Below are 72,089 nucleotides of genomic sequence, written 5' to 3' on the forward strand. Positions count from 1 at the left end.
CTGGAATAAAGGAGGCTCAGGGGAGACCTTACCAGTGTCTACAACTACCTTGAAAGAAGGTTGTAGGAGGGTGGATGTCAGCCTCTTCTCCCAAGAAACAAGCAATATGATGAGAGGAAATAGCCTCAAGTTGTGCCAGGGGCGGTTTAGGTTGAATATAAAGAAAAATTTCTTCACCGAAATGCTTGTCAAGCATTGGAACAGGCTGACTAGGGAAGTAGTTGAGTCACCATCACTGGAGGTGTTCAAAAAACGTGTAGACATGGCACTTTGTGGTGGACTTGGCAGTGCTAGGTTTATGGTTGAACCTGATGATCTTAAAGATCTTTTCCAACCTAAACAATTTTACGATTAAGGACCTGATAAGATCGTGTGATATTGTTGAAGAAGTGAGGAGGGACAGAGCAATGGCTCCCAAGCACTTTAAGCTGGAAATAAAGTTGGACTGACACTTTGGTTCTTCACTCCCATGCTATGTCCTTGCTGGAGGACAGTGGTAGCATTGATCATCTGGCATTATGGATAATATAGTGCAAATATCCTTCAGTCACACCTTCAGACACAATGAGGAGGGGAACTCACATTTCCTGTTGGAGACTATTCACTAGTGAAGGTGTCTAACTGCACTGTGACCAAAGGTAAGGATGCAAATTCACTGTAAAGCAAATGGAGAAGGGTAGGTCCCTAAGCAGAAGCAATAATATGTAAGTTGTCTATCTAACATGTATCTTAAGAGTGACCTACACACAGATATGGTGAGTATATAACATGTAAAAATTTACCAACTGGGGTTTCTGTCACCTGGAACAGAGCAAGCGACAGTCACTACCTTAGTTACTTGCTCTAGCTTAATGTGAATTATTTATAGAACAATTAATTTTTATGTTCATGGGCCATGTTCTGCATCTGATTGCTTCAGTGTAAAGTGGCGTAACTGAATGGCATAATTAGAAACATTACAGAGTCACACCAGCATGAGAGCTGAGTCCCTGCTCTTCCCCGTCCCCCACATCCAAGGGTCACAGCTCCAATGAACCAACAATGATTTCTTATGTGGGAGCAGCTGGGCACAGAATTTGGATCTGCTGAATTTCAGAAAAGAAAGAAAAACCTAAGCAAACAATAAACAGCTATTCTTAAGTTCTAATGAGTCAATCAAGAAACTGTCACAGATTTGAATATGCAGTTTAATTGACCAGTAGAGTCCCAGACCTTGGCATTGCAAGTGAAGGTAAACAAGCAGTATATTAAAAACTCACCACTCCGTAATTAACCTTGTTATATGTATTTAATGAAGGCTAAAGTCCCACAGAAAATTATGGGATACTTATGTTATTGATTTCATTATTGTTGCATGGCAAAAATAATAATAATGGTATTGCAGGCTTATGTGAGATTCTTAATGACAGAGTAACACTATTACTGCATTGAGTCCAGCTTGACAGTGTTGTTATTACAGTAAGAACTACACTTGTCACACTTGCTACACATTCTTTAAAATGCTCCTAAGAGAAATATGCTCTTAATATTCCTACACAATGCCTCCAGTTGCAGTTTTCTGTTATGCTCATAACACTGCATTTAGGTATTTCTGCTCTAATGTTGTGAAATAACTTCTCTTATTTCTGCTTTCCAGCAATTAAATCAGACCTTGAAAAGGTTACAGGTTGAAAATAGGAAGTAAAATGAAATAAGTGAATAGTAGTTATAGTTTATATGAAGCTATGGTGGTTTCCCACCTATAAAGGGAGTGCTTGGTTATATAGTTCTCCTTGACTGTTTCCAAGTTTTTTAGTCAAAGACTTTTGTTTAGTCCCTTGCTCAGATACATTGAATCCCTTTGCTCCCTGGATGATTCGGAGGAAGAATGATTCAGGGTCCTGGGGCAGCAAACTTTATATTTCAAGTAGCACTGACAGGTGGAATAAACACAGTATAGACCGCTTTAACCTTTAAGAGGTCTCTGACATATGTAGATGGTTATGTAGAAAGACAGCACAGAAAGAGATGCGAAGACAAGTGGAAATGGAGAGAAATACACAGAGACCACCAGCGTGCCTATGGTCACCACACACCTCTGCCTTGCCAAGTCCTCCCAGCTTTGGAAACATTTTGCCACCAGCCAAAATCACAGTTTTCCCCAACACCTGAGTAAAGAGACAGAGAACAAATACTCTGCCCATCACCCTTCCTGCTCCACAGGTCTTGGGGTCTGGCCCATGCACAGCACTAGGAATGTCATACAGGTGTCTCAGTGTCTGCCTTCTGCTTTCCCATCAAGTGATGCAGTCTCAGCCATTTCCCAGATATATTCATGATTATAACCACGGAACGGCACAGGCTTTCTCATACAATCAGTGGAAAGGTCCTCAACACTGAGGGCAAATAGAGGGTAAATTAGTGCCATGTTTACAGTAAAAATCACGGGAGGCTTGGGCTCCTGTTTAACTCAACTCTGCTTTATGGAGACAACACATATTTTGTAGGATAAATCATTACGCAATTATTTGCAGAATAAAAAAATTCATCCTGTGCATTGGAGCTATAATGCAGAAAGCAAGGCTGACACTAGAATGAAAAATATAACCCTTCTTGTTAAACAAATTAGATACCTACTATATATTGTGCAACTCCCTACAAAGACTACTGTTTCTATTACATTTGCTCACTGATTTTGAATTTCTGAATCAAGGCATGCATGGAAGTGGAAGGATCTTTTTCAGGAAACTTAATTAACTTTCTCTCAGAACACGCTAAGGAAAAGCATATGAAATAGGTGTGCTTAAGTCAGGGTGTTTCCCAGAAAATACTTCTAGATTCTTCTCAGGAAGCTAAATGATGCATTTGCAGCAAAAGAAAAAAAAATAGTCAAATGCCTTTTGGTAAGTAGTAATTCTGTCTGTGACTTTTATGTATCCTGAAAAAAAAACATGCAGGATTACATCAGCTGACGTTTTAGAGTTTCTTCACACAAAATATTTGTCTGCATGGATCATTCAGGTCTGGAAGTCAACATGCTGGTTCTTAGCTGGGACACAGTGTCATCGACTACCAGGCTTTGACGTCCAGGCAGGTCCCACCTGCTGCTGGAGACCCAAGTGGTAAATGGGAATCCAGCCATGAAGAGAAATGTGCCTTCCAGCAGCTCATGCTCTTGAGCAGTCAGGGCCAGGAGGACATCATACATCAACCATGAATGCAGACAAAATTTGTGTGCAGCATCTGTTAAACAAAGATTGATATCTTACTCCAGAGGGGCTAACACCAGACAGATAAAGCACAGGGGGGTAGGGAAAGGTCAATGCTAGGTGTAAAATAGACACCAGTGATTGCACAAATCCCTTGGATTCAAAGTACTTACAGCTATAACAAACCTTGGATGTCCTGTATTGGATAAAATAGGGTTCAGGGCCTGGATTTCAATACCCATTCAGATGTAAGGACTGAAAGCCTGCAGGTCTGTCTCTCTCTTACTTTGCTCACACCAGGTTTCTTCCCCTCTCTCCTGCAACTATGCATGTGTGCTCAGGTTTTTACACCTGCTATCAGATCACATTTATGTGTTCTGTGAGCATGTATGGATAAAATAGGTGCTGAAATGATGGTTCTAAGTGCTTTATTTGTAATTTCTTTGAATTCAAGTGTAAGCTGGGTAAACTGATTCAATAATATAAGCACCTTCCTCATCCTTCCCTAAACCCAGAATTTAAGCCTACCTGAAAGCAAGTTTCTAAAATTCAGGACTCCAGTCCTCTGTGTGTTTTTTTTTCATTTTTCTGTATGTGCAAACTCCTAGAAAACCAGAACTCAAAGTGCCTGAATGTAGGGTTCGTGCTACGCATTTGACATGATAAAAACCATGGAGTCTAAGAAAAGCTGATATTTTGAAAAATAGTCAGTACATGCCTCTTTGTCTTGCCAGGAAAATGAAAGTTATGTTATGTTGTCACTCTTGTCTTTACACCTCTATTGCCATGTGTCAGCTTGGTCAAAACAGAGGCCTTCATAAAAGTCCTGTACAGGATTTTTAGGAGAACTAGTCCACGCCCAAGGTATCTAAATGCTGAACATCTGTCTTACTAACAGCACCTCATAATCCAATAAAAATAATTCCAAGGAGTTGCATTAATACCGAGAAACAAACCAACCAACTCAAACTTTCAGCAGTACTTGCAATCCTCTGCATTGGAAATGACCTCTCAGATTTCTATCAAGCAACCTGATCCAGTTGGCCCTGCTTTGAGCAGGAGGTTAGGCTACGGGCCCTGCAGAGATCCCTTCCAACGCAAATTATTCTGAGTCCGCAAAAATGTATCAGGTGTTCTAATACCTGTGCAAAGGGTGCTCTCAGAGGGATACTGTCACCCTTTTGAGTATATCATACACATCTGAGCTGTTTTTCACTGACCCATGTTCCTTCCTCCCCTAGCTGCTGGAGTCAAGATCAGACACAACCACAATAACTCATACTCTGGCAAGTGTTAGGTGTAGCATCCATTCCAGAGCAATCATTACGCAGCAGCATTTAGGGAAGCCCCAAGATATCTCTGCTATATGTCAGAAGCTACACCCAGTACCACACAGTGGAAAGGCAGTTTTAAGATTCCTCAGTGTGCATTTCAAGTTCATATCCTTCTAATGTTCTTCACAGCATCAGATTCTCTGGCTGGCTTTGTGCTAAGGTCTGGAGAGTCTAAATTCTTCTGATTAGAAGTGAGGAACACTTCATCTCTCAAGCATTTCTGCCTTGATGAATTCCCTTCCTCGTCAAAGAAACAAAATCCTATAACCACTCTACATTGCATTGGCAGGTTGGGTGCAAGGTGGTTTTTTTGCCATGTGCAGATAAAAATTACATCCATCCATTCTTATCTTTCCTAAGGTAAATTATGCATGTGTAACAGTAAGATATGTGATAGCTGTCCCCTGATTTCTACGAAGTATGAACAGCCAAAATATTATATGTCTTAGATATGAGTAAAAACAGCAACCTCTTTTGTTTTGGACTGGCTCCAGCTTTATTAGGCAAACTCCTTCCCTGCAAGTGAAAAAACACTGAGTCAGAAATGGGATTGGTAAGTCGTCATTCCACAGATTTCTAACCATTTTATATTCTTTGTTTTTTCATAAAGTCATATTTAAACAAAAAGCCAGCTACCCTCCAAGTCATTTGCACAGTGAACAAGGCCTCATTTTTCTACCAAAATAAAGCAAGATAAACTTATGATCAAAACTATATCTTCTTAGCCTTCCATTTCTTATGGTATCATTTTTTTGCTCTGAGAGACACAATTAAAAAAAATCCTTATCTTTCTGCATCACTCCCATTTTTGTCTATTCTCTTTTTGGAGCTTGCAATTAGCCCTGCCAAGCTGCACCCCGGCAAAATGTGATGAATCCACTTGAACTGAAACAATCAGAAACAAGATGGAAAATTGAAACGTTTTATTCTAAGAATGTTAGGGTCTGTGGGAACCTACCTCATGAGTTTTGAGCACCTGGAATTTTGCAGAAATTGAGAAACAACAGGATTTGACCACCAGTAGCTACAATTTGGACAAACTGCCTTGCAGTTAAAGCCTAAGAAGACCAAGAACGCTCTTCCAAAAGTGAGAACAGATACACTGCTTCTACTGTATCCTGATTTCTAATACCTAAGGGTATTAGAGATTATTCTTTCACAAGACTCAACGTCTTTATCAGAATTCTTCAAGCTGGGGGACTTTAGATCTATGACTAAGAAAGACCAGATGTGATTCAAGGTAAAAGTGTCCCAAACTAGACCCTTGGATTTTCCCTTCAATTCCTTCTCAACCATTAATTAAACTTCCCATGTTAGGTGAAACAGTGCTTGTGGAGATTAGTCTCTCTTAATTAAAGCTACATACCAAATGCTAAAAATTCTTAAATCTAGAAGAAACAGACTAGAGTTTGACTTCCAAACTAATGGTTTCTTTTTAAAGATTTGGGGTCTTACACTATGAATATAAAAACAAGTGATTGCAACAGCTCCAAACTTCTTCCCTGTGTGGATAAAACTGAAAATCAGACATAGATTTTCAGTGGAAAATTACAAGTATGCACATGATCAGCTTTCAGCTCTTGATTTGAAAAATTTGTGGAGAATTAACTTTTTCTTAGTACCCTTTAAGGCATATTTTCTGCCATGGGACGGAGCAGCTGGTATAATGCCTCTCTCAGTCTCTAACAACATGTTGCTTCCAATAGGCACAGTGCCTTTGGAGCCAGAGTGAGACAGCTAACACTGAGAGTAACGCTGCAGAACTCATCAATACTGGATTGTCAAACCCGAATGCTATATGTTCAAGGAGAACAAAAGGACTGCGAGTGTGTTTGACACCTGCCTGGGGGTGCATATAACTAAGTAAAACTCGTTTCATCCTCTTTTTCCAAGTATTTGCCCATGCCAGTTGACTAGGTATTTTTGAGCATTTATGGTGGCTGAAATATTTTGCAATCTACTATAATATTACTGTTATTATTATGTTTATTTTCCTCTTGTGGAACTTAGCAACCTGAAAAAAGTCCTCTTTGCACTCTTAAATGTGCCTATATTTTACGCTTCCCAAGGACTTTTGCTCCACTCCCACCTTTTTTCACGCATCCACATTTTTGTGGGTGTTTGTAATTTTGACACCGTTCCTGCACCAAGCCATCCCTTTTCTGCCCACTCCCAATGAAGCCCTCTCAATTAATTTCTGTCATTCCAAAAGAAGTGGGAAGTTTTCCATGATAAATTGTAGCCAGCATGGACTAGATCAGAAGCTCCCCCACTGCAGATGCAGGACCTGTCCCCAGTGGGGAACTAAGCCTCTTGCCTCCCTGCCCTCAATCCTTCAGCTCTTGCTCCGCCCTGGGGCAAGAGCTGTTGAGTTTAATCAGAAACAGTGGGGCAGGCTGCTGTGTAACCCAGCTGCTTCTTTCCCGAGCTGTCAAACTAAAAGCAACCCTTAAGCAGACAACCTCCTGCTAGTTACAGTGAAGATTTTGCCTTGGTAAGAGACTGGGAGCCTGCAGAAACTTAATTTCTATCCTAAGGAAGTATTTCATCAATGTATGTCTAAAAGCTCCAAGAATTTCTCACTTTTGGCAATGCAATGGCTGAATTTACATCCCTGAAGTAGCCAATATTCCCATCAGCCTCATCACAGTTTCTGCCAGTAGAAGATGCTGAAATAGAGCTATCCAAGTACACTTGCAGGAGATTTTTTTGAGAGTTTTGGAAATATGTTTAATGAAGATGAGGAGAAATGGTACCTTAATGAGTAGTCAGAATCAACATATGGTTATAAGTAACAATGAACAAACAAAATAGACATTAAGAATATGTAATGTCAATCATTAAAATAAATTTTATATATGTTGGTGACACCAGATGATAATTTGATTAGAAGAGGAGAGAATTGCACTGAGTATTTCTGTTTAGATAAAAATAGGCATATTAAATCCCTTAAGCTTTTTCAGTACAGAGACTGTCTGGTGTAAATTTACACATTGTGTCAACTAAAATTGAGTTAAAGCAGCTGTAAATGCTGGGAGCAAGTCCTATGCTAATCCTCAAAAAAATGAAAAACTCTCCAGAAACCTCTCTGAACTGGATATGGTTGGTTTTGTGCCTGAGCATTGGGCAATTTTTAACTTTCAGCACTTCAAAAAATTTTCAATCAAACACAGGCAGTAAAAAATATGCAGTCATCCTCCGAACTAAGATGTTTCTATTACACTTCTATCCCTGGCATATCAGGCATGAATTCACAGTATTACAGAAAAATGCTAATCTCTTCAGCTATTAAGGTTAAACAATCCTTTCATTATAAATTCTTTCCAGTTACTTTGTCCAACTTTTCTGAAGTTATGTCAGTCTCATAGAACTGATCGTAATTCTTCAATTTTCCTGGTCTACATAAAAACAAAGTAAAACATACTTCCGAAAGATACAGGTAGAAAAATTACAAAGTAGAGTAAGTCACTCCTTTCCTGCATTTCATGGAATCCCTTTCATTACAGCATACCACAGGTTCTCTGCTTGACACAAAATTGGGGCTGTGTTCTTACAATCCACAGATCCCCTCAGTTCTATATATAGCAAAGGAGTCAAAAACCAGGGCATATAACATTGGTCAAGAATTCACAAAAATTTAAAAAACTGAAAAAATCTCTCAGAAACAGAATTAAAAAATAAAAATCAAAATGTTTGGAAAGGTCCTTTTTTTCTGCTAAATTATCTATTTTTATAGAAAACTTGTAAGCATTTAGCTTCTTATAGCCTATTCACTTGGTGCAAAAGTGAAGCTTTTATATAGTATGTCACTATACACCATATGTGCAGCATTATTCAGTGCTCAGCCACCTTGGATGGATTACAGCAGAACAGAAGCCAGCTAGGTACCTTCCAGATACAAAGAGAATAAAAGCCTATAATCTCTAATTTAAGGCAGTTTAACTACAAGAAAACTGAATGAATACACATTCAACCTTGTCTGACCTTTCTTTTCCAAGGGAAGCCTCTTCTGGAGGAAGCTTCTGGCTGATAACAGTTCAGAAATCTTCCCATAAAACATGGTATTACAAAAACTTGCTGTATTTGGACTAGGTTACTAAAAGTTTCAGTCAGAATTAAACAGATTTATATTCCCTCCTCCCCAAATAAAGCAGCAGCAAAGTCAGGATCTCTGTCATTAGTTTATGCAGCTGAACTTGGTAACTCTGAAACCCTCATGCATTAACATGGACAACCTCCTGTCTTAAGCCAGGTGTGAACACCGACATGACCCAGAGTATTAGGTGATGTTATATCGATTCCCAGCACCACAAACTTGCATGAATAAACAAAGATAAATGCCTGAGAAACCTTTGAGACAAACGAGTTTACAAATGTGAACACACTTAACAATTTCCTACACTTGGAAGAGTAGGAGACACTCTTTCAACACAGTGAACAATGCGTACCACCAAAGAGTAAGCTAATTAGCAAATCTGATATTGCTGGAATAGGGAAAAAAACTTGGACCATAGGATCAGCTCTGAAGAGCTGAGATGCTGAATGATCATGAAGGGCATTGGAACTGAGAGTAGTTTTCTGTACAAGACATTTTTGTCCACCAGGGTTTTATTCAGAGAAGAAATAAAACCGAGATAAGCAGTATTTCATCACTTTGCTTGTCAGCCTTGAGTCCATTACCACAGCAAATTGGAAGATGGAATGTCAAATAACACTAACAATTACTAGTGAAAAATGAGAGTGGAATTGCAGACAAATAATCTATGATGGCTGAAGATTTTTTTTGTGTATAACAATCAGTGAGTTAGATATGCCTCATTCCCTCTGTGGCTGTTATAGGGGCCATAACTGTCAACCCTACCCTGGTTTTGCTGCACTCACTCCCGAACTCTCTTCCTGGATTAAATAAGCATTAGGCATATATCTGAGGGTAGTAGAAAGACAATGCAGAACCTTTGGATAGTGGAAGAAGAGCACCTAGTGACAATATGAAGGGGTTTGCCACATGAAGGTGAAGTAGAGACCTTTAATTAAATGGTTAAAAAACAATCAGTTACATGTCTATGAAAGAATAATGAATTTACCACAAAGTATCAGACGTAAAGATTTAGTTATAAAGTCCAGATCAGGAAGCCTACCTCCAGGTTAGGAGGATGTACTGACCTACAAATTTATAGGATTTTCCCAAGTACTCTCTAATAGACAGTTAGAAAGAAAGGGTACTAGTCTACGGCTCTTTCCAAACCTTTTGCTAATATTTTTGACATGGAAGAACATCAAAGTCATAATGCCAGACCAGACACTCAGTGACACCAGAGCCCCAGGAGGATCTTTCCCCGGTGTTCAGAACCTTTCACTTCAGGAATTTTCCTTCTGGTCTTAAAGGGCACAGAGACTGTCACCTTAGCAAGTCACAAAAGGTTTTCAGTAGGTGACAAACACTTTCTCCTTCCAGATGGGCTAGGTGAGAACATGGCCATTGCTTGATCCTGGTGGCAAGAACTGGACTCAGACACAGAAGGTGATTAGTGCCTCTGCCTGGGAGGTTGACTTGTATATCTTGCTCTCTTTTTCATTTCCTATTTAAAAATCTTAATGTTCCTAATGTCCATACCCCCCCCCATATTAAAATAGATTAATCATTTAACCACAACAGTATTTTTGCAGTAGTGCATGCTATGCAATAATTTTGCTTTACATTAAAAGGAACTCCTTTTATTAGCTGTGTATCCCTGTCTTAGCTGTTGCTTTTCATTTTAATTGATTATCTTTTTGTCCTAGCTAGTGCCAGTAGTTCCTTGTTGACTGAGTGAACACTGGTTACCAAATGTTTTGTTCATGTGTCCTGTGGTGGATGGTTGATGCAAGGAACCTGCCAGGACCATACAAAGGGGCCTCAGAGTAAAAGAAAATAAGGTCCAGTAAACCAAATGCAACAGTAATATCTCCTAAGTTCCAATATAAGAAAGAAGCATGAAAAAAAAATCACCACGCTTCAAGGTCCCGGGGTCACCAGATCCAGATTACAGTCAGACAACAAATTAGAGGAACTAATATAAACTGTAGGACAAAGGGTGAGGGTGACTTCTGTAAAAGTAACCTCTGCAGTATTACATACAATTCATTCAGAGCAAAAGAGGGAGAGGACAGAATAGGGACTTCACTAAATGACTGGAGAGGTAATATAAAGGAAAAAGAAGGAAGATTTTCCTTTTGTGATGTGCAAATGTCATTTTGAGGTACAAAAATCCTATCCAGGTGGGACAGATTTCATCCAAACAGTGATTTTGTGGAAACAAATAAGCTCCTGAGAAAGAGCTCATGGGGGTACATAACTACACAGAGGGAAAAAAGAGTGAAAAGCAGGAGGATCTGGTTGAAGAGAAAAACAAAAAGGATGACTCTGCTTGCAAATGAAGTGAACTATCTCAGAGATTGAATTTGGGATTTGAGAGTACTAATAAAGGAATAAGAACTGTGTCGTGGTTTAGCCCCAGCCAGCAACTAAGCACCACGCAGCTGCTCACTCACTCCCCCTCCCACAGTGGGATGGGGGAGAGAATTAGGAAAAAAAAACCTCATGGGTTGAGCTAAACACGGTTTAATAGGACAGAAAGAAAGAAGGAGACAACAATGATAATACCAACAAAGGAATGTACAAGAACAAGTGATGCCCAATACAGCAATTGCTCACCACCCAGTGATCGACAGCCCGTCCCCGAGCAGCGATTTCCACCCCCCAGCCAACTCCAGTTTATGTACTGAGCATGACGTTGTATGGTAGGGAATATCCCTTTGGCCACTCTGGGTCAGCTGTCCCGGCTGTGTCCCCTCCCAGCTTCCCGTGCACCCCCAGCCTGCTCGCTGGCAGCCCAGCACGAGAAGCTGGACTGTCCTTGACTGCTCAGCAACCACCCAAAACACCAGCACCTTATCAACAGTTTCTCATCCCAGATCCAAAACACAGTCTCACACTAGCTTCTGTGAAGAAAACCAGCTCTATCCTGGCTGAAACCAGAACAGTATCCACCCCTTATTCCATACCATTTACGCCATGCCCAGGTCCTGTACTTTTCAATACATTCCAATTATTCATTATTACTCTTCCTGTCTTTTAATATATATACACAGATATCACTTTCCTAGTCCATGGGCCATCACTTTAAAATGTCTGTGTAGTTCATTCAGTCCATGACTCTGGACTTCATCCATCGTAGCAGTCTCTCAGGGCAGGGGAGATGGTATGTGGTGTTGGATTGTTATCTGGCACGGTCCATGTCCATGATCTGCAGGTCGAAGATGTCGGTCTCGAGGGAATTGTTGGGCACAAGCTGCTGAAGGCAGTTCTGGTTCCATCACTGCTGCACGTTGCTTGGTTTCAGTGAAGCTCATTCTTCATCAATCTGGGTGATTCTTACTGTAATACCATTGATATGGTAGATAGCAGCCATAGTAGTAATGTCATACTGTATTGTGTAACAATTAACATAATACAATTCAAATCATTGACTATTTTCACCCAAAATCAAGTCTCCTTGAGGTACACATCGGACTTCCCCATCCTTCCGCATTACCCACCAAGCGCACCCAGGTCCCTGGGCAAAGGCAATCCCACGAATGGGTTTGCTTTTGCCTGAGGCAGGAGTAACCCAAACTGTCTTCCCCAGCATATTTCTCACGTGCACCACAGGGACTTTATCCCCTTCTACAGTACGTAAAAGTTTTGATTGGGCAGGGCCGGCTCTATTAGTAGATCCCCTAGAGTTGACTAACCAGGTGGCTTTTGCTAAATGTTTTTCCCAATGTTTGAATGTCCCATCACCCATTGCTCTCAGTGTAGTCTTTAACAGTCTGTTCTATCATTCAATTTTTCCGGAAGCTGGTGCATGATACGGGATGTGATACACCCACTCAATGCCGTGCTCTTTGGCCCAGGTGTCTTTGAGGTTGTTTGTCCCATTGTCTGACTCAATTCTTTCGGGGGTGCCATGTCTCCATAAGACTTGCTTTTCAAGGCCCAGGACAATGTTCCTGGCGGTGGCATGGGGCACAGGGTACGTTTCCAGCCATCCGGTGGTTGCTTCCACCATGGTAAGCACATAGCGCTTGCCTTGGCGAGTTTGTGGAAGTGTGATATAGTCAATCTGCCAGACCTCCCCATATTTATATTTCAACCATCATCCTTCATACCAGAGGGGCTTTAACTGCTTGGCTTGTTTGATAGCAGCACACGTTTCACATTCATGGATAACCTGTGCAATAGCGTCCATGGTCAGGTCCCCCCCTCGATCCCGAGCCCATCTATATGTTGCATCTCTTCCCTGATGGCCTGAGGTGTCATGGGCCCACCGAGCTATAAATAATTCACCTTTATGTTGCCAGTCCAGATCCACCTGAGCCACTTCAATCTTAGCAGCCTGATCCACCTGATGGTTGTTTTGATGTTCTTCGGTGGCCCAACTCTTGGGTACGTGAGCATCTATGTGACGTACTTTTATGACTAGATTCTCTAGTCGGGCAGCAATATCTTGCCACAATTCAGCAGCCCAGATGGGCTTGCCTCTGCGTTGCCAGTTGCTCTGCTTCCATTGCTGCAGCCACCCCCATAGAGCATTTGCTACCATCCATGAGTCAGTATGAAGATAGAGTATTGGCCATTTTTCTCGTTCAGCAATATCTAAAGCCAGCTGGATGGCTTTCACCTCTGCAAACTGACTTGATTCACCTTGTCCTTCAGCAGCTTCTGCGACTCATCATATAGGGCTCCATACAGCAGCTTTCCACCTTCGATGTTTGCCTACAATACGACAGGACCCATCAGTAAACAGGGCATATTGCCTTTCGTTCTCTGGCAGTTCATTATATGGTGGAGTCTCTTCAGCACACGCCACCTCCTCTTCTGGTGATATTCCAAAATCTTTGCCTTCTGGCCAGTCTATGATCAATTCCAAGATTCCCGGGCGATTAAGGTTTCCTATTTGAGCCCGCTGTATAATAAGCGCGACCCACTTACTCCACGTAGCATCAGTCGCATGATGTGTAGAAGGGACCCTCCCTTTGAACATCCAGCCCAGCACCGGCAGTCGGGGTGCCAGGAGGAGCTGTGCTTCAGTACCAACCACTTCTGAGGCAGCTCGAACTCCTTCGTATGCCGCCAATATCTCCTTTTCAGTTGGAGTATAGAGGGACTCAGATCCCCTATATCCTCGACTCCAAAAACCTAGAGGTCGACCTCGAGTCTCTCCTGGTGCCTTCTGCCAGAGACTCCAGGTAGGGCCATTCTCCCCGGCTGCCGTGTAGAGCACATTTTTAACATCTTGTCCTGCCCGGACTGGCCCGAGGGCTACGGCATGAACTATCTCCTGTTTGATTTGTTCGAAGGCTTGTCGTTGCTCAGGGCCCCATTTAAAATCATGCTTCTTCCGGGTTTACAATCAGACTGTAATTTGGAATATGCATTCTCCAGAAACTCACAACGCCCAAAAATGCTTGTGTTTCTTTTTTGCTAGTTGGTGGAGACATAGCTGTTATTTTGTTGATCACATCCATTGGGATCTGTCGACGTCCATCTTGCCATTTTATTCCTAAAAACGGGATCTCTTGTGCAGGTCCCTTGACTTTACTTTGTTTTGTAGCAAAACCAACTTTCAGAAGGATTTGAATTATTTTCTTCCCTTTCTCGAAGAATTCTTCTGCTGTGTTGCCCCATACGATGATGTCATCAATGTATTGCAGATGCTCTGGAGCTTCACCCTGTTCCAGTGCAGTTTGTATCAGCCCATGGCAAATGGTAGGGCTGTGTTTCCACCCCTGGGGAAGTAAATTCCAGGTGTATTGGACACCCCTCCAAGTGAAAGCAAACTGTGGCCTGCACTCTGCCGCCAAAGGGATCGAGAAAAACGCGTTAGCAATATCAGTGGTGGTCCATTTGCCTGGGTGACATAGAACATCTTCCTTGAAGGGATACCTTTCCTTCACACCCGACAGGAGTCGTCTCCAGAGACTGAGGACTCGTGCACCTTTTCCATTGAAGGCCTAATGCTCAAATATAAGAAGTTTCGCAAAAGAAAAAAGAACACCAGAAACACCTGGTCTTTCAGACAGCACAGTTGGCTTGCAGCTGGAAAAGGCTGTTCGTAGCTTTGGTAGCCCAGACTGTCCCAGGCTGCAAACAAGGAGAGTTTCCCTTAGAGCCCAGATAGTTTCCTCTGTCTGTAACTGTATTGGGAGTGCGTGGCAAGGCTTTGGTAGCGGTGGGGCTGCAGGGGTGGCTTCTGTGAGAAGATGCCAGAAGCTTCCCCTGTGTCCGACAGGGCCAGTGCCAGCCGGCTACAAGATGGACCCACTGCTGGCCAAGGCTGAGCCCATCAGTGATGGTGGCAGCGCCTCTGGGTGAATGGAGTTAAAAAGGGGGGGAAAAAACTGGGGAACAACAGCCAGAGAGAGGAGTGAGAACACGCAAGAGGAGCAGCCCTGCAGCCCCCAGCCCAGAGCAGGAGGGGCAGGAGGGCTCCAGGTGCTGGAGCAGAGGATCCCCAGCAGCCCCTGGGGAAGCCCACGGGGAGGCCGGCTGTGCCCCTGCGGCCATGGAGCTCCACGGAGGAGCAGATCTCCACCCGCCCCCAGGGAGGGCCCCACGCCGGAGCAGGGGGATGCCCGAAGGAGGCCGTGACCCCGTGGGCAGCCCGCGCTGGGGCCGGCTCCTGGCAGGGCCTGTGGCCCCGTGGGGAGAGAGAGGAGCCCCGGCTGGAGCAGGTTTGCTGGCAGGACCTGGGACCCCGCGGGGGCCAGGCTGGAGCAGCCTGTTCCTGAAGGACGGCACCCATGGGGGGCCCAGGCTGGAGCAGCCTGTTCCTGAAGGACGGCACCCGTGGGGGGACCCCAGCTGGAGCAGCTCCTGAAGAACTGCAGCCCGTGGGAAGGACTCATGTTGGAGAAGTTGGTGGAGGACAGTCTCCCGTGGGAGGGACCCCAGGCTGGAGCAGGGCAGAGGGTGAGGAGTCCTCCCCCTGAGGAGGAAGGAGCGGCAGAGACAGCGTGTGATGGACTGACCACAACCCCCATTCCCCGTCCCCCTGCGCTGCTCGGGGGGAGGAGGGAGAGAAATGGGGAGTGAAGTTGAGCCCAGGAAGAAGGGAGGGGTGGGGGGAAGGTGTTTTAAGATTTAGGGTTTTTTTCTCATTACCCTTCTCTGATTTTGATTGGTTGGTAATAAATTAAATTAATTTCCACAAACTGAGTCTCATTTGCCCATGATGGTAATTGGTGACTGATGTCTCCCTGCCTTTATCTCTACCCACAAGCTTTTCATTATTTTTTCTCTCCCCTGCCCAGCTGAGAAGGGGAGTGATAGAGTGGCTTTGGTGGGCACCTGGCATCTAGTCAAGGTCAAACCACCACAGTAACCAACTTTGTAAGAAATACAAATGCAACTGAAACACAGAGATGCAGTTCCAAGACAGCAGCATGTTTTTTTCTCTTCCTGAGAGCCTGGAGAAGAAAAAACATACCTCAGTTTGTTTTCCAGTTAAGTCTTAGCAAGTTATTAGATGGTGATTTTTGCACTAAACTTCTCAGCCAACAACCTCAGCTAAGACGTTTTTCTTACCAAGAAAAGAGAGCTGAGGAGAAAGCGAGGCACCGAGGATTCAGGACACATAGCACGTAACTGAAATAAAGTGTATTTACAAGAAGAGATAATTTTTATGTTCATCCTGCCTTGTGAATGCCTGTAACAACCCAATTTTCCTGTGATATCACGGACTCTGCAGATATTTCAGGTTTCCAGGAAAAAAAAATTCTGTTCTGAAGACCTTACAATATTTTCCACAGTGGATTCTGAGTCAAGCTCAGAGTTGGCTGGATGGCAAAGTCCACAAATGCAACATATATGCACGCATCCCAGAAAACAGAACCAATCACTCTGAAAAAAATCTTCACTTCTACTTAGCATTTTTGAGTCCTCCTTTTTGCCTGTAATGTACTATGAACTCAGCACCAGACCATGATGCTGCACTGGGTCCTCCAATGTCTTTGATAGCTTAGGAAAAAAAAAAAACAAACCAAACCAAACAAACAACAACAACCAACCACAAATACAAGAGGAAGAACAGCTCTGCATATACGCACAAGACGATAAGGTTGTTGGTTTTTCCTTCTTCCGATGCCCCACATCAACCATCTCTTTCTTCCCTTGTCGTCACTTGCCATCTGGACCTGTTCTACTGCATGTCCTCTACAAGTCTTCTGCTATACACCTACCCCCTTGATTCCTCAAGAATCTGCACTAAGTAAAAGTATCAGAGAAGAAAAGCAGTTTCTAAAAGCTGGTAATTCAGCTACTCATCATGTGGTTTGCTCATTGTCAAGAAGGAGAATTAAGGGTGTCATGTTGAAGGCTCTGTGGGCATATTAAATCATGGCTGTTTCACTAAGGCAGCGACACATGAAGCAAACAGCAACACTTCAGAAGGTTTCAATTAAGAATATTTTTTGCAAGAGTAGTGCATATTTTATTAATAAGATTACATGGGAAATTTAGTTGCCCCATGAAGTTACTGAGCAAAGATTTGAGACTGAATTCATAAATTATGAAGCCAAAAGAAAATATTGCAATGTTTAATTTACAAGCTACATGAAGGAACCATAACACTTCATTGAATTAACCCTGTCTGAACTAAAGCATTGATGTTAGAAAGCAAGTGAAATTTTGATCTTAGAGACTTCTGCAGTGGAAACTTTGTTACGGATCTTAATAAACTGTACCTGTGTCTGATTACTCTTATTGCTTTACCATCCTGGTAAAACCTACAGAAATATTATCATAGAATCATAGAAACATAGAATAGTTTGGGTTGGAAGGGACCTTTAAAGGTCATATAGTCCAACCCTCTGCAATGAACCGGGACTTCCACTTCTTCCACTAGATCAGGTTGTTTAAAGTCTCGTCCAACCTGACCTGGAATGTTTCCAGGGATGTGGCATCTACCACCTCTCTGGATAGCCTGTGCAGGTGTTTCACGACCCTCATTGTGAAAAATTTCTACCTTATTTCTAGTGTAAATCTACCCTCTTTTACTTTAAAACCGTTACCTCTTGTCCTACCAGTATAGGCCCTGCTAAAAAGTCTGTCCCCATCTTTCCTATAGGCCCCCTTTAAGTACTGGCAGGCTGCAGGAAGGTCCCTCCAGACTCGCCTTTTCTCCAAGCTGAACAACCCCAACTGTCTCAGTCTGTCTTCAGAGAGGAGAAGTGTTCCATCCCTCGGATCATTTTTGTGGCCTCCTCTGGACCTGCTCCAACAGGTCCATGTCTTTCCTGTGCTGAGGACTCCAGAGCTAGACTCCTTGTGGGGTCTCACCAGAGTGCAGTATAGGGGCAGAATCCCCTCCCTCAACCTGCTGGCCATGCTGCTTTGGATGCAGCCCAAGGTATGGTTGGCCTTCTGGGCTGCGAGGGCACATTGCCAGCATATGTCCAGCTTTTCATCCACCAGTACCCCCAAGTCCTTCTCAGAAGGGTTGCTCTCAATCCCTTCATCCCCCAGCCTGTAGTGATACTGGGGGTTGCCCCAACACCCAGGTGCAGGACCCTGCACTTGGCCTTGAACCTCATGAGGTCCACGCAGGCCCATGCCTTGAGCTTGTGCAGGTCCCTCTGGATGGCATCCCATCCCTCAGGCATGTCAACCACACCATTTATCTTGGCGTCATCTGCAAACTTGCTGAGGATGCACTCGATCCCACTATGTCATTGATAAAGATATTAAACAGTACGGGTCCCAATACTGAACCCTGAGGGACACCACTTGTCACTCGTCTCCATCTGGATGTTGAGCTGTTGACCACTACCCTCTGGGTGCAACTATCCAACCAATTCCTCATCTATCCAACAGTGCACCCATCAAATCCATCTCTCCCCAATGTAGAGAGGAGGATGTTGTGGGTGACCATGTCAAAGGTCTTACAGAAGTCCAGACAGATAACATCGGTAGCTCTTCCCTTGTCCATTGATGTGGTCACTCCATCATAGAAGGCCACTAGATTGGTCAGGCATAGTCTATTATGATACACTATATGTAGCTGCACTGAAATGTATGGTATCTACTTTCACTCATATGTATCAACTTTCTCCCCTACCAGTGCGTCACTACTTTATACTGCTTTTATAAAGTCCTTTCACCTCCTCCCCAGTTCAAGCTTCTAACTGTTTTTGTTTGTTTTCATAGCTGGCAAAGTCTTCTGTTCCCACTCTCAGAATGCGTCTTTTGAAGTATCCAGCACAATGTTCTGCAACCATTCTCAATCATAATTCATCAGTTTGTTGATAGTCTTTTCCCCAGTTGATTTACCTCCTAATTGTTTTCATTTCCGTGAAATAGAATGTTTTAAAACATCAGGTGTCTATTTTAGTCTATTGATCTTCGTTCTGTTATTTTGCTTGCAAATGTAATCAAGTAAAAATCATTTGTACCTAAGCAACCCTGTCTTTCAGTTTTGTGATCTATTTCTCTTAATCTTTCAAAATTATGTTTGAGTTCCCCAAGCTTAGATGCTAAAACTAAAGAATTATTTGTTTCTTTCAGCACAAGAACTCAAACATATCTCACGCAATATCCCAATGTACACGTTAGTGCAGCTTTTCTAACACTGTAAGAGAAGAGGTTAGTCATACTGCACTCTGGCTTGGCTTGGCTGTCCGTTACAGATACTGCCAAGTGATTGGTCTGGCAACTCCTAAGTGAACTTTGGAAGAGTACCTGTCTCCTTTACGTAGTCCTCTCACCAAAACTACTGCAGTTTTTTTAAATTTTCAGTCACACAGACCTTCCTATCAGGCTTTATAAATGCCCAGATGGTTAATAAATTCCTACAAAGAAATAGTTTCAAATCCTTACTATTTTTCACTTCATCTCCCAGTTATTGGCATAAAGCTAATCAAAGATTCTCTCTATGTCTCTTAATACTTTGGTCCATTTTACGCTCAACATCTTTTGATGTTATGCTGAGTTCACATTTTAATCCATTTTGTTATTAATTTAACCTCCTCTGGTAACAGCCTCCTTCGCCAGAAAACTGGCTGCTCTTCTACTGTTGAGGATTGAAAGTTTATTATTCCCCTGTCTCCTTACTCAGAATCAACAACAAAAACCTACCCCTCTTACCAAGTGAACCATTCATTTCCAGATTGCTCTTCTCTTTACTTTGGTTTTCCTTCCTCAGAAGCTTCCTGAGCTCTCTTGGTTATATTTCTATACACCAATGTCGATACCCATCATCGCCAGCAGATCTGTGGTCTCCCATAGCCACAGGAGAGTCTACCAACTCTTGATTCTCATTTCCTATTATCATTCTGGAAAGCACATACTCCTGTTTATTTGTTCCTTGAAAATATTCTCCCATCCTTTTTGGCACAAAATTCCTAATAGGAGCATCTTTTCTCTTTAGGCTGCTGGAAATCTCCATTTAGACACACTCAATTGCATTGCAGTCTGGGCTGCCAACCAGCCACAGGTATGTCATCTCATAGCTGTCTAGCTCAGTCAATCAGCTGCATCTTCAGAAAAGTTTTCTTCTGTTTTCATATTGGAGATATGAAAATAGCAGGAGTACTTCAAATTGTGTTCCTCCTATTCGTTTTCCTCTTTGTCTGGGTGAACTGAAGGAGCTATGAAGGAGGGTTGTACAGGACATAACTTCATTGGCTGAGTTTTGATGCAAATTTCCTTAGACTTCCTCTATAGCTACAGAAGAAAAATCCCTTCAGGGAATGATTCAGGCACCTAAATAATAATCCTTAGGAGGGCAGTTCTTAGGAGTAGCCCTTTTCCATCTGCACTGGCTGCAGACAGACCAAAGGAAAGTGCCTTCACAATACATCCAGCTACGCAGACTGCTTAGCATTGGGAAATCAGGAAATCTCTATTTCACAACCATTATCATCTGCCCTGACCCATGTTGCATGCTCACTTGACACACTGACACATCTGCTTGAATTGACCAGTAGAAGTTTCTTTATTTGAGTTTTGCCATTGCAAAACTGGCACAACTCTCCATTCCCTTATTCAGGAACACTTTAGTCATTATAATATGTGGTATCTGCATTTGTCCTTCTGATCTTTTCTTCCAGTACAGCCACTGACTTGTATTCTGGATAGAGAAAGTCCCTCCTGGCTTCAGACAGGAAAAAAACACAACTGTGGACACAGTCACTGCTCCGTCTTAAGTCATTGTACACAGAAGAACATGTATGTCATCTGAAGGAAAGTATACATGCTGCCTCAAGAGTATTATCTAAATAACCCAAGCACCCAAAGCAATCAGTCATTTGCTGTTCCTGCTGCCCTGCTCCACCAATCTGTTGGCAGGAGGGGACTGTTGCCACCAATACAGAGGATGACCTCTGTCTCCAAGGTCTCAGCCACATAGACTCACAGACATGCAGAAGTGTCTTGTCTGCCACAAGCCTAATCATGGGGAGAATAAAATGGAGAGAGCAAAAACATCCAGACCAGCCTACAGTGGGGAACCATTTTAATCAGTTGTTGTGCTTGCCCCCCAGATGAAACACCTGTGACTAAAATTACCATTTTTGTAAGAAATTCAACATGTAAACAGAGCTAATTAAAGCAAGGAATATAAAGCTATGGTTGCACATCTCACTTATGTCTGAGGACTCTTTAGTAAACATGCGATGTGAATAATAGTAATAGTAATAGTAATAGTAATAGTAATAGTAATAGTAATAGTAATAGTAATAGTAATAGTAGTAATAGTAAAATGTGATTGGATCCGCAGGAGTACCAAGGATCCACAGTTTTCAACTAGTCAATTGATACAACCCCTCAAACAAAAAAAGACCAGGACACTTACCTCTGGTGCCATTGGCCTCATCTGAAATTGCAAACATTGAAGTCTACTGGAGAAATCAAGTGAAGCAGGTTCAATGCCTACTTTCAGTCACTACATTTGACAGCCCCACAAATCTATGTAATAACATTTTGACCATAAAATATACTACATTATTTTAACACTCAACATGTTTATGCTTGAAGCTGCCTCTTGAATTCCCAGGGAGACATTAGAGGAAAATTAAAAAGCACAACCAAAAAATATAACCATAGTCAACCCCCACTCATAAAGTTTAATTGGAAAGTAGATATTAAGTATGTATCGTTATTACATTTTGAAACAATGAATAAAATATGTTGTTGGCTAAAGACTGAACTCTGAATACATTGTCTATTATTCAAACACAAATGAAAATGCACTGTATTATCAATTAATATGGGCACTACTTTCTGTGAAATAAATAAATAAATCCATCAGCCTCATCTGGTGATTTTCATACTCAAGTACCTTTAATCACAAGCATAAAAGCAAGGGTGGGAAGAACAGTAGCCAAAGCTGTTGCCAGGACAACTTATCCCTGGATTTAGCATTATCATGAAGGGAAAACCTACAAGGAATTTAATTAACCAATACCTCAACTTTCCAGCCTGCCAAGCACTGCCTGCTCCCTTTCAACTCCAAATCCCTCAGGAATGGCTGCACTACTGGTGGATGCACCAGCTTAACAGAGAAGCAGCATGGGATATGTCCATATGATTTCTCACAAGCTGACATGAGCCTGCTCTGCCCCTTAGACCACAGCAGGTGACATGAGCTAGCTCTCACGCCAAAACCGGCTGTCAGCCTGTAGCCAAACCCCAGCTAATACATCTTTTTCTTTTAACAGCATATATTAACCTGAGTTTTGCATTGCACTGTTGTGATCACACTGCTCTTGGTGAGCTGAATGAACAGGCAGAGCTTGCTTGCCTCTGTCACTCTCTACAGTGCAGATTTAATCTCCGCCGTGAGCGCTGCCTGTGAGGTTAAGGAGGAAACCAATCTATCCCATACATTTGGCTCATGCAGTTGTGCTGGATGGCAGACAAAGGTGTGACAGCATACAGAGACCTCCCCCGTGCTGCAGCTGCTCTCTACTCCTACAGACTCCTCGTGCATCCTCCCCTTTGGATGGGAGATGGCAGAATTTCTCCCATCATTTATGAATAAACTCACAACCTTCCTCAAGAATTGGGTTGCCTGGTGTCCATACTGCTGCTGTCAGCAAAACTTTACTGTTGCTCGGTTGGTGAAGCCCCATAAAAAGTCCTCCTACATTTGCTGAAAGGATCAGGTGGAACACCTGACTCTCTTTCACAGCACCATGCCTATTTCTCCTTTTGGGGTAATTCCAGAAAAATACATGTGGAAGAATGTAAGAAAATACAGAGAATTCAATTATACCAATCTTCAGTAAATAGCACATTATGTTTTCTTCCACTTGAAATGTATTGCAAATGATTGAATTGTCACGTTATACTGTGTGGAACAAAGATGTACACTGATGTTACTGGGAAAGAACAAGAAACTGGATTTGTTTCTCCAGCAGGATGTGTGGCTGAAATTAGTCCTGTTTATTTAAAGTTTACACAATTTAGTCTTATGGACTTAATCACTGGAAGAACAGCAGCTTCCAGCTGCCTTGCTCAACTAATCCTACAACATTCAACAGTAGTTCAGATACACATCCTTCCAACTACAAGAATGACTAGACAGTAAAATGAGTGGATTCAATAACGGAAGTTTGAAAAAAGTGGACCCACACTCACAACCGAATATGCAGTTTCATAAGAGGATCCATCTTGGTCAATTTTAGTGGTACAAAAGTTATTCACTGGTGTGTGTTCACTAATGGAGACAGGCAGTTACCTCCAAAGTGAATCCATCTGTTTCTGAGGTGGCATATGAGATAGGTGAAGCCAGTCACCTTTTGGATATGTTTTTCTCTCCCCATTGGACTATTAAAAGAGCCTAACAACTAGCTTAGATAAAACATTTGTTTCTTAGTCATAGAGTTGGCTGAGATGATCCACCTCTTGCTATGTTAATACCATGACAACTTGCAAGGACTAGAGAAGTTAGTCCTCAACACTTTTTGTTCTTGCTTTGGTTAGACATAATGTGGTGAGAACTTTTTTTTTTATTATTTCAGTCTTATTGTTTGGCATTGGTATTATATTGTCAATCTAGTTGCTGGCAAAGCTTAAAAGATTAACATCTACAGAGCTGAGGCAGAGGGAATGAAAGGGGAAAGGGAAAAAAAGAAAAGAAGAAAGCTTGTTGACCAGTTCTTTTGGGACCTCAAAATTAAAGTTTGTGGTGAAGTTTCTTGTTGAAATAAAGTTGTGTGGTCATAAAAGACCTTATAGTTCATGAATTTATTCAGAACATGCACAACACATGCACCTGTAAATCAGTTCACCAAATCACTGCTTGAGAACACTGATATTTAGCATACCACAATTTTAGCACTTTTCTTCATAGGAGGACCTATTTTCCAAAATAAGAGCAGTATAGCAGAAATCAAAACATTTCTCAAACTTTTCTCAAATTTGTTTTAAAAGGTCCTTTGTCCCTGCCTACACTTACAACCCAAAATATTCCCTCCCCTCACACAGCCAGCCTTGTCATGTCTTTCATCAGGTTATGTCAGGACTGCATATCCTTTTTCTTATGATCTCTTGCAATAGTTTTCTTGTTGCCTTCAGGTCTTCACACCTTAGTTGGGATTTTCATCTAAGCCTGCTAGTCATCTAAGTGAGATTCAAACATGGAACTACAGGGACCCACCAATGGACATGCACACACCTTCACTCTCCATATTAACAAACTTACCATATTCACAGTTCTCTTGAATATTAACATGGGTTTTCAGTTCATCTTCGGTCCAGGTCTAGACCCTAGGCCCCTTTATTGGTCACTAAATGAGAGCCTGGGTCTTTCCACATGGTGGTCTCCTCTCACTTGCTAGCTAGTCTGGCTTGAAGATCACTAGAAGACATATACATACACCGCCACGTACAGCAACTAGAAAGCAATATCATAGAGAAATAGGAATAGAGTTTAGTAAGAAATTTGGATAGACTACAGTGATCAGGCAGAGGGCTGTGTCCAGGTCCAGTGTTGGGCTCCTCAGTATGAGAGTGACATGGACATACTGGAGTGAGTCCGCTAAAGGGCCACAAAGATGACTAAGGATCTGGAGCATCTGATGTACAAGAAAAGGCTAAGAGAGCTGAGACAACCAGAGAAGAATGAGCTTGGGAGATCACATCAATGTGCATAAATACCTGATGGGAGACAGTACCGAAGACAGAGCCAGATTCTCCTTAGTCTTGCCCACTGCCAGGACAAGAGACAGTGGGCACAAACTCTAGTATAAATACAGGAAATTCCACTTAAAAGTAAGAGAAAGGTTTTTTTACTGTGAGGTGGTCAAATACTGGAGCAGGTTGTTCAGAGAAGCTGTGGAGTCTCCATCCTTGGATATTCTTACAATCCAACTGGATGTAGCTTTGAGCAATCTGCTCTAGTTGACCCTACTTCAAGTTAGCAAGTAGCTAACCATCTGGAGCATTGTTTTGCCACCACTACAGGTGAAACAGCAAAGTAGTCATTCTTTTCTTTTTCCTTCCTGCTAAAAAATAACAATTATTGTTTGTTAAGCAGTACTCAACACCATTTTTATTTCTTTTTGTTTTTTTTCATTTCTCCCAGTACTTGTTTTCATCAGTGTTAACCTGTTCTATATGTAGATGTGGTGCTTAGGGACACGGTTTAGTGGTGGACTTGGCAGTGCTAGGTTAATGGTTGGACAAGAGGATCTTAAAGATCTTTTCCAACATAAATGATTCTATGATTCTGCGACTCTATGATATGAAGACAATGGATTTGATTTTTTCTCTCTATATATTTTTTTTTCTTTCAGAATCTTCATTAGCAATTTATCAATTAAAGTTTTAAACTGTGGTGGAGGATGAAGCCAAGTTCTTTACATTGAGGTTAAAAAAGTGGATGTAAGAATGCAGGCATTAAAGCATCATTCAAGGAAGTTTTGAAATTAATACCATCACGCAATAAATCAATAGATGGAGGAGAAAGAAACAACAGACATGCAAGAGGAAAATAAAACAAACATCAGCAGGCTTTCAACACTTGACTTTCATTCTTCTTTTCTAAGGTCCTTCATACAGTCATGTTTACAATATATGTTTTTGTACTCTTTCATTCTTCACTTTCCTTTCAAGAGAAGCTCAAGACATAAAAGTATGGAACAGATATTCTGTATTACTTCACCATGTCAGAAGAGCAATACTTGCATATCAGCACTTCAATTGTCACATGATCAAAATGGATTTTTTTACAGGCTTAAGTGCTGATTATTGGTCTAATCCTTGGTTTTTTCATGCCATAACTGGCAAAGATAAGGACTGAGATCTGTTTTAACATCGTGTGTCAGGAAAGCTCTGGTCAAAAGTCTTTTAATTGTTTTTCTTTGTACTAACAGAGAAGCCAAGGATTTCAAAATGGGATACTGACATCAAAGCTTATGCAAAACAGGTATTATAAATACACCATCCACAAAATATCTGTTCAGCATTCAGGCAGTTTATGGGGAAAGATGAACTGTTTGACTGAAACAAAAATTCTTTAGGCACCTTCAGAGTATACTGAAACCCATGTCTCTGGACTCCCTAATGAGTGGTGGCACTGAAGCATTTTCATTCTTGGCCGTCATAAATAATAGGCATGCTCTTCCTCCAACATGCTAAAAGAGTTTCTCAGAGAGAGCAGCACAGTGCCTTAATAATGGGTTAAATTATTCTTGACTCCAAAAATGAAAAATTCAGGGGACATCAAGAGCACACAGGGCCATTTTCTCCGATACCTTTGATGCCCCTACTCACAGGCAATTGCAAAGATGCAGCTGTAAGATGTTGTTTACATCCTCACACAATGATGCAAGTGACCTTGGAAGTGTCCTCTCCAGAGAATTTAATGTTTAACGCAGTCACAGTTATTCTCTGTTCCCTTTCCTATGTCATGATGCATATGTCTACAACTTTGTTGAAAGTCCGTAGAGTTTTAGTGATTGATTGTGTGATGCACATAATGGGGATATGCTGACCTAAAAATCCCATGTATTTTTAGAAGTTACATATAAAGTGTCCATCCCACTCTGTGTAGGACTCAACATAACAATGACATTCAGCCTTGGCTCAAATCCTGCGTATTCTTATGCATCTATTTAAGTTTACAAGTCCTATTGCCCTCAGGTAAGGCATCCCAGAGTGAGGATCATCTGGGGTATTCATGATAGTAAAGGAAGGTAAAATCATATATAGATAACATAAGAGTTTTTCATAATCAAAAAAATGGGAACTAATGTAAAAACAAGTCTTTGAGAACTCCCAGGGATCATGTGGAAGGTCTGGAAATGCTCTTTGTGCCATCTAGGGAGATGGAGAAAATGTGGATTTCATTTGAGAGGAAGAGGTGAAAGCATGTAATATTTCTGCATTAGGATACTCAGTAATAAGGGGGAAAGACACAAGCCTAGGCTACTGGAAGGAAACATCCAGGGTATATTTGCACATGCCCACACAGATGAAATCGGCTCACAGTGGATCCATGTGTGCGGCGCCTCACTGTAATGTGTCCTGTACCAGCCCCTTCCTGCTTACAGAGCTGCCTGGCTCAGAAAACAGAGAAATGTATGTTAGTGTGTCAGTGTATAATAAGAGGTTTTGGATTTAAGATGAAGGCAGTGCCCAGTCTTAATACCTCTACATGGAGGTAATTCTACCTTCTACCTTAATTACCTTTTTCCCTACCTCAAAACCTCCTTTCATGTCATCTTTGTCAGACCATTGTATTCTGCAGTCTTTGCTACATCTTGCTGTGCTGTCTCGAAATGTTCCACTTGAGAAGAAAATTGCTGGATGCATCTGGAAGGTAAAAATACAGAAATAAGAATCCTGACCCCATGATCACAGTCTTTCAACATGAATAACATGGCATGATTGGCAGAGAGGAGGCAACGCCAGGGTCTTTGTGTCTGGTACATTTGCTTGGATACAAAGGGGGGAAAAAAACCAAACGTGGAGGTACTGCACGACAATGTGAGCAGCTTTTAAGTTTGAACCTTGTGACTATCAAAAAGTTGGTTGCTGAGAGCAGCTGAAAAACAGGAGGGATAGGCACAGCAAATAGGCAAACGCAGCTAGCAGATAAAACTTTGCAGAAAATTTAGCCTTAACCTGGTCCCTTTGCTTGCAAACACAGACCTACCTGGAATAAGAAAAGCAGTCGTGCTGGCAGATGAGCATGCAGTGTCAAAATGAAGAGGGGGAAAAATGCAAACATTTTCTGGGAGAAACAGAAGAGATATAATAAGCCTTCATGTGGCTGTTTAACACCATGTTGACTCCTCTGCAGGAATAAACCAGCAAACTGAATTACATTAACTGAGCATCTGGCTCGGTATGGTCAACTATTTTATATTTATGTAACTCTACCTGACTCCAAAATACCAACAACCTGCACACAAGACAGCAAAACTGCAGCCTGAACAAAGGTGGGAATGGAAAAGGGGAAAGAAGCAACCAACTGGTATAAGAGACAACAGTTCAAAAAGTGTACAAAGCCGAGAGGGAAACTCATTGTTCTTAGAAGAAAGCCATGGGTTCATTCTGTACTTTTTCCAGCACATGTAGCTCAGAGCACTCGTGATAGCATATTCAGTTACTAGCCCAACTTGTTATGTTCAAGTTTGGGGACTAGATATTCATCACTTTACCACAAATTTAGGTTGGCCTCACTGGAATAATCCCTGTTTTATATCATCTTAAGTAAGACTAAGAGCAAACTCTTGTTTTTTAATGTCTCATGTGGAGCATCAGGCAAGGCAAAGATAAGTCTTGTAGCTGAGATTCACACTTCCAAGTGCTTACATGGTTTTGGATTGTCATGCTCTGCTGTGAACAGCAAGTCTGCTTTGAAAGGTGAGCCAAGAAAAGAGAAAGCAGAGAAAAGTCTTGACAGGTCTGGATGCACTGGCCTCTGCTCTGCCCAAGTAGTGTTGTTTAAGACCACAAAAGCTGGTCTAAAAGCAAGACGCATTGTGTAAAAAGGCAGAGTGCTGAAGAGAGTGAGATTTGTTGTACCTAATTTTGTGCTGAATTAGCCTGTCAGATTTCCCCCCTCAAATAATGGTTGTATCTGTGTTTAGCAGGGGTGGATGGAGAGCTCCCTTTCTGCCTTGTCTGTAACTCAAGCTGGTGTTGCAATGAACTGGCGTGGCCCCTGCAGTGGCCAACAATTTTCATGCACATTACTGCCTGCAGAACCTGTGAGCCAGGCAGAAATTCAGCAGTCAATTTTCAGATGCCATTTGCAGCATGGCCCCTTTGGGACATGAGGCAATGGCGCTTGGCTAAGGAAACATAAATGCCTTGGGTGAAATAGCTTCACAGAACCTTAGCGAGGCACCAAGGTTTCAAGGACTGAAATTATGACCTTTTTGTCTTGTACCATTTTGGGAAATCAATACTTTTGTTCTTGTTCTGTTCTTAAAATAAATATTGTGCAGCTGTTTTTCTTTTGGTTTTTTACTCATGCCTGATCTCCCGTACTCACAAGTGGCTCTGCAGTAAGTAGCTGTCAGGCTGGGGTATGCACAAGGCAGGAACCTCAATGATTACAGACTCATAGTTTGAACATCCATGCCAATGTGTTTTCAGGCTAACATCATCTCCCTCACACTAAGTATGTGTGGTTTTGGTTCCCTCCCTCCCAATAACTTTTGTACTATTTAGCCTATGTCAACTAAATTCATCAGGTTTAACTAATTTAACTAATTCTGCTGTACACACAATAATTTGTGTAGAGGACATTGGAAAGACAAGTCTCCTTCTCTCCATTCATGTCTTTCTCAGTAAGATCAGGCAAAAGCTTTGATTTCCAGTCCCTCTCTAACTTCTTGTGTCTTTGTAGTGCAGGTTACTGCACTACAAAGTGATGGATGGCTGCCAAGCTCCTGCATCCCTCCTACACAGAGCAGAGTGCGTGGAACACCAGGAAATGCAATTCAGGGGAGCTTAATCTCAGTCCCCCATTTTCTCTGCTGCCTAAAAAACTGTGGGTGCTGGGGGTGCACAGGAAGTTGGGAGGGGACACAGGCAGGACAGCTGACCCAGGCTGGACAAGGGGATAATCTATACCATACGACGTCATGGTCAGTATATAAAGCTGGGGGAAGAAGAGGGAAGGGGGGAACGTTCGGAGTGATGGTGTCTGTCTTCTTAAGTAACCATCACGTGTGATGGAGCCCTGCTGCCCTGGAGATGGCCGAACACCTGCCTACCCATGGGAAGTGATGGATGGATTCCTTGTTTTGCTCTGCTTGCGTGCGTGGCTTTTGCTTTTCTTATTAAACTGTCTTTATCTCAGACCATAAGTTTTCTCACTTTCACCCTTCCAATTCTCTCCTCGTCCCACCAGGGAGGAGGGAGCAAGTGGTTGCATGGTGCTTGGTTGCTGGCTGGGGTTAAACCATGACAGTCTAATAGCACAATAAAGCCCTGGTCACCTCAGAAGCCTCTACGTGTTTCTATAATATAAATAAATAAACATTAAAAATGAGTTGTCAGAGAAAGAGGTCATGGATCAGCAGAGTAAATCAAAATTTAACAACCCAACAGGGCCAGATTGCCTAGCAACAAAACAATTCATCATTAAGAAGTTTTTGCGCTTTATTATAATTTAGATTTAAAAGAAATGTTGAAATCCCTGGGTCAAATTTTGCTTTGTTACTTCAGTGCAAACCAAGAGCAATTTATTGAAGTCAATGGAGCTGCTATAAATTGAAAGAAGAAAAAAAAATTACCTCCATATATTCTGAAAAATATTATTTTATGCTTTAAGTCTAGGGAGTACATACTATTGTTTTAAATATTTACTGCTAAATAAAAATGGTTATTTTCTCGAACAAATTATTGATTTGGATTTCTTTGTTATTTACACTTCTTGTGCCATAATTCAAACATATATAAAGCAAAAAGTTTGGATCTCAAGTGGTGTGAATGAGCAATTATATCAGAAAGTTAAAACCAAATCAAGGAAATCTCGCATTTTAATTAAAGAATTAAAATTATTAAATTAAAATAATAATAGTAAGTTTTTTAAAACTCCAGATTAAAATGGTTTAGATATCAGGTTTTGCTTGGCGTAGTGTTAGTATACTGATTCTGAAAAGTCTATTCGCTTAATAGAATATGTGATTACATATTCAGAAAATGTCTTAGCTGTCCAAAATCCAAAATCCCTTTTCCTTCTTTTTTTTTTTTTTTTTTTTTTCTCTCATATACGGTAAGAGATGTCATTTGTACTGCATATCACACCAATTCAACTGCTGGCCTCGGGTCTGGCTCGGTCCATGCAGGCTTCTCACATCTTCTCCACAATCCTGATGAAATAGCAGAGCAGATCATCCCACAGGAGTGTCCTTTGTCAGGAGGGACACTATTGAATTCAGTCTTTTAAACCCACCATAAGAACATGCCAGCTATGTATCCTCCCATATTTTTTTTCTTTTTCCACTGTCACAGGATGATTTATAAAGCATCCACCTCATCCTTAACAGGACTTTGTAGCTGATTCTTGCAGATCTCAAAACCAGGGATGTTTAATAACTTTCACATCCCAGCCGTGTCTCTTATAGCTTCAGGTGTTGCTGCATCTTAGCTGACAGTTTCAGGTGTGGTACTCATCTATTTCTGTAGATTTTTCAGTGGGGTTTAATATCCGATTTTTACTATACCATCTGCATAACTTTTTGCAAGTTATAGCTTTATCATCTGGCAGCACTTAACTGCCCTCTTTCCCTCTCCTTCCTCCTCTGCAAAAATAAAAATAAAATAAAATGGACTTGTCAGATACTAATGGTTTTCACAGTACTAGCTCAGCTCAGAGGCTTGAGATGGGGGTTGGACTAGATGATTGTTAAAGGTCCTTTCCAACCCAAAGATTCTAAGATGATTCTATGATGGACATTTTCATCTTGTCTTTGATTATGTCGTATAGGTCAGTTTGATCAGAATATAAATTTTGTTTGTCTTTCTGATTCTAATTCCAAAGTCCTGGTAAATTTTTGGGTAATGTCAGAAAATAGACTGATAGATTTTATAGCTTGTAGCTGTTCCATATTCTGACAGGTTGGGTGATGTTAGTGCTTTGAATGTTAGATTTTTAATTGTAAACAGAAGGTCATCTGCATAGATTAATAATTTGTGAGTGTTTGGCTTGTCCTTTTATTTGCTTTTTGCATCCAGTAGTGTTTGCTAATGTTTCTAGTCATAAGACAAGTAATTGCATCTCTCTATACTGTTAGTGGCAGGGGTTTTACTATCACAGATCATGACAGATGGGCAAGTGTACAGAGCTTTGATTAACATTCCAGATTTATTTTAAAAAACCTTTATTTATTGAGCCTGTAGCAGAGCTAGTTGAGGATGAGACTGACTGTTTTTTTTCCTTTCCTAACATTGTGTTATTGAGACTCATGAGAAGTCAGTATTACAAATGGCTTGTAATGGTACATATACGAAGACATTCAAAATCATCAGAATTACTTAGCACCTTTAAGCTATTGAGGTTTAATGAAACTTTCTGAAACTGAGCCTTCAACCTCCTTGAAAATCTGCAAGAGTTGATAAAAGAATTTAACTTAAGAATAACAAAAAATTTCTGTGAGTTTTCAAAAGTATTTAAAAGAGAGAACTGAAAACCACTCAAATTAAGCAGCCAGAAGCAAAAAGTAAACAAAATAGAAAACCATGGGCACTTGGAGGCCAACTTAGATGGTGTTTGCTATCTCTCTCTGGAAAGCTTGACAAAACTCTAAAGCACCAAGATGTTTCCCGGGACTCATGTTTCAGCAAGACAGACAATCAGTACCTCCTGCTATCTTACGCAGCATCCTCATAACGCAGAAAGTCTTAATACCTGTTCAGACGCCCCCATCAATCTATAGCACCCCTTGCCAAAATCCCTTAGGCCCTCCCACCTCCACCCTTGGTCTCAGTATGAAATCCAGTAAACTTCAGCAACGTCCCCTGAAAAATTTAAGCAGAGTAAAGACAGGAAAAGGCAAACTAGAAGATGGTCATCAATTTTTAGTTTGATAGACTAAAGAGCTTATTTGGACAAATTATTTTTTGAATTACATCTTCATCCTGAAGGCATTTAAATCTGTACCTCCTACCTCTTGTGAGTGTGCCCAATCATTAGGGTTTCTAATAGCTGTGAAGGAAAGAAGGAAGAGACATCCTAACCCACATTGCTGGGAAGGTGGGCAAAGAAAGGGGTAGAGAATGGGGACAAGAGTGTGGATCATGGAGTTGCAGAGAGCACACAAGGAGGAAGCTTGTTTAGCTTCTTCCTAATCTTTACTCTCCCTTTTACTCTGATATTTTGCCTTGAAATGCCATCAAATAAATGCAGCATACTTTTTTTTCTTTAATTCTTCTCTTTCTGACCACCCAGATTAACTCTGAAATGAACTAGGGAGAGGGAAATCTGCCACAAGGACTACAAGTACAGAAGACCTTTTCACAGGTGGTAACAACCATGTCAATATAAACCAAAAGGCATAGGAAAGGAGGAAGATAAGAAAAATAATTTGGAGATATTTCAAAGCAGAGGTAAGATTGTTGAATCTATACCACTGAGCTTGTTTTGGATAAATTAATAGAATTAGTGCCAATGATCCTTTTCCCTTAAGGGGTAACATCTGTGGTTGATTTATCTCTAAATATTTATGGCAACCAAACCATCCCAGATATCTTTTTTCCCTGCTAAAGCAATTCATCACATGTGAAAGCTTTGAGTCAGAATATTTGGAAATTTGGCTCTGACTGGAAAGGGAGAAGAAAAATATATCCTTATTTTTCAGTGTATTAAAGGGGTCTTAATTTCTTTGAACTTCATGGTTTAGGACCAAATCAAATTCCTCTATAGATTTGTACTCACATAAATATAAACAGACAGAAGGGAGTTATCTTTTCCATCAGGTTACATGCTGAACCTCTGTTAAAAATTATTCACGACCTTTATCGAAAGAATCAGATATAATCATGACTGCTGGTTTGACCCTATATATAATGCTTATCTTTCCTCAGCAGGTATAACCCTCAGAAAATTGTTGCACATACAGATAATCAGAAAGAAAGGTATCTGGCCAGAAAGATGTCTGGCCAAAAATATGACCTTAATCTTCTGGCCAAACATATCTAGGACCTCACAAATGGCACCAGAAATCAATGTGTGGGCAACTGATTCAAGCCCCAAGTCATTCTAGTCAGGAGAACACAAAGACCTTTCTGTAAAACAGATACCTGCTGACAGGTCAACTTTGTTGATGGCATCAGTTAGTGGGAAGAATGCTTGATTTGGTTGTCTAAATACAGGCATCTAGTGCCATCAGGATATGCCACCTGGCCTCCAGCTGTTCTCCCAAAAGCTACAGCTCTTCCTGAAATCTTCTGTCATAGCTGCCAGTCCCCTACAGCACTGACAGACCTATTTCAGCAGGATATCCTATGACCTCACAAATCACAGAGATATCTGGATTTAAGAAGCTGCATCCCACTCTACCTCTACGCTGCCTGCAATGGAAGTCCAAGCACTGGCACACACAGACTCTATGACATCTATATTTAGGTGCTCTTGACTCCATGTCTATAAGTCTGCTTTATATCCGCAGAAGAGGGATAACATTAGACTCTGTGTGGCACAAGTACTGTGTAGAGATTTTCTCACTAGGTACTAGTTACCATGCCCTGGTTTGCATGGAATTTGTTCTGACCTAATTAGCCCAGATTTGAAACAATAACTGTTAACCTGACTAGAATTTATGCCTATTAATGGCTTTACTGCTTTTTTGCAACTTGGGTATCTCTGTATGGCCATTTATCTTGCCTTAAAAGGCTAAGACCCCTGATTCCAGGCCTGTGCTTTGATTTCATGACATGCTGCCCTGTATTGTTGTATTAAATGTGATCAGTGAGCCAAAATGGTAGCTAAGAGGAGACTTTCAAGGGAGATACCCCAATCTGCCCAATGAAATCAGTGTTGGCATTCATGGTTTACATCACTATGCACCGCTCACTGGTCCTTTTCTATGTTCTTCCCAGACTGTTTTACCCATCTGCAACTAGGCGTATATCCCCTTTTAAAGCTCCCTGAGTCCAGCTTCTTTAAGATCACTTCCTCTCATCTCCTCTGCTATTCCATTTTCACTGCTTGCATTACTTTCCCACGACACTCCTTCCCTTCCACAAATCTGAAGGGAAGCAGAAGCTCTGAAGCACATTATCTTTGGCTCATTTAAGTTTTTTCACCTCTGCTCCTCATCCTCCTACGGATGCTGCTCTGTGCCAAGGGAATGGGAAGGAGAAGAGTAGGAGGAAAAGCTATTAGCATACACTGAAGCACAGCTGTATTAACATGCTCCAAAGCACCGTGTTATTTTGGCTGAGGAGGCTGGGGCCAAGATGAATGTGTTGTTGCATGGCATGGACATTCACTAACATTGTCTAACTTCTGAAAAAGCCTGATTCTGTTTGATTTCCACAGCAGCTGCTGTTGTATAACCTGCAGAATTATTCAGACTCGGACAGAGACACTGAATCAGAGCAACATCATGAGCTACTCTATTTCTTTACAGAGTAAGGTGGGCTTACAGCTAGTTGCAATCCAGCTTCTGCAAAAAGACAAGATAATTTGAAATTTATTGGATAATCTCTTTCTCCTGTTAGCTTGGATGCTCTGAAGCTGAAAGTTCATGAAAACTTATAAAGGGGTTCAACATTCTGCACAATGCAATGGAAAACAGAGGTTGGTCCAAAACTGGTGGACAAGAAAAGCTCAAAAATTCCTTCTCAGGATTCACTGCATACTGTTGTTTGGCTGGAAAAGAAACATAAGGGAGAATGCAAGTTATTAAGTGCAAGGCTCAGATATCTACACAGAGGTGTCTAGTGCTGTTTTAGACACCACTGGCTTTTCAGGTACTGCTACAGAAAGATGCTGTTTCTGATGCAACTCATGGCTTATTGGTGTGTCCTGTGCAGATTTCTAGGATTTTTTTAGGGAGCACTACTACACACCTTGGTTGCAATAGACCTCAGGAGGGAGTCTACACCAATGCCGTTCTCAAATACTGGATAAAATTTACATTTTAATAACAATAATAAGCACAAAAGATGATAAGAGACTCTGAAAGCTAGAAAAATCTCTCACTTTTCTGAATTTGGGCAGAACTCATTATTATCTTTAAAAAAAAAATCTAAAGATGGTTTGATCTAAACTTAGTTTGGTGAAGTGTAGTGTGGCTTTCTTCAGAGATCAAGCCAGGTGGGAGAAGTTGAGGTTTTTACACAGTTGCCAGCAATGCACTTTACCCAAAACCTGGGGAGGATAGCTTAACTACCAGTGTCTTCAGTCTTCACAGAAAATGCCAGCAAAAACACGATGTGGTGCCAGCAGTAAAGAATTATGTCCCGTCAAAATGGGACAGAGACTTTTAATTGAGCACTGAACAGATCTCAAGTGGTCATAATTTCAGGTTACTCTCTGTTAGGACTATAATTCACTCTTCTTAGTAGGTTTTCAATGACTTGTAATTAGCATGGCAGTTACAGACCATATCATGATAAAACTTTATATGAATATCTTATTGTCACATATCTGAAAGCTCACAGGTCCTGTGTTTGCATAATGCAAGCTCATATTGATTTGATTCTTTACAGTCCCCAAATCCTCTTATGCCCTTAGTGTACCCATGTCAAATACAGATCCAGAAGAGCTTTGTTAATGTTAGACCACAATACTGACAATGAGCATTTGCCAGGTATTAGAGGCAGAGCTATAGTACTCCTGATTTTACGGAATAGCATATTACTCCAAAACTGAACTTCAGTTGTCTTTTAAAGCAAGGATGATGTTATGTACATTTCTTTGTTCATATGTGAATGCTGAAAAATCTTTTCTTGAGTTGGTGATTAATCCTTTGATAAGCCAATATTAATTTTTACCTCCACCTGGGATTAAAAATTTTGATGTATTAACTGTGTGAAAGATTGAAATGCAATTATTTGTTTAGGACAGCAAATTAACAGTTTGCTAAAGAGGGATAATGCACAAGCAACTGCTTTTCAAATGTTTAATTTCATTGATTTCCCCATTGAGAAGTATTTAAAACAGATAGACAATAAGTCAGTAGAAAATTAAAGAGTCTTTTTCTCTTCTGTTAAGATATTTCTGTTTCCTTCTTTGTGGCCAGAATGAAAAGCAAGGAGTAAAAGAGATTTCCCTCTTTTTTTTCTTCCTGGTCTGCCAGAGGGATATAGAAATAGACATTACATGGGAGAATCACAACACATTCTTGTAATTCTCCACAGATACATACAGTCTCGCATGGTGGCAGCTGAAAGAAAAATGATCTCTGAAAATAACCTTAAAAGTGTGCATATTTGGGAGGGTGTGTTTTACTGCCTTAACCTTTTGGAGAGTTCACGTTTACATGAATCTTTTATTTCTATATCAAGAGGCTCAAGCAAATGCTGAATAACATCAGAACCCTAAATAAATTGTTTTATTCCATCTTTCTGAAGCCATCAATACAGCTCCCATCCAGGAAAAAAAGTACAGCTAAAAATACTCTCTCATGTTTTTGCGGGTAGTTAAGGCCACGGAGATTCTAAAAAAGTTACACTCACATTATTTTATTAAAAAATGTCAGTAAGATCAGAGCTGTCAGTTGCAACCATAAATATCCCAGCAACTCACAAGCTGCCTGCTCCTGAAAGAGCACTCTTTAACTAAGGACTAACTATTTTTCTAATTAATTCAGTATTAAAAATCCCCAATGCTTCAAAGAGGCAGGATCTGTCTCTGTAAGCGTGGACCCTGTACTTGTTCAGCTATGTGCTTCTGCTACCTGTCTGCCTTATTACCTCCACCCAAGAGAAAGGACTGGACCTTTTTTTGTCTTGAGAAAACACCTGACAGTCCCTGCTGAGTCCTTTGGCATGTTTTCTGAACCTGCTCACCACATTTTAAATGCATCCTAATTTTTGAAGTTAGCCCTTCTTTGAGCAGTAGATCACCTCCTCAGGTCTCTTGCAACCAAATTGCTTTATGATTCGATGATTTTTTGCGGGGTGCTTGCATCTATCTCACAAAGTATGTGCTTTTGGCAGCTGATGGGAAACCTTGGAAGTTTTACTGAAAACAAGCCAAAAATATGGTAATTAGTGTAGATGCCTTACTTGTGTATTTTCATACCATGATGCATTTGGATTCCTACAAAATGTTAACAACTCCAGTTTTCCTATAGTGCAATACATTTTGAGGGGATAATTATTACAACCGTGTAATGTTTTTTTATATCTTTAAATTATGCAAACACACTCCCAGTCTGAATGAGCACAGTAGTTCCGTTAGAACAGAGAAACATTTATGGCAAATCATCCACAAAATGCTGAGAGCAAAATCCTAAGAGCTTTGTCTTGAAGATGACCATCAAAAACTGTCTCATGCTTATGTCATACTTCAGTTGCCTAATACACAAGTGTCTGGACGTACACCTGATATACCTACCTACTTTTAAGAGAGATGAAACTGGGCCTGTAGAGTAGGGCAAGTGGTAGCCAAGTGACCTACAGCCTCCAGAAGAGCTCTCCTCCTTTGTGTGGGGCTGAGTTCCAGATTAGGGCACTTAAATGTAGGTGTCTGTACATAACTGCTTGTATATGGACAAAGTGTCCAAGCTCCCTGTCTAATCAACATAGAGCTAAACTGAAAATCAACTCTTTAAATATAGGTATCTGGTGTCATTTCCAATGCTTAAGAGTAGCCAAGATCTACAGATGGGATGGGCAGATACGACACACAGTCTGTGGGAGACCTGTGGCCTCCAACCTGGTGAAACACCTTACCTTATCTCAAATGATGGGTAATTTCTATTTTTAGGAAAATGAATCAAGCCATTAGTTATCCCAGTCGATGGTGCCTCTGGAGTGATTTTGTTCACTCTAATGAACCACAGGTTGGTGGGTCAGCTGAATACCTGTGAGTATCCACCAACCAGACTCCCTGAATCTTCACTGGTCATAGCAAGAGTTCAGACAGAACGGACACATTAACTAAATTACGCTTTTCGGATACTCAAATGCAGTTGTCTTAACATACATTGAATCCCATGCTTAATGTAATTCTTCTGAGTGAGACAGTATGTTATCAGAAATAGTATAACAGCTGCCCTTGAAACAGTAAAATCAATGAACATCCTCATGATATTTATAGGAATTATAATGGTATTTATAAGACAAATTAAAGAATTTACTGTAATTTCAGCTTGTTCCTCTTAAGCCCATGAGAGTCTTATGAACCTCAGTTCAAGCTACGAAGTCTTTTTTTTCAAGAGGTCTGTAGATGGGCATGAGAAGACATAATTAAGTTGCAATTAAGGCATAATAAGTGTGGGAGGGAGCAAGAATCCTGCCTAAACTCTTGTGTGAGCTCTTAGTCCTTTATAAGCAGATCTGTAAAATCATCCCGGCTCTTCTGATCCAGATGGATAGGAAAATGGAGGAAAGTGGTTCCCGGTCTCTGCCCTTCCCCAAAGGGCCAACCTCAACTGACTACTGGGATATGGTATGCTAGATTAAGGCTGAGGTGAGGCATAGGATTAGAGGCATGTCATACTTGAGGATAACTGAGCTATTTGGTTGGACCACTGTATGGGCTGACTAAAACATTGTTGGGAGCAGTAGGAACTGAAGAAGATGACTTATTCCTGGGTTCTCCAAGAATTTCAATGCTAGGGTGAATCTGAACCAGGCTACAGGGCTGAGGATAAAACCAGTTTTACAGGCACAGTTAAGGCTAGGAATATGACTGAAACTATAGGTCACTAAGGAGGGAATGGTTACAAGGGATGGTGCTGCATGGACTGTAGCACTTGCAGTTACTTCTGGATAGAGTTTATGAAGCTATTGCTAAAAGTAGGATTAGTATAACAGTAGGGTAAAGGAAGAATGGAATAAAAACATCAACTGTTTAATAATGCAAGCCTGAAAGTCTACAGTAGTGCTCATTCCAGCTTGGGTGAAGGTCTTCTCTCCAAGACAGACTTTGCTTATTCAACTCTCTTCTATTAAAAATAATAGCATGAGAGTTAAAGAGAGTAGAGAGAACTCTCTAAGCCTAAGATGGGCAGGGAAGACTGCTGATGACAGGAGTGGATAAAATTCCTTAAGATGAGTTTCAGTAGGACTACAATTGATAGCCATACATAAAATAAAAGTAGAAATCTCAAAATTAATTTTGCATTTGTGTATGATAAATAGTACAATTCTTTTCTTCCCTCTCCCTTATTCTGCTCTGCAACTCTGCTCTGTCAGATGCTCAGAGACTGAAATAAGTAACCATGGTACCTTTTTTAAAATACTGTAACTTTTCATTTGCTGATCTAAGGAATCCCTAAAGCTAGACCATCCCTAAAGCTAAACCAAAATCTAACTATAACACAAGCTCTGTTTATAGAATTCCCAGAAATGGTAACCAGACCTGAAACAGAAAAAAATAACTTTCACTGGTACAACTCAAGGTCACATTTTACATTAGTGATCTGCACACAATGCAAGAATAATTATATCTCCATTATCTTCTCAACATTAAACCTATCTCTAACATTGGTAAAGTTGACTCGTAAAGCTGACTGCTAAGGTGACATTGTTAACATCTGACTGTTGGACCCTGAAACCAAAGGGCATAACAATAATCTAAGCCTCATATAAAGGCAGAACTGCTTTTCTTTTCTTCTATGTACAGTCCACTATACAAATTTTAAATATTCCCATGCTCATTTGTTTTATACTCACCATAGCCCTAATTCTAACCCTGTTCACTGCTTACTTTCCAGCAATACTATCAAGCCACAGAAACAATAGTGAGACACTTGGCTCATATACTTTTATTTCTATAGTCTAGAAACAGCGCCACAAAAATTGTATCTCTTCCTCATTTTCTTATTCTTAATACTAACTTTAGCTTTAGCTCTAGATTTCCACATTCCTCAGTTATTCATAAGAATTAAAATTATAACTATGATCATTGGCTAAGCAATTTGAAATTCTTTTATTTTGAAGGTCTGAAGTCAGTACAATAATGTTCTACCATCACTTTTCGAAAATTAAGGCTAACCTTGCTATAGCTATTTTGCAATCACCAGGCATAACTTGAAAGAAAAATAAAATCATAAAGAAATGGTTCCTATGAAAGCACCATCTGCAATATATAACCATAGTTATAGTACTTATGACCCCATTCCCATAATTCTAACCCTAACCCTACTGTGCTTCTCAGTGACAGCTAAAAGTAACCAAAGATAAGCCAGTATCTCAAAAAGACACAAGCATGGATATTACTTTTCTTATATAAGGTATAACCATATGATATCACAGAATCACTAGGTTGGAAAGGACCTTCAAGATCATCAAGTCCAACCATTAGTCCAGCACCACTATGTCCCCTAAACCATGTCCTGAAGCGCCACATCCACACTTTTTTTGAACACTTCCAGATATGGCGACTCCACCACCTCCCTGGGCAGCCTGTTCCAATGTCTGACCACTCTCTCAGTGAAAAAATTTTTCCTAATATCCAATCTAAACCTCCCCTGGCGCAACTTGAGGCCATTTCCTCTTGTCCTATCACTAGTTACTTGGGAGAAGAGACCAACACCCTTGTCGCCACAACCCCCTTTCAGGTAGTTGTAGAGAGCGATAAGGTCTCCCCTCAACCTCCTCTTCTCCAGACTGAACAACTCCAGTTCCCTCAGCCGCTCCTCATAAGACTTGTGCTCCAGACCCCTCACCAGCTTCGTTGCCCTTCTCTGGACATGCTCCAGTACCTCAACATCCTTCTTGTAGTGAGGGGCCCAAAACTGAACACAGGATTCAAGGTGCGGCCTCACCAGTGCCGAGTACAGGGGCATGATCACTTCCCTACTCCTGCTGGCCACACTATTCCTGATACAGGCCAGGACGCTGTTGGCCTTCTTGGCCACCTGGGCACACTGCTGGCTCATGTTCAGCCGGCTGTCAACCAGCACCCCAGGTCCCTTTCCGCCAGGCAGCTCTCCAGCCACTCCTCCCCAAGCCTGTAGTGTTGCATGGGGCTGTTGTGGCCAAAGTGCAGGACCCTGCACTTGGCCTTAATAAACCTCATACAGTTGGCCTCCGCCCATCGATCCAGCCTGTCCAGATCCCTCTGCAGAGCCCTCCTACCCTCCAGCAGATCAACACTCCCACCCAACTTGGTGTCGTCTGCAAACTTACTGAGAGAGCACTCGATCCCCTCATCCAGGTCATCAATAAAGGTATTGAACAAGACCGGCCCCAGAACTGAGCCCTGGGGAACACCGCTTGTGACCAGCCGCCAGCCGGATTGAACGCTGTTCACCACAACTCTCTGGGCTCGGCCATCCAGCCAGTTCTTTACCCAGCAAAGAGTAAACCTGTCTAAGCCACGAGCCGCCAGTTTCTCAAGGAGAATGCTGTGGGAGACGCTGTCAAAGGCTTTACTAAAGTCCAGGTAGACAACGTCCACAGCCTTTCCCTCATCCACTAGGCGGGTCACCTGGTCATAGAAGGAGATCAGGTTGGTCAAGCAGGACCTGCCTTTCATGAACCCATGCTGGCTGGGCCTGATCCTTTGGTTGTCCTGCAGGTGCCCTGTGAGCACTCTCAAGACCAACTGCTCCATAATCTTCCCTGGTACAGAGGTCAGGCTGACAGGCCTGTAGTTCCCAGGATCCTCCTTCCAGCCTTTCTTGTAGACGGGCGTCACATTGGCAAGCCTCCAGTCTTCTGGGACCTCCCCTGTTAACCAGGACTGCTGATAAATGATGGAGAGTGGCTTGGCAAGCTCCTCCGCCAGCTCTCTCAGTACTCTCGGGTGGATCCCATCAGGCCCATGGACTTGTGGGTGTCCAGGTGGTTTAGCATGTCCTTGACTGCTTCCTCCTGGATTATGAGGAGTACATTGTGCTCTCCATCCCCATCTTCCAGCTCAGGGGGCTGAATACCCTGCGGATACCTGGACTGGCTATTAAAGATTGAGGCAAAGAAGGCATTAAGTACCTCAGCCTTATCCTCGTCTTTGGAGACAATGTTCCCCGCCATATCCAGTAGGGGATGGAGATTCTCCTTGCCTCTCTTTTTGTTGTTAATATATTTGTAAAAACATTTTTTATTATCCTTTACGACTGTATCCAGACTGAGTTCTAGCTGGGCTTTTGCCTTTCTAATTTTGTCTCTGCTTGACCTAACGAGATCCTTGTACTCTTCGTGAGTTGCCTGCCCCTTCTTCCAGAGGTGATAAACTCTCCTCTTTTCCCTGAGTCCCAGCAAAACCTCCCTGTTCAGCCAGGCCGGTCACCTTCCCCGCCAGCTCTTCTTACGGCACATGGGGACCGCCTGCTCCTGCACCTTTAAGATTTCCTTCTTGAAGACTGTCCAGCCTTCCTGGACCCCTTTGTCCTTCCGGACTGTCTCCCAAGGGACTCTCTCAACCAGTGACCTGAACAGGCCAAAGTCTGCCCTCCGGAAGTCCATGATAGCAGTTTTGCTGACCCCTCTCCTTACTTCACCAAGAATTGATAATTCTATCATGTCGTGGTCTCTAAGTCCAAGACGGCCTCCGACCACCACATCTCTCACCAGTCCTTCTCTGTTTGTAAACAGCCGGTCAAGCAAGGCACCTCCCCTGGTGGGCTCATTCACGAGCTGCGTCAGGAAGTTATCCTCTACACACTCCAGGAACCTCCTAGACTGTTTCCTCTCTGCCGTGTTATACTTCCAGCAGATGTCCGGTAGGTTGAAGTCCCCCACAAGAACAAGGGCCAGCAAATGCGAGACCTCCGCCAGTCGCTTATAGAATGTCTCATCTGTGTCTTCATCCTGGTTGGGTGGTCTGTAACAGACTCCCAGCAGGATATCTGCCTCATTGGCCTTCCCCCTCATCCTTACCCACAAGCACTCTACTTGGTCTTCACAATCTTCGATTTCTATGCAATCAAAACAATCTCTAACATACAGAGCCACCCCACCGCCTCTCCTTCCCTGCCTATCCCTTCGGAAGAGCTTATAGTCATCCATTGCAGCACTCCAGTCATGAGAAGCATCCCACCATGTTTCTGTGATGGCAACTACGTCATAGCTGTTGCGCTGCACAATGGCTTCCAGCTCCTCCTGTTTGGTGCCCATGCTGCGTGCATTGGTGTAGATGCACCTGAGCTGAGCTATCGATTTCAACTCTGGCACGTTGAACCTACCCCTAGATTCAACTCTAGTGAGCCCGGTTTTATCCCCTCCCCCCTCCAAATCTAGTTTAAAGTCCTCTCAATGAGGCCTGCCAGCTCATGAGCAAGAATCCTTTTGCCCCTTGGTGTCAGTTGCACTCCATCAGCTGCGAGCGGGCCCGGTGCCGTGTAAACCGCCCCGTGGTCAAAAAACCCAAAATTCTGACGACGGCACCAGCCCCTAAGCCACGTGTTGATCAGGTGTGCTTTCCTGTTCCTTTCAGCATTCTTCCCCATCACTGAAGGGATTGATGAAAACACTACCTGTGCTCCCTCTCCATTGACCAGTCGCCCCAGTGCTCTCAAGTCCTTTTTGACTGCCTTTGGGCTTCTTAGCACAACCTCGTCGTTGCCAACCTGCATGACCAAGAGTGGGTAGTAATCAGTGGGCCGAACCAGACCAGGGAGTTTCCTGGTGACGTCTCGCACCCAGGCCCCAGGGAGACAGCAGACTTCCCTGTGAGTTGGGTCTGGTTGACATATTGGGCCCTCTGTACCCCTCAGAAGGGAGTCGCCTACGACAATCACCCTCCTTTTTTTCTTAACAGAGGACGTCTTGATGCGTGGGGCTGGTTGACTCACCCTAGGCACCCCCTTGGATGGACCTTCGTCAGGGTCCTCATTTATCCCATTCTTTTTGTTATTCAAAAAACTGTTACAAAATTTTCATGAACCCATGGAAGTTGTCACAAAACACAGACATCTCCCACGCCATGTTCTCATTAACACCTACATTCAGCTTAACTCCTGGGTAATACACAATACTACCACAAAAGGTTATTGGCATTTCCTCCAGTCCAACACTTAGGACATGGTTTAGTGGACTAAAGCCAACATGGCTTGATGGTTGGACTTGATCTTAAAGGTCTTTTCCAACCTTAATAATTCTGTGATTCTGTGATTAACCTTTGTTTAACCCCTGAACTGTGGTATTTAACAAGCTGCACAGTCACCCTGGAGTAATCAGACAAAATAAAGGAATATCAATGTCAATGTTTTTTCCAGTACACTTATCTTTCTGGATTGTACCACATACACTCCATCACTAGAGATAAGTTCCACCTCTTTCTTTTCCAAAACTTGGCTCTAATCAAAACTTCATCCATCTTGTGATCTCCAGACTGAGCTAAAAACCTCTTCCTGAAGGGAACAGTAATGCTTGGCCATTAGTCAATGCCATCAATTATTTTATTGTGAGGGTCTGCTTATAATACACCAATAGACCCAGACCATTCTTCCACTCTTTTCTTAAAGCTGCTGCTATCCTCCCTGGTGGGGAAGTTTCTGCAGAACCTGAGGTGATCCCATCACAACAACCAACTTCAGCAGTAGTTTTATTTTTCATGCTGCGTAAAACATAATTACAAGTTTATCCATTCCCTTTCCTAACCTTAAATCTACAAGTTTTGAAGCATCAGAGTGCCAAAGCTTTAATTCTTGCTGTTACGAAATTCCTCAGCGCCTCAGGTCTCCTCCTTAGGTCTCTGCAAGAAATAAGTATTAGTCTCCAAACAAAATGGTGCTCATTTTCCTTTTCTGGATACTCTACTTATTTACATCTTCTTGCTGCTTCTTTTTCAGAAACTGTAACCTAATGCTAAACATAAACCTCTCTTTTTGAAGAAAATCTGTGGACCCCCAGAAAGTAAAAACCTAAAAATAAGTGAATCTTATGAATACCAGTGCTCACCTTATGCTTAAAGGTTTGTCAATAGACGGTGTCTGAAAAATTTTGGCTTTTTTTTTCAAACCATGGACCTTTTTATTCCTTTTTAATAAACTCAGAAACCAAGAGTTTCCAGTGAAAATGGGCTGATGAGAAGGTGGGGTACAGGTCAACAGCAACAAGGAGGTGTGTCTGGAGAGAGTCAATGTATGTATGAACGTCTATTGCTTTGAACATAGACCATCCAAGGAAGAATGGAGAAGAAGAGAGGATGCATAGGCTGGGGTGACTTGCAATGATTTTAGGACAGATTGGCTGTTGTGAAATGGCATGAGATAGGGCATAGCTTAGGGTTAGGGACTGGGTTTTGGAACAGAAGAAGGACTGGAGATTAGAAAAAAAGACATTATGGGTTACTTCTTCAAACTTTAGCTTGATACCTCCTCTCACCTTCAGAGAGTAGGTACTGGCTAAGGCTCAGTATGTACTAGGAAAATGGTATAAGGGCAAAATTACAACAGCTGAGTAGGACTTGAAACAACCAAACAAATTATGGAGAAGGTAGCAGCAGTAGTAGTAGTAGTAGTAGTAGTAGTAGTAGTAGTAGCAGCAGTAGTAGTAATACAATAAAGAATTGCATAGAAACTGTCAGATATACAAAATATGTTTAATATTATTGAAGGAATGATGATGATGAAACTCAAGCTACCTTCACATTCCCCCTTTTTTGTTACTGCTTTTCCTTTGACTGGAATGGACTATGGATGGGGGTTTTTGTGTCTAACACCCACTGTGAAAGGGACTGAAATTGGTTGTGTATCCAGAGATAAAAATATTGATGTCATGTTTCACTCACGGGTACAGGTAAAACTGACAGATGCTCAGGATTTATTCTGCATTTGCTAGGAAGAGGCTGATTAGGAGTGTATCTATGAAAGATTTTTACAAAGACTGCCAGTTTTGGAAAAGCTTCCAAACTAATCCAGCATAGGTACTGATATGCTACACAAATGCTGTGACTGGACAAGCACTTGGACCATGTTGTGCTTGAAAAAGAGATTTAGTGTGGAACCATTGCAAACTGCTTAGAAATTCTGATGTCATGTTTACTGGGGGGAAAATCAAGGAAGAAGGTTTAAAGTCTCATAAACTGAATCTCTGTCATCTTCCTTTGCATTACAGGCCACTAGTCATGCATGTACAATAAAGATTTCCAAGGTCTTAGCATTGAAATGTGTCGCTACGTAGAGTATAACTTTAAAGATTGTAAATGTATTCTTGTAGGACGAAACTATCTATTTCTCCAAACTTGCTGGCAGGATTAGACTGACTTTAGCATCATATATGTATTTTAAAAATCCGCTGCAAAATATTCGAGTGCTCCACAGAGAGCGTTGCATAGGAGATTTTTCTTAAACATATGGCAGAAAGCATATTAGCATGAGTAACTTCTGTGACATTTCCCCCTCCTCCCATCCCCAGAATTGCCGTGAGGGAAATACAAAGTGTAAGTGAGGATCTGGAAGAAGAAAAGAAACAAGTAGGAGTTGGAAATCAGAGCTGGAATTCAAAATCAGAGGATTCCTGAGCCCTAGGTTTTCTTCTTAAGCAAGCAGTTGCATTTCAGTAGCTCTTGAAACCAAAATTCTTGAAATTCAGAAAGTCCTAAAGCAACTGATGAACACATGAAGGGATTTCTGTCTGTATTTACACATTGTGTAATTAACCTACTAATGAAATTCTTGTGACTGGGACTTTTAACATTTCTATCTCCACCACAGAGCTACTCTGGTAAATTATATAATTGCAGTGTGCCTCGGCTCCCCATATGCAAATTAGAATAACAGTACTTCCTTTCTGTAATCTATTTAAGTTGTGAGTGATTTGGGAAGGAAACTGGGTCTACCAATGCCAGCGGCTACCCCAGATCATCTGTGTCCACTGCTCAGACTCTGAAAAGCTCCAGACACTTGTAATCTTGCAACGTTAAAAATAAATCTGAACACAGGAAAATATAAGAAACCATTTTCATCATCTCCTAGTCTAGTCTTTGCAATGCTTCTGGGAGGCCAAATAAGGCTATAAAAATAATTATCTAAAGTGATTTCATAAAAAAATAGAAGCAGATAGCAGATTTCCAGCCCTCCTCAGTCATCTAGTATCAGCAATGTGATAATCCGGAACTCCAAATACATCATTACATCCATGCACTGACCTGTATGTTGTTTTATATAGTCATGAACATATATTAGGGAAAGCATGATAGGGAAATGTAGCAGGCATTCCTGCACCAAAACCTTGATATCTCAATTCCAGGAAAAGAGCAATCAAAACCCCCAAAAACTGCATCAACTTTGTTTCTTTGCCTGATTAAGACCTCAGCTGCACCAGTCAGTAGTTTCACCATCCTGCCTCTCTGTCTTTGCTCTTCTTTGCCTTAGATAGGAGCTCTGTGTGATGCCCCAAAGCCATGCTGACCACATGTGCTCCTGGAGTTTGGGAATTAGAGCAATCTAAATAGGAGTGAGCATCTCAAATTTTGTGTCATATTGATGTTAAGATGTGATTTCACAGAAAAAGTGGCAGGATTATTTTTTAGACAAAAGGCAAACAGCCAACCATACACCAGTTGCACAAAGTTTCAAGTCTTCACTAATAAATGTGTTATGAATGAAAACTTTCTACTTTGTGAAACTGTAAGGAAAGCAAACAATAAAAATTCATTACTATAGTGTACTTTTTTCAACACTATCACATTCACGGAAGCAAGTGAAACAACTGAAACTGTTGTTTCACTGGTGAGTCCTGCTTTTCAGTCATGCTATTAGCATGTTTCTCTACTAGAGTTTTCAGACTCAGAGAGCACTGAGATTTCTAATTTGGGCTTTCATAACCGGAACAAAGTTGATCTCATTGAAAGCGACAGTGGAGAGACTAAGCGGATCCTAAGAGTAATTTTAAACGACAAAAAAAAGAGTCAGGCAGCATTCAGCTTCAAAAAGTTAATGGTCCTCTAGGCTGAAATCTTAATACAACAGGAAGACAGTCTAATTATCATCTCACCAAGACCCAGAGTAAGGGACACTTTTGAGTATTGTCATGCAGACTGAATAGTCCAATCCAGGTAAGCAAGAGCAAATGCTGCAGACATGGCAGGGTCTTCTTGATCACTTATGAAAAGGTCCTAGGTGCCACAACCAGAAGCTGGAACATATTTCAGAACATATTATTGCTGCTCAAAGACAACCCGGGGATAAACATTGTCACAGAGGCAATGAGTGGAGCAACATCACAAAAAAATTTGCAGAAGGTTAGATTTTCCACTTTTAAATATTTTTGTAGCATTTCAGTGCACCAGGCTCCTCCTTTGCGTTGGTGGTTGCATCCTACCTTGCCATCAAGTTTTGTCCTTAAGAAATGTGTGGGTTTTAACTTTTCTTTCCATATTGGAAGCTACTAAGCTATTTAGCTTGAGTTCAACTTTGAGCTGCAATAGGAACTGGAGGTCCTGTTAGACTGACAGCATTAACAGTGTATTTTTAATAAATATTTATATCAGCTATTTAGTTTTTAAGGTAATTTGCATAGTTATCTTCCATCATGGTATTTAACAGAAGTTCCTTAACAGTCTGTAGAACAAAAGTCAGAATAAAAGTGTGTTTAAAATGCTACTTCCCTTTAAATGTTTCTGCAGCCAAGCCCTTCTAAGAAGATTGTGTAATTATCTGTTCAGCAGTGATTCCAGATAGATGACTATGAGTCCCTTTCATTTTAAAGAGAATTTCCTTACAAATTTTCGATAGAATTATTTTCCACTGTGAAAGGGAGTATGAAATTTTAAAAGCAGAATAAGAAGATGCTTTAAGATGAGGAGCAAGGGATGGAGTTTCAGTCTGAGAGGGTTTTTTTAATCACGATAAAAAAGCTATGCAGTTCTGCTTTTTCTCTATCTCAAACTTTTTTATAAAGCATGAAGCTGATGGAGAATGACAGAGCACTTTTCACCCTCAAGACCTCAGATTATTTAGTATACATAATATCTTACAAAAGCAAATGCAGATCACCAGATTTTTCAAGCTTTTCACGAGTAGCTGGATTGTGTTTTTGTTGCAACCTTCCCTCAAAGAGATCAGACTTCACAGGTCTTGGACTAATTTGCAGAGGGCAAATCAGAAGGACATTAACAACCAATATAAACACGTTAATAAGCCTTAACTAGTTCATTGGCTGGCAGTCAGGGGAGCTGTGGCCTCAAGCAGCTACAGAGCAACTGGCCTGAATTTTTGTGTAGTAATCATAGCAAAGTGGCAGATGTTGTTTACATCCAGTGTTGGAGGATTCCCCTTGAACGCAAGCTCAGATTGGACTGTGACAGACTGATCTGGCACAACAGAGCACTCCACTCCTTCCTAGGTAAGTTTAACAGAAAATAAATGGGTCCCCCCCAGTATTCACAAACAGCTCTAGCCCTGAAATAATTACACCTCTGTTCAAAGTTTTAGAGCCTATGCCAGCATGTGTAAGGGGAATGACAAGAAAAACACCCTTCAAAAGCATAGTTTAGTAAATGCCCAGCATTTAGTACTCTTTCATAATATATTCTCCACCATGGTTTTCATGCTCTTTCTCAGAGCATGGAGGCAGGACACACATACTTATTTTTCAGAATATGTATGACATTTATGTGTCATATTTATGCTGCACAGACATTTATGCCCTGAGCAGTATTTCTAGAAAGAAAGCACCTGACCCGTATCCTCACTAGCTCCTGTGCTTGAAGATTTCCAGGACTTCCAACAAGTCCTTCAAAGAGCTCTTGAGTTGCCTGTTCCAGACTGTGGCCCTAGTGATACCACGGTTCACACCTCCCAGGGAAAACCCTTCCTGGATGGCACTCAGAATTTTCCTTTTTCCCTTACCTATCTATAAGGAGCAAATTCTGCCCTTACACAGATCTACAATCACCTTATTCTGGTCATGCATCTCCATTTATTCTTTCCATCAGTCCACGTGGACTAACTCCACTGGAGTGCATTTGATATGAGTTATAAGGGTGTCACAGACATTTTTGATCTGTAAAAACCCTTAGAGGACAGCATATATAGGACTTGCTACAACCCATCCCCACACACCACTGCCCATTTTCCAATTTTCAGGCCTCATTTTCATGCTTATATTTTTTTTCAGCAGAACATAATCATCAGATATGTATGTAAATCATAGACGCAGAATATCCTGCCGTAATAATGACACCTCTGTCATGAAAATTCACTATGGGAATGGTAACAACGCAGTTGAGCAACACTCCTAGGATGTTCTTCACCAGGGGAAAGAAAGGCATCTTCTTTGTCTGGAAAATGGAGATTTAGGAAATTTCATCCATGTAGTTGCTCAGGGCTCAGTACTGAAAGCTGCATTTTGGAACCTAAAGTCTTCTGAAGTAAGACTATATTCACACTGAGACTGAGATAATTTCTCATTACTGCCCTTCATCTGATGGGAAGACTTCTCCTTAAATATTTTAAAGAGCTCCCCAACAGATGGATAATGCTGCTACACGATCCAAAATGCAGTGTTAAAAAGTGATAGTTTTACATTTAATTTTTAAATAAGATTGGTGCATTTAATATTATCAAATTAAATGTCATGTCTGGTGGATAAAAATGTTCCTCCTCCTTAGAAGCATCTCTTGAAGAGAAAAAAAGTTAGAATGCTCCTGATCTGTGGGTGAATTATATTTCCTGTTTTATTGGCAATCTGCGCTTTCTGAACAAGATCTAAACAAATAAAATCATTTTATGTTTGCACAATAATGCTAATATAATCAAAATCTTATTTTAAAAATAAAAAAGTGGTATTTCTTTCGGAAAAAAAAAAGTCAGTCTTGCAATTTCTGAATGATTCCTTCAAATTATTTATGAAATCAAATACTGTAAACCTACAAATTATCAGGGAATGTTCTGAATTCAGCAAAACAGCATTTTCTGATGGAGAAAATTCTGACAAGTTCCACAAACTGCAGCCTGTTAAAGGGAACCTATCAAAAAGATTCTGATCTGGAGATCTTACAAGAGGTGTTTACATGTTCTGCACATAATATTCTTTCCTCTGAAGATTTGTCTCTTTCTAATATAGATTTGGGGTTTTTTATGTCAGTAGGTCTCATACTCTTATGGAGAACATCTCTTGTGAACCAATTTCTTCCCAAATTTCACAGTTCAGCTTCAAAGTGAAGTAACAACAGTGCTTGAAAAAGAAATAAAAAGCCTGCGAAAACTCCCATGTATACATTGTGAAATAATAACAGTTGACCTTCAATCTCTTCTTGCATTATTGTTTTTTTGTAAATGTCACCAGTCCACCAAATATAAAACTGGTTCTATCCTGGTGTTTATATTACCGCAAAGTCTGATCATCTCTAACAGCTTGGAAGAGAACCAATTTTTTACCTTACTTGATTTCTTTGAAAATTTCAGGAGAAAGATCTCAAAAAAAAAAAAGTAGTTGCTTTTAAAATAGGCAGAAGTGTAAAACTCATTGAATGAAGGAAAAATCAGAAGATAGCTTTTGTCTGTAGTTCTAGGAATCATCAAAATTGTAGTTTTCAACCAAAAAGAATATCATCTACCCTTGCAACTCATTTATGACCATATCTTAAGATGGCTTGGTGTTCCTATTCCGTTTCTGCATTGCCCCTGGATTGGGCTGAGAAAGCCAAGTACCTCATTGCTTTCTACAGATGCTGGTGCAAAATTTCATTGTCAGAGCAAGCCTGGGCAGTGTGCCTAACCATTTAATCCTGTGGGCTTCCAGGCATGATACATCTGCTGCAAGGGGCAGTAGACAGGCACTATTGGGTAGATAAACAGTAGTTCTTGGAATATTTTGAAAAGAACATGTGAAACACTGAACATGGACTTAAGACAGAGAGGAAGCTTACGGAAAAAAAATTTAAAAAATAATATTTTGGTAATTTATGCCATTAACTGCTTTACACAGCTGATGATAGGCAAGGTTGAGCAAGTGGAAGATCTTTCTCTGCTTTCACAGAAAATGAAGAGAATAGCAGTAGTCTACAGGGGGGATGAGAATATAAACCAGTATGTGTGAGGTTTCCTCTGCAGCACATGTGTGCACACATGGGGACTGACTGCTTAATGTGCACCAGGGATGACAAAATCCAGAAGATATCCCAACATATTTACTCCTTCCCAGGTAAAAATGTCTATTGTTTCTTTTATTCCTTCTCTTTGCAAGAAACTAGTGCATCAGTGGGGATCCCCAAGCAAAATGCAGCAAAAGTCTAATCTTTGGAATTACCAGCCAGTTTTTTCAGCATGACACTAAGCAAAACTGAGGGAAAACACAGAAGACAAATTAATTTCTCTGAGAATGTTAGTTCCACATGTCTCACAAAATAAAGATGGGAAAGAAAAGAGTTAGATGCACCGAATGTAAAATACTGTGTTAGTGGAAAACTGAAGGATGGGTGTTAATCTAATTTATTCAGAAATAAATCTTTGTGTGCTGTGGCAAGAAGCAATACCAGGTCACATAACAGCATCACAACAACTACAACAAACAGAACATCCCAGGAGCACTTATCATGGGCAAAGAAATAATAAATAATAACGGAGTATTTTACATTTATATAGTACCTTTCATCCCAAAGGATTCTGAAACACTTGACAAGTTTAAACATTCACACAGATTTATATACAGAAAAAAAACTTCTTCCAATGCTGAAACAGATAACTTTCATAAACAGCAGTATGTAAGTCAGAAAGCAAAGAAAATTAGTAAAGACAAATGAATCCACAGAGGAAATCTCTCTTTCTCTCTTGTCTTGCAGTGTAGAAGGTCTGACAGAAGAGGAAAGAGTTAGCTCTTGGTCTAACTTGCTTCTTCTAGTTTTTATTCTTCATTTATTATGGAGTCGCCATCTGAAGAAACCCAATATTCAAAACCCATCTGGACATGGTCCTGGGCAACGTGCTCTAGCTGATGCTGCCTGAGCCAGCAGGTTGGACTAGATGACCTCAGGATGTCCCTTTCAACCTAAATGATTCAGCGATTTTCCTGTAGAGCTGAAACAAAAAGTTCTTTGGTGGCACATGGGAACAATCATACAATTTCATCATAAAATACCTACCTGCCTATTTACTCTTGATCTGCAAGAGATTCCAGCAAGGCATCAGATTAAGGACTAAAAACATATTTTTCCAATAGTGATATCAAATACTCATCCTTAAGGAAAAGCATTATCTCTGGTACAAGATAATGGAGTTTTTTCCTCCATGGAAAACTATGAAAAATGCCAGGTGTTAGTCTGACAACCTAACCAGCTAGTAAAGGTAGCTGGTGGGGAATGCGGACTCTGTAATGCTCTAAAATCCATGATCTGGTGATTGGGATTGCGGAGTATGGCCATCTACAGCATTTACTCTTCACCCTGGAAATCCTATTGTGTGAGAGACCTCAGCAGTCTCACTGAGAGCATCATGTCTCCAAAGGCCATCATGGAAAGTCTCTGTTGCACAGAAGGACAGAACCTTTCACAATGAGAAGTTTATGAAAGGTCTAAGGTAAATGGTTACCCATCCTAACCTAAATTTATGAAGCTATAATACATTAGAAGCTGTTAGGGAAGCTGGCAAAAAGTTCAGATCAAGTACCCAAGCAGGCAGGAGTTTTTTATCAACTCACAAAGCTCAGGGTTGACTCCCAAGCAGATATTTCAGAGACTGAAGTTCCCAATATAAAATGTCTACCTGATTTTACATGTCAGGAAGGCAAACAACAAAACATAGAAAATACTTCAAAGAACCCAACACAGTTAAATGCCCAGCTAGTTGTTCTGACAATAACCATGGGTTGGGCATATTATAAATAACCTCATCTGAAATCCACAGTGTGAAGGAAACATCAGAGAATTAAAATCTTGATAAATATATACACACACACACAAATGCACACACATTGTCTTGACATTTAAAGGGCAATGTTTAGCCAGCTGTGTTTCTATTTTCCTTCATGATTCACAAAAGTATGATCCAGGCTAATAATAACACATATTGAAATATCTTCTCTCCATATTGCTGTGTTTTATCAAAACCTTTTTTAAGATAACCGTGCCAAAGCTCCAGGTGCCGGCCAGGTTAAATTGGTGTTGGAACAGAGGGAAGCACTCTTCTCTGTCATTGCTGAGAAACAAATATCATCCCAGTCTGGCTCACTATTGGGGTTTACAGAATAAATGAGGCTATATTTTTGTATAAAAGAGCAACTTGAGCTACAAAGCAGAACTAAATAATTTCACATAGCTGAGCAGTAATTCGGGTATCTGTAAGAGTCTGCTGCCACATCCAAGAAAAGACCAGCTTTTTAAGCATTACTGACTTCTTACACACTGGACTAGCACCTTAAATATCAGTGAATAAGAAGAAATTTTCCCCCCAGACACTAGAGCTCAGATCAGTGCCAGACACTCTGTCTCCCATCATCCTCTGTCATGATATGGACAGACAGGGATCTACTGGCCTTAAATTGAACTGGCCTTTGGCTTATGTTACCCTACTTTGATATTGATGTCTCAAATTGACTTTTATAGGGTGAAAAAGGCAGGAGAAGAGCTGTAGCATGATATGGGAGAAGGAAAACAAGAAGCCAGGACAATGGAGTGATTTTACCATTTTTTTACTGTTAATGAGGATATAAATATAATAAACTATTTTTTTCCTGATTGTTACACTGAGTCTTTGATGGCTCTGAAGGCTCAGAAAATCAAGGGGGTATTCACAGAGCAGAGCAGAGCACTCCTGCAATGATCATATTTGCACAGACCACCAAGCCAGCCACCCTTCACTGGTACAGGCTTGGGTAACACAGAGATGTTTCCACGGGCACTAAAACTGCTACTAGTGTCCACAAAAACATGCATAAGAAGTTGGTATTTCTAGCAAGCATAGAAACAAAGCAGTCTTCACACTGATTTATTTGGTGCAATAACACACAGAAGTGCACCAAGTCTGGCTTCAAAAAAAGAGAACGTCTTTGTGCAGGAGGAACACCCAGCTAGGTTTGGTTCTGCTACAAGACCTGCAGAGTGTGTTCTGTTCCCTGGAGGCAATGGGTGCACTGTAAAAAAGGAACAGTGCTCCAGGTTGCTTTCTCTGCATCTCAGCTGCTGTGGAAGGGCAACTGGGAATGAATCAGCTCTACAAGCTTCCATCCAGTGGTCACCATTCTGTCAATGTGTCAGAGAAACTTAGTTTTAGAGTATATCCCTGTTTTCTGCAAGGAAGGATATTTTTTTGCCTGTATCAGAGGAAAAGCAATAACCCTTGGTTAGTCCAGTGTCAAGATCCTAAACCCCAGGATTAACGTGCTGGGTAGCATCAGAAGACACCATTTACCCTGAAGATATAAAAAAGGATTTATTCTCAGTTAAGAAACAAGAGAAGGGAATCCAAGAAAAGGGGTGAGCGGGGCAGTGCCATGTGCGCACTATAACACATGTGCTGTGTAGTCACCACAATACTCTGACATCCATGTTTTCCTGATGTCTGTCATAAATTCAGGAGACGAGTTTGAAATCTGAAGCAAAGGCAAAGGGATAATTAGTTTGCAAAGTACTAGCAACATATATATTTTTTAAAGGAACAGATATATTCATATTGTTGTGTAAGATAAGTAAAAAGGAAGGGGGAAAATGCACTGGATATACAGTATAGTGGCAAGAGTAAAGGACGTGACCAATAGCATAGCCTTTCTGACATTTAAAAAATATAGAGGCAAAGTGGGTCTGTTGATTGAGATAACCATTAATTTCAAATAACTGTGTAGCAAGTAAGTAAATGAGGTTCACATCCCAACCAGAAGTCAAATGCAGAGCAGGAAAGTGAGAACTCCTTAATAAAGCTGCAAATGAGCCTACTGCAGCTGTGTACGTCTCATAAAAAAAGAAGGTGGAGGCAAATCTTCTGTGGATCTGATGTGGAACTGAGGGAGTAGGAAGCACACCAGAGAGGAACAAAGTACCCCGTGGCATGGGAACAGCGGTCTCCATCCCTCTGCCCACTGCAAAGCATTATCTACCCCCAGAAGTCGTGGTCAATGAAGGTGGTTCATTTTATGTTATGGAACTGCGAATCAATCCTAAGGACAGGTACAGCTATTCCCAAAGGTTCTTGTCAAAAAGAACGTCAAAGTTTAATCTGAAAACATGAAGGATTGTAAAGAAGTGATGCAAGGTAAGCTCCTGATAACATTTCATGTGAAGTTGCCTGGGGAAACCTCCACTGAAGACATCAGCCTATAGCAGGAGTTACTATGTACATTTACAAAGTCTCTGTAAAGGCCTGCTTAGAGAGAAAATAGCAGTCCTGAGTTTTAAATCCAACTTTCACAAAAGTTTGGCTGATAATTATTATACTGTCATTTTTCTATAGATTATTTCACACACGCAACCTTGTTGTCTTCCTGGATCACTGTGCCATTCAGAATTATCCCTTTTACTTTGCCCACTTTTTCTTTACAGTTGGACTGATTTTTTTATTCAGTTGTGCTCCAAAGCTTGGTTCAACCCTTAAGGACTACGTTTTCTGCAGCAGGACGTGTGCGTACAAGGGAGATGCACCACTGACTGAGGGAAGAGGCATCCGAATTCAGTTTTTCTAAACTTATTGTATCAAAAATTACACAGGGAAATGCCCAAAGAAAAGGTCTTGTAGATTCACAGCAGGGCTCCCAGAAACTCTTGGATAAGATATCAGTGTGAAAGGAAGCTGAAGCAGTAGGGACCACATCAGAAAGGGAGAGCCTGCATCCTGGCTCAGTGAAACATATAATCGTCCTCTGTTAAAACAAAACAGAGCAAAAATACATTTTGGAAATCAGAAGATTTGCTGCAGCTCCCTTATGGAGGACACATGGCAATAAGCCTGCTGTGAGATGCAGAGTTGCTCAGCCGTGGTGAAGTGAGCACAGATCTGGACTGTAATGTTTGATGATCGATTTGGTGCTTGTTTCTTTTCTTTTTCTTTGCTTTATTGCACTTTCATGCTTTTCCTCAGACAGATCCGTATTCTTTACCCAGAACCATAATGCCTGAGGCTTGTAACTGTATGACCTCTCTCGGTGCAGTCATAAATCTTGCTTTTACTTGTCTTTTCTTGGCTTTAAGTTGTCTTTTGTGTCACGCTCACTTCACTTTCTCAAATACCTCCTGCAGGTTTGGGGAGGGTTGAGATTTCTGTTGCTTTTCTTCTCCTCTCTAGCACTGCGGTGAGTTGTGGGTTTCTTGATCCCGCTGCCGTTACAAAGAAACCGGAGAGATAATTGCCACGAGCCAGCGGCTGTGGCTGGCAGAAGAGAGCTCTTCGCATTCCCGGTGACTCTCTGCCCCTGCAGACTCTTCCTTCCCTTGCAGTAAAGTCTCGTGTTGTGCCAGCACCAGGTACTAAAGGCACCTCTAAAACTCTTCCCTCGATGCCCTAGGGCTCAGAAAAGAAGTTTTCCTTGAAGCACCTGAGGTCTAAAAAGCTTTTGTTATTGCTCCCCGCAATACCATGGAGCACTCACCACCTGGCTGGGCTCCCTTTGCCTCGTCCCCGCCAACAAAGCTGCCTGTGCAGATGCACCTTAATATTTGTAGTAGCAGGCTGGGGAGTGGGCTGCCCTGAAACTCTTTTTCTGCATGACACATCAGTGTCTACCACCCCTTCAATTAAACTGCTTGCTTGTTTGGGTTTTTTGTTCATCCAAATCTCGCTGTTGGGTATTAAACATCATTTGCAGTAACCACACAAACTGGGCGCACAAGGGTTTTAGAAAGTGAAAATTGCTCTGAGTGAGGAACGACAGATTATTATTTGTGTTCTATTATAATTAATTACTTTGCACGGCGGGAAACCATGTTACAAGTCTTAGGTGTTTGGAAGAATGAATGGCCTTGTAAAATGTAGCTGGCAGCTAAATCCATTCTTGTCATCCATGCTCGTTTTTGGTGCTCTCAGTGCTGGATAGATGTGCCTGCCAAAGGCTCTCATAGGCCCATTAGTGTCTGGAGTGGCTATACTCTTAAATAGACATTTTTATTGTTCCCTGCCCTTTGAGTCATAGTAGTTAGAGGCACCTGGGAAATGCATGATATACACAAACAGCTAGGACAAGCCAGATAACCAGGCCTTGCACAAAAACTGCACATACATATATTGATAATTACACATCAGAAGCCATCTGTTGAAATAAAATTATTTTTCAGATCCGTTTCTTAGCCTGCTGGTATAATTCAGGACCTCACATGGTTGGTCATGTAAAGAATCATTAAATCTCCATTTTTGTTTGTGAAGGAATGATGAAAAGAGATGCAAACTTAAATGGAATTTTCTCCCGTTATTTCCCCTGCGGTTGAATGCATTCAGTCCTGCGAAGCAGCGTGACTAGAAACAACCTCTGAAGCTTTGGTTAGCTCACACAGGAGTGCCAGTATTAGGTGCGTGGCTCTGCAGCACTTGAAAAGGCCACAGTCCCTGACATACCTGTAGCTCTAAGGATGGCTTGGCCAACGGGTCTGGCAGAGAGTGGGAACGACAGAGACAAAGTAAGTCTGAGAAGCAGGTGAGGTCTGAGCATCCTTGTACCTGCCACAGGAGGATGCAGCTCCCACAGCTTGATCAGGTCATGGAAGATGTTATCACTGCTGTAACCAAAGAGAGAAGAAAATAAGATTCTTCTTAAGACATTTTGGTCTTTTCTGCCACAATGCAAGATATCTGGGTTTGATTCTTAAGCCAAGGACTATAAACATAAATATATATATATTATATATAAAAAGTAATATATAACAATAATAATATAATATATAAATATATATAACATAAATACAGCTACTAAGCTCCTGGTAAGGAGCTGCAGAAACCTTTTCTGTTACAAAATCTTTTGATTTATGTGTACTTGATAAACATTGCATTATGTAGTCATTCAAAGGTAGGATATATTTTTTTTCATAGTGACTACTTTCTATTTCCAGAGATCCCTTCTAAGGAAAGTTTTAAAGGAAGAGTGTAAGAGAGAGACAAGTTAATTTGCTTGAATCTCAGTATGTGAGTGTCTGTGATGGAAATGGAAGTAAGTACTGTATGAAGTGGAGGGAACTTTAGTCATACGAAGGAACTGAAATTCATTCAGGCCTTTCCAAAATATGTTTGAATTTAGACAATGATAATTAATAACTGATGTAGGTTTGCTGTTCAACATAAAATGCAGTTATTTTATCTGGGAGTGAACTCTAATTTAGTCTATTATTTCCTCCTCAGAGACAGACTGCTGGCTTGAGACCAGCTGAAAGCTCTATCAGGATATGGAAGCAACGCTTAACCGAGAAAACAACTTTAAACATATGTTTATGTTTTGGTTGTCACAAAACTTCACACAGACCTTTAAAATTAAAGGCCATCAAAAGGTATGCTCTACGTTCAAGTAGAGACGCAAATGATAGCTTTTGACAGGCTGTATATGCAGTGTGGGAAGACAGTTTATGTGTAGTCTAAAGTATGAGTCATTGGGAAAATAAACACTTAGTATAGTGAAAAAGAAGCGTTATCAAAGAAAATCCACCGTGGAAAACGAAGGTAGTGGGAGCAGTCAGTGCCATGAAGCCTTCAGTGTCTTCGTACATGAGAGGAATATGATCAACCAGGGAATGCAAGAAGTTTGAATACATTAGAGAAGTAATATGGTCCTGCCTGATACAAAGTGAAGGTGGACAAATGTCTTTGATAGCTAAGGGGTGGGACTCAAATTTACTGTCAGTCAAGTGCAAGAAAAGAGCTAGTTTCCTCCAGATTTTGATCCAAATTAAATAAAGGAAGTCCCTTGGTATGAACATTCTTAAGAATGCCTGGCTGAAGAGTAAAGATCCCTTTATTTAAGATTAATATTAGTATTGAAAGAAGACAAACCAAAGGTCGTATGTGATAAGATTTGCTGATCCAATTCACTAAACTTTCTGATCATAAAAGCAAGCATATTGTACTGCTGAGTAGTGTTGCTCTATAGGAAGTTATCCACTGAAATATTATTGTCATTGATTTCATGCTATGACATTTAAATACATACGGGCACACTGACATCAAGAAGTCCTGTCAATACTGGTGTCAAGTGCACCAAGTAATAGAAATTATTTATTTACCAAATGTAGTTCCATCAAGAAAGGTCTTTCTTGTTGTCCTCGCCCTTTAGCATCCTTAAAGCTTCATTCCTCTCTCATTCCTCTGCAGTGTACACTACAATACTTCTCACTTGCTCATGGCTATCTATTGACAGGGGGCAACAAGGCATAAGGATTCAAACTACATTTCAGCCTCATTCATTTGTGATGTTGAAACCAGAGATCATGGGGGGAAAAACAGTTATACTCTGAGTCAGTACTGGAGATAAGAGACAGAAAAAGAAGCCTGATGTGTTGGTCCTGCCAGCTTCTCAGGAATAATCCTTCCGGGGGGGCATTGCTAGGCCATGTAAGAAAATATTACATGAAAGTAGGGATTAGATTTGGTTCACCTAAGTTTAGGCATCTGCTCCGTAGCTGTTATCTGAGTTATCCAGGCTCCCATCATAGTGATCTTGGGGTGCAATTCATTTGTTAAAAAAGGGATGTTTATTTTAGAATGAGGTGAATCGCTTCCTAAATTATGAACATACTGAATTTGGAAACACTGGTTTCTACCAATTGATCCCGAGATCTGTTTTTCCACTAGCATGAAATGGGGAAATACAATTATTCTTGCCAATACATGCTATTTCAGTCAATACAGATAATAATTTTTTGAGACTTTAGCGACACTGTTATTTCCTTGCATAAGAAACTAAATGATGGGGCTGCCCAGCCTTACTCCAGAGTCTTTTCCAGGGCAGAATCTAGTTCACTAAAGGATTTGAGCAGAAGGCGCTGCATAAGGATTATGTGCCATGAACATACCTGTCAGTGCATGCAACAGGTTTTTTCTCTTTTGAGTAATTGGTATGATATATTTTATTTCCAGTGATGGATGGCAGGGGCAAAATAGTTAGAATCATAGAGTCACAGAATAGTTTGAGATATCAGATAAGATAAGAAATATTAGCTGCTGCGATGCCAGCTTTAGAAAGTCTGCCTGGAAGACCATTTGGGCTGTATGGGATAATCATGCCTCATGAACTCTGCCTGAACTTCCTTGGATACTGTGGCACCACTCAATATGTGGTGTCTCTGGAGCTCCCAAAACAGGCAAAACTAAAAGAGAATAGATGGAGGTCGAGAACATCTGGAAGAACAATGTTCAATGTAGGGAGGAGAAGAAAAATATCAAACGAAGCAGCAGGAGAATCATCTGGGGTAAAGAATCTTCAAACCAACACTGGAAATCTGAATTCTGCCAGAAATGACCTGCAGCAGCAGATGCTTTATAGCTTATCTTGTTTCTGAAAGGGCTGAAAGATCCTGCCAAGGATGTGGCAGAAGATTCACTGTAATGACTTGAAGCTGGCAGAAGTCTGGCATTTTCCTATGAGTGACAGGTTAAAGGCATGACAGAAGAGAGCTTTTATTTTCTTTGTATGTTTCCCATTACAGTCTGACTTTATTTCCCCAGGCTAATATTTTGCACATAGACAATGATAAATCTGAGCTCCAACTGCGATATGAGGTATTACTCAGGTATGCAGTACTGATGCAATTGTTTACCTGACTCTTACCTGTAAAACCTAATTAAAATCAATGAAGATTTGTAGCTGGAGGTCCATGTTTTATCAGAGCATGAAAATGAGGCAAAACTCTCAATAACACTGACTTGTTTTTCCATTTATCTTTGCAGACATCTTACAGTAGCCTGTGAACAGCCCTCACTTCAGAGTATTTACAGTAGAGCTGACCAAAGTTTATCTGTCAACCCTGTAGGAATACTGGCATAGTTAACATTTTCTTCATCTCTCAGCCTGTCATGGTATTAATCTTTTTGCTCTCTAGTGACAAGAAGGAAAGTAATTTTAGGCTAGTATCAGTGTTGAATTCTGTAATAAGCTTTCTAATGATGCTGCTCTGAGACTCATCAGCTTGACTTTCATCCAGGACTTTTTAGCTTAAAAAAGCAATTGCCTTTTCCCCAGAGAAGCCCTAAACAATGTCTTTAAAGAGATGTAAGGGAAGAAAGGTCAGAATCTGAACTGAGATGTGATGAGCTGCCTTCTTACAACTAACATTTCTAGCAGGTGTTTCTCAAGCTGTGAAAGATCCAGGGTCTAAAACTATGGTTTGAGATAGTGCTTCTGGTTGGTGATTCTTTGTTCCTCTTTCTTTAAAATATCAAACCTTGATCAAGTACAGAATTCTTAGGTGATATTGCTGATAGCTGTCATACTAGTGCTTGGTCACCACAGTCAAATCCCTGTTTTACAAGGAAAATGGCACAAATCAAAAGTCAGTCTGGGTCTTCTTACCCAGTCATAGAATCATAGAATCATAAAATGGTTTGGATTGGAAGAGTCCTCAAAGATCTTTTAGTTACAACCCCCTTGCCATAGGCAGGGACAGCTTCCACTAGACCAGGTTTCTCAAAGCCCCATCCAGCCTGGCCTTGAACATGTCCGTGGGTGGGGCATCCACAACTTCTCTGGGCAACCTGTTCAAGTGCCTCACCACCTCAGTCCTCTACGTACAAGGCTCCTGAGCATCATGGAAGACTTTTAAAGGAGAAATAACAGCAATAATGTCTTTGCTTGTCTGCAATGTCTCTGAAGATCTTGCTACATTTTCCATGTAGCTTTGCACATGATAAGTACCACCACAGAAACAGATGAGCTTTTTTTCTCTCTGAGATGTAGGCACCCATCTCTGTCACTGAGAAACAGTAAAACCAGTTTGCCAAAGCTCTGAGTCCATGTCCCTACAAAATCAACTCGAGATTTCCTTGGTAATGAAGAGGACTTGAAGAGGACCTAACCTGACCAAGCTCATGTAGCTCCATTCCTGTTTCCAATACTCAGTAGTGGGTGTCATAAGCACATGCATGTTGCAGATAAATCTGGAAGTTTCCCTCTGCCCATTTAGATATTGTAGAAAATCCACTCATCTGCTTTTTGTAGGTTCATCAGACTGTTGGCTTCATGAACATGACCACAAATTAAAGGCAGCCTGTGTGCTGCAGCTTTAAAACAGATAATTTCTTTTAATTTTTCCTTCACCAGTTCACTGCATGCTAATGGTGTACTTCTCAAGTGGTAATATAAAATTAAAATGAAAGATTCATACCCCCTAATGATGTAATCAATATTATAATTTCTTAATATTAAACATAAAAGTTATGACCAAGTATTTGTTGATTCTTCTTGTTGAGTCATTTGTGATAATCTATTTTTTATTTCTGCAATACACAGTTAAGCTCTGTATTTTATACCACTGTGAGGTTGTGTTGTTGGTGGCAGCAGAAGTAAGGCCAAGGCTCTGAGTGACTTTTAAGACCAGAAGGATGAATATGAAACCAGAGTGTCAAATGGTCTTCCCATCTCCCAGTCTTGTGTCCAGAATATTTAAGTGTTGCTAAGTGCCCTGCATTTTGATAGCAAAAACACCAGATCTGCAGCACCTGATATACTTGGCATTTAATGTAGTTTTAAATAGTGTGGTGGAAAAAAAAAAAAAAAGCTCAGGTTTTTACTTAGAGCATAATTTTTGATGTATTTCTAAAACTGGGGCAATGGGATCACTTTGTTGTTAAGGGTGTGCAATCAAACTGACAGATAAAGATTGCTTTTGGCTTTAATTCTTTATTCTGTCAAGGATTTAGCCATGTCAACCAATTAAAAATTATGTGAATTGAAAATAATCGCACTTGTTTTTTTTTTTTAGCAATTACCATGGTGCCAAATCCTTGAGAGAATAATGAGTTCTGGGCAATGCCAGTTGTTAATGTTTTTTTCCCTTTTCCAGCTGTGTATTTTATCTTCCTCTGGTGTTTTTTGAGATATAATGCTATCCCTTTATTTATCAGAGTTCTATGCCTGGTTTTTGATACGTAGAGATATCCACAGGCTCGCCTAACCTTGCCTTATGTTGCCGTGTTGTATGAATTATTCAGAAGTTTTAGCTTTTGAAGTGGTCAGTAATTACATAACTTAACACCCAGATAAAAGAGAGAAAGCGAACATGAAGAGACATCACATAACAGATTTTCTATCCTTCAAGTAAGACCTTAGTGGATAAAGTTTAGAGACAATGTGTAATTAAATGAGTATATTTAACGTACTCATTGGCATTTTACATTTTTAGAGTTCAAGGTTTCCCCCCTCCTGCCTAAAGAGTATTTAGCATCTCTTTTCCCTTATCCACCTGCCTACCTTTTGAACCGTTCGTTTTCGGGTTAGTAAATCCTTAAAATACTGGATTATGAGAACTAAGAATGTAAGAAATGCTGATCATACATGTACAGTCAGCATAGATCTGTCTATGACACTGGCAGAAAGAGGTACTGTTTGAGGAAAAGACAAAAGCGTGGCCTCTTTCCATGGTTTCAGTCAGCACTTAAAATGGTTCTGCTGGCATGTTAGGGGCTCATCTCCATCTCTTCCTTTAGCATTTGTTTTGGATCTGTTCTCCATTAATTTGCATTTTTTAATATTCTGATATAGCTTGCCTCCAAAGCCTCCTGTGGCAGCAAGTCCCAGAAGTTGTACTTTTTTTTTTTAACCTGTTTTAAGTCATCTCCTGCTAGTTTCATCAAATTTTCTCCAGTTCTACTGTTGCAGGATTTGGGGAGCAGCAGTTCTGCATTTACTTTTTCCTTTGCCTGTGTGATTTTTTAGAGTTCAGCACTATGCATGCTTTGTTTAGATTATTTTTCTCTGGATATATTACCTTATGTTTATCTATCTACACCATACTTCAGCTGTCACCTTTTTGACCACTCTGTTTTGTGAATGTCTGATGTAATTCCTTGTTGCTGATGCAGCTTTTGGCTACCTAAAAGATTTTAATACCATTCTCACATTTTGAGATTTCAACATGTGTTCCCTGTTTTGGATCATTGATGAAATATCAAATAAAACTGTTCTCAACACTGATCCACAGGAGGACCTACTGCTGAGTCTTATCCAGCTTGAAAACCACTAAGCCCTACTCTGCTCTTCTTATCCTTCAACCAGCTTTAAATTCATAGAAGGACCTTCCTTCCAAACTTCATAATTTCAATAAACTTTTGGTGCAGAATTTTGTCAACAGTCTTTTCAAAACCCACGTTTTATGTATCCACTGGGCCTCCTTCACCCATACACTTGCTGAAATGATGGTAGAGCTGCAGCAGGCTGGTGAGGCAGGATTTCCCATTACAAGGAGCATTGTTGACCCCATCCCAACAGGCTGTGCACTCCATGATCTTCTTCTTTCCTTCTGACTCTTATATCATACTGGTGATAGAAGTTCTCCTTGTAAAGAAGTCCTCCTCCTTTCCAGTCACACCGGAAATCTTGACATATTTTTTTCATCTAATGATTCATGTATATTTATCTAAAATAAGTGTAGCTCCTCTGACTGATCTGCTATGAAGAATACATTAAGTACAAGAATCTCTCCAGCATCTTTGACAGTTAAGACCAATGCAAAGAATTATCAAGCTTTTCTGCCCTAGCCTTATCACTTCTAAGTGCCCTTTTCATGACAACGGTCAACAAGCAAACCCACTTATTTCCTAACTTGTTTCTTTTTTCCCTTGCATTTAAATAAAATTTTGTTCTCAGATGAAGGATCATTTGCAAGGTACTCTTCAAATTCTTTTTTTAGCTCTTTTTATTTCCTGCTTACTTTTTACCTCTCATGTCTTTTCATTTGGATAGATTTACAGTTTTTAAATACTAGCCTTCTCAATGGGAGAGCCTCCTTGTATGTCATAGAATCACAGAACTGTTGGAAGGTTGGAAGGGACATATAAAGATCATCCAGTCCAACCCTCCTGCAATGACCAGGGACATCTTCAACCCAATCAGGTTGCTCAGAGCCCCATACAACCCAACCTTGAATGTTTCCAGGGATGAGGCATCTACCACCTCTCTGAGCAACCTGTGCCACTGCTTCACCACCCTCATTGTGAAAAATGTCTTCCTTATCTCTAGTCTAAATCTACTCTCTTTTAGTTTAAAACCATTATCCCTTGTCCTATTGCTACAGGCCCTGCTAAAAAGTCTGTCTCCATCTTTCCTATAGGCCCCCTTTAAGTACTGGCAGGCTGCAAGAAGGTCTTCCTGGAGCCTTCTCTTCTCCAGGTTGAACAACTCCAGCTCTCTCAGCCTGTCCACATAGGAGGGGTGTTCCATGTTTTGATCATTTTTGTGGCCTTCCTCTGGACCCACTCCAACAGGTCCATGCCTTTCCTGTGCTGAGATCTCCAGAGCTGGATGCAGGACTCCAGGTGGGGTCTCACCAGAGCACAGTAGAGGGGCAGAATCACCTCCCTCGATCTGCTAGCCACACTGCTTTGGATGCAGCCCAGGATATGGTTGGCCTTCTGGGCTCCGAGTGCACCTTTCCAGCTCATGTGTAGCTTTTCATCCACCAGGACCCCCAAGTCCTTCTCGGAAGGGCTGCTCTCAGTCTCTTCAGCCCACAGCCTACATTGATACAGGGGGTTGCCCCAACACCCAAGGGCAGGACCCTGCACTTGGCCTTGTTGAACCTCATGAGGTCCACACAGCCCCATTCCTCGAGCTTGGCCAGGTCCCTCTGGATGGCATCCTATCCCTCACACGTATCAACTGCACCACTCAGCTTGGTGTCATCTGCCAACTTGCTGAGGGTGCACTCAATCCCACTGTCTATATCATTGTTGTCATTTAACTATAGCACTATGAAGGCTGCTGTGGGGAACATTAACTCCATGTCAGCCAGACGCAACATACCATCCATCCATCAAATCCCTCTCTCTCCAATTTAGAGAGAAGGATGTTGTGGGGGACCATGTCAAAAGCCTGACAGAAGTCCAGATAGATGACATTGGTAGCTCTTCCCTTGTCCACTGATGTGGTTACTCCATCCTAGAAGGCCATTAGGTTGGTCAAGCAGGACTTGCCTTTGGTAAAGCCATGCTGCCTCTCTCGTATCATCTCCGTGCCCTCCATGTGCCTTAGCAGAGCTTCTTGGAGGATCTGTTCCATGATCTTCCCAGGCATGAAGGTGAGGCTGACAGGTCAGTAGTTCCCAGGGTCCTCCTTTTGACCCTTTTTAAAAATGGGTGCAATGTTTCCCTTTTTCCAGTCTCCAGGGACTTCACCTGACTGCCATATGACTTTCCAAATATCATGGAGAGTGGCTTGGCAACTACATCATCCAATTCCCTCAGGACTCTGGGATGCATCTCTTCAGGTCCCATAGACTTGTGCATGTCCAGGTTCCTCAGGTGGTCTTGACCCCGATTTTCTCTTACAGTGGGAGGGACTTTGCTCCTTCAGTCTGCGTTTTGCAGTCCATCCCTTCTAGAGATGTGGGAAGAGATGCTGCCAGTGAAGATTGAGGCAAAGAAGTCATTGAATACCTCAGCATTCTCCTTATCCATTGTTACCAGTCTGCCAGTCTTGCTCATCAAGGAGTGTACACTTTCTTTGACCTTCTTTTTCTGGCTGACCTAGCTGTAGAAATCTTTCTTATTATTCTTTGCATCCCTTGCAAGTTCAGCCACAGCCATGCTTTGGCCTTCCTGACCTCATCCCTACAAAACCGGTCACATCCCTGTACTCTTCCCAGGATGTCTGTCCCTGCTTCCACTGCCTGTGCATTTCCTTCTTGCTCTTTCGTTTTTCCAGCAGGTCTTGACTCTTTCATGCTGGTCTCTTGCCTTTCTTTCCTGATCTTTTACACATGGGGATCAAGAGCTCTTGTGCTCTGTGGAAAGTATCCTTAAAGATCTGCCAGCTCTGTTCTGCTCCCTTGTCCCTGAGGGCAGTTTCCCAGGGGGTCCAACTGACTAAGTCCCTGAAGAGCTGGAATTTTGCTTTCCTAAAATTCAGGGTCCCGACTTTACTCTTTGCCTGCCCCATATCCCTCAGGCCTGTGAACTCCACCAGTGCATGATCACTGCAGACCAAGCTTCCTCCAATCTTGACGTCACCAATTATCTCACTTGCATTGGTTCATTTCCCATGAATCTGTTCAGCACTTTCATCAGACTGATTTGTTTTCTTTTTGATTTGTGGCAGAGAGTTTACCTGGGCTTCTAACAGTACTTTTGAACAGACATCTGATTGTTTGGAGGCTTATTGCTTGGTAGACTTTTTTTTCCTTTTTTTTTTAACTGTCTCATTTTTATATAGTTCCATATGTCCTGTATTTGACTTTCTCTCTCTCTCCACAGTAGTATAGCAAATCATATTGTGATCACTCTTACAGCCTGCCTCTCCTTTTCTATGCCTTAAATTTTGGTCCTTCAAGACCAAATTCAGGATGGCATCCTTTCTTGAATGCACTAAGAATTGTTGTTCCATGTAGCAATGATTTACTGTGTCCAAAATTTTTTATTATCTTTATAAGACATTGATCCAGTCTATATGCAGATCATAGAGAACTCCCGCTATTACCAGTTTCTCTAAGTCTGCTTTGAAAAAGGCCTAGCTTAAAAACTTCGTTTCAAGAAGAAAATAACCAACACAGGTCATGAATCTTAAGTCTTTGTGTATAAGGTCTAGGTTTGATCAAGTGCACACGACTGCCCATTCGTATGGAGGTTACAGGTGTGGAAGAAGCTTCCCAAAACAACCTGAACCAAATCAGCGTATTTCACCACCAAGTGAGTTTCACCATCATTTTTGTGACTCTTCCATAACTCTGGTCTTCCTCTTCAGTTTTATATTTTGGAGTAGCATGAAGAAACAATTTCTGTCAATCAATAATAACATTTCAGAAGTGCTTTTCAGAAAGGCAGCAGTTCAGATTATATCACAAAATGCACATCTCGTATTTCTTTCTGTAGTGGAATGATCATGTTAAAATGTTTTGTTTTGCTGTATCCAAAGACCACATTGTGTTAAAGAAAAATGACAAATACACATTTAGGTTTTTAGTTAGATGTTCAAATGAGAATCAGCATGAGATAATCACAGTGAAATACCACCTATTTTGAGGCAAAAGTTTTCTCCTCTGAAAATTGTAGCTACATCAGCACCTTCCTACAGAATGTTTCTAATTTGACTGATGTGCCCTACCAGAATCCTTTTCAACCACACCTACTGCACTTTTTGTAAATCGTTTTTGCAGCTCTAACACTGAAAATATGTCAATGTGGTTGTCTCCATATCATGTCCATACAGTCTGTGTTCAGACCCTTTTTATTTGAATTTAGGAGCTCTCCCTTCATGCTGGGGATATCCAGGAGGACTGGAAATGATTGCAGGTTTGATAGGGAAGTCTGTTGTGTCTGCCAAGGCTAAGGACTCATTATTTACATAGAGAGCAGGTCAATAGCTCCATGTATTTTTCACATATTTACCAGTATGCCCCAGTAAGTCCTTTTTGATTTTGAGCTTGACAAACTGTCTTCAAGGAGTTGCAAAAGCTCACAAAAAATCAGGTGAGTAACCTGATTTTCAACAGCGAGGAAAGAGAAAAATTATTTTTAAAATTATGGATGGTATGACACCAGTAAATGACTTTCAGGGTCTTCCTTATTTCCCACAGCATACAGCTGCATGCTAGACATTAGAGCTAAGCTGCTTGGAAGAAGTCTTTAGAAACGTCACTTTTGGAACTGCTTCTGTTGTAATTGTACCGGCATGTCGCTTGCAGCTGTTCACTCATTAGCTGGATCTGTGCAGATACTTCCATCAAACTCCAGAATTCCCATTTTTAATTAAAAAAAGTTTTATGATCTACTGTCAACACCACTTACTCACATATCATATTGAAATATAAGTTCTAGGACAGTTTTAAACAGATTTCTTTTACCTGGTCAGCTGTATTTCGAACTAATCCAGTTGGAGAAAATAACTCTTCATCTCTGACTGTCCCTGAAACAGTTTAAAGGAGTCCCTGTGGCATGTTCATGCCCTTAAGGCAAAATGTCATTATGAATGCAAGAATATAGTAGAGGATCAATGACTTTCAGAAGGTCAGGCAAACCTTCTTCTGTTCCTTTTGGGGAAGAAAAAAAAAAAAAAGAGTATTTCCATATATTAAATCTTGGTGTGGTATGGAAAAAGATTATTAATTTCTGCTGAAGCTGGGTCAGGCACACACAGAACCTCATTCTTGAGACCACCAATATTTCCTTTTTCCCATTTCCAGCTATAGCACTAGCAAAATTTTTAACATTTCTAAATGTTCCTTTGCTGTCTGCATCATTTTATAGAACACTTCCTTGACAATGATAAGGCTACTTTTCTGTGAAGATGAGAGATGGGCAGCAAACAGGAGGAGCTGGAAGCCATTGTGCAGCGGGACAGCTATGACTTTGTCATCATCACAGAAACATGGTGGAATGACTCTCATGACTGGAGTGCTGCAATGGATGGCTATAAGCTCTTCCTAAAAGATAGGCATGGAAGGAGAGGCGATGGGGTGGCTCTGTATGTTAGGGAGTGTTTTGAATGTATAGAAATCAATGATTGTGATGACCAAGTCAAGTGCTTATGAGTAAGGATGAGAGGAAAGGCCAACGAGGCAGATATCCTGCTGGGAGTCTGTTACAGACCACCCAACCAGGATGAAGAGGCAGATGAAGCATTCTACAAGCAACTAGCAGAAGTCTCGCATTCGCTATCCCTTGTTCTTGTAGGGGACTTCAACTTACCAGACATCTGCTGGGAATATAACACAGCAGAGAGGAAACAGTCTAGCAGATTCCTGGAGTGTGTGGAAGATAACTTCCTGACACAGCTGGTGAGTGAGCCTACCAGGGGAGGTGTCTTGCTTGACCTGCTGTTTACAAACAGAGAAGGACTGGTGGGAGATGTGGTGGTCGGAGGCCATCTTGGGCTTAGCGACCACGACATGATAGAATTATCAATTCTTGGTGAAGTAAGGAGAGGGGTCAGCAAAACTGCTACCATGGACTTCCGGAGGGCAGACTTTAGCGTGTTCAGGTCAGTGGTCGAGAGAGTCCCTTGGGAGACAGCCCTGAAGGACAAAAAGGTCCAAGAAGGCTGGACATTCTTCAAGAAGGAAATCTTAAAGGTGCAGGAGCAGACGGTCCCCATGTGCCATAAGATGAGCTGGCGGGGAAGCGACCAGCCTGGCTGAACAGGGAGATTTTGCTAAGACTCAGGGAAAAGAAGAGAGTTTATCACCTTTGGAAGAAGGGGAAGGCAATTCGAGAAGAGTACAAGGATCTCGTTAGGTCAAGCAGGGACAAAATCAGAAAGGCAAAAGCCCAGCTAGAACTCAGTCTGGACACAGTCTTAAGAGACAAAAAAAATGCTTTTACAAATATATTAACAACAAAAAAAGAGGCAAGGAGAATCTCCATCCCTATTGGATATGGCGGGGAACACTGTCACCAAGGACGAGGACAAGGCTGAGGTACTTAATGCCTTCTTTGCCTCAGTCTTTAATAACCAGTCCAGGTATCCGCA

Source organism: Phaethon aethereus, assembly GCF_964289735.1.
Source record: "Phaethon aethereus genome assembly, chromosome: 2".
Lineage (NCBI taxonomy): Eukaryota > Metazoa > Chordata > Aves > Phaethontiformes > Phaethontidae > Phaethon > Phaethon aethereus.